Source organism: Notamacropus eugenii, chromosome X (genome assembly GCF_028372415.1).
Source record: "Notamacropus eugenii isolate mMacEug1 chromosome X, mMacEug1.pri_v2, whole genome shotgun sequence".
Lineage (NCBI taxonomy): Eukaryota > Metazoa > Chordata > Mammalia > Diprotodontia > Macropodidae > Notamacropus > Notamacropus eugenii.
Genome location: NC_092879.1, coordinates 22,735,912 through 22,806,076, shown reverse-complemented (window position 1 = coordinate 22,806,076; position 70,165 = coordinate 22,735,912). Strand labels below are relative to the sequence as shown.

General features: G+C 48.1%; 2 protein-coding genes across 4 annotated transcripts in view; one reads left to right on the top strand and one right to left on the bottom strand.

Moving 5' to 3' along the window:
- The window catches only part of AVPR2 (arginine vasopressin receptor 2), a 3,951-nt gene extending 316 nt beyond the window's left edge, over window positions 1–3,635 (bottom strand). Inside the window, exons 1-4 of one of the 2 annotated variants that reach the window (XM_072627433.1) lie at window positions 3,532–3,635; window positions 2,710–2,787; window positions 780–1,619; window positions 1–447 (exon numbers count right to left, since the gene is read on the bottom strand). The exon at window positions 1–447 is cut by the window's left edge and continues 316 nt beyond it. In XM_072627433.1, the coding sequence (XP_072483534.1) occupies window positions 242–447; window positions 780–1,619; window positions 2,710–2,734 (1,071 nt within the window). In that variant the 5' untranslated portion in view covers window positions 2,735–2,787; window positions 3,532–3,635 and the 3' untranslated portion in view covers window positions 1–241. Of the gene's footprint in view, window positions 448–779; window positions 1,623–2,709; window positions 2,788–3,531 lie in introns of both variants that reach the window. The other variant, XM_072627432.1, reaches the window with a different exon arrangement.
- A 16,414-nt stretch (window positions 3,636–20,049) lies between these two features.
- L1CAM (L1 cell adhesion molecule) lies at window positions 20,050–67,741 on the top strand. Of its 2 annotated transcripts, XM_072627078.1 has the most exons (28): window positions 20,050–20,147; window positions 30,294–30,344; window positions 34,568–34,820; window positions 39,352–39,457; window positions 39,698–39,894; window positions 40,675–40,797; window positions 40,995–41,165; window positions 42,905–43,016; window positions 43,334–43,518; window positions 43,862–43,993; window positions 44,127–44,270; window positions 45,078–45,189; window positions 45,679–45,845; window positions 45,984–46,140; window positions 46,379–46,503; window positions 46,687–46,788; window positions 48,761–48,958; window positions 49,304–49,374; window positions 55,985–56,204; window positions 56,394–56,506; window positions 56,817–57,021; window positions 57,102–57,224; window positions 57,662–57,838; window positions 58,108–58,227; window positions 62,830–62,991; window positions 63,718–63,852; window positions 64,845–64,917; window positions 66,172–67,741. In XM_072627078.1, the coding sequence occupies exons 3-28, from the start codon at window positions 34,745–34,747 to the stop codon at window positions 66,404–66,406; spliced, it is 3,741 nt and encodes a 1,246-aa protein (XP_072483179.1). In that variant the 5' UTR covers window positions 20,050–20,147; window positions 30,294–30,344; window positions 34,568–34,744; the 3' UTR covers window positions 66,407–67,741. The 2 variants fall into 2 exon arrangements, with proteins under 2 accessions (XP_072483179.1, XP_072483181.1); XM_072627080.1 differs by lacking the exon at window positions 30,294–30,344.
- Window positions 67,742–70,165: the final 2,424 nt, after the last annotated feature.

The following is a 70,165-nucleotide window of genomic DNA, read 5'->3' as shown; positions in this document are numbered from 1 at the left end:
GTGATGGATGACCTGCCCAGAAATACTGGCTGGAGCCAGACTGGGAGGACCTTCAAATGCCAAGCAAAATAGTAGAGGCCCCGGGGGGAGCCATAGAAGCTTATCCTGAGCAGGGGCATAGTGTGGTCAGGTCTTTGCTTTAGGAAGGCCAAGTTGGTACCATGTGGGAGATGTTGGCCTTGGCACGGAGCTTTGTGGAGTCCGGGAAGAGAGCTGACCTGCCCATGCTCTGCCCAGGACCTCAGGTGGCTGTGTCCTTGGTGAGAGAGGAGCTGGCAGTTACGCTAGAGTCATCAGGGGGACCAGAGCTGGCCACAGCCAGGGGCCGGGAACGGCAGAAGAGACTGCATAGCTCTGAGGAAACGCTGCTGCTGAAGGAGGCGTAGATCCAAGGGTTGGTGAAGCTGTTGAGGCTGGCCAGAAGCATGAGCAACACAAAGGATGGCCCTGGGAGAAAGGCAAAAGCCAAAAGAGAGGTGGGCATGGTGCAGAAAGGACAGGCAAGAAATGGCAGAGCTATGGGAATCCAGGCCAAGGGGCAGAAGGGGTGTGGGGGCGTAGGACAATGGGCAGAGGGGACCAAGGAGGAGGCAGGGCTGGGCACAGGGATGGGGAGAAGGGTTTGGGAGAGTCTATGAACGTGCACCTGTGTGCATCAGGGTGTCCGGAGGCAGATATGTGGGTACCCATCAGCACAGCTCTCTGGGGACATCTGTATGCCTGCCTGCATATGGTGGTTTTATGTGCCTTGATCTGGGTATATGTACCTTTAAACTTACCTTCCCGAGGTGCCTGAGGGTCCCACACCGACCACAGCTGCACCAGGAAGAAGGGTGCCCAACACAGCACGTACACAATCACTATCACCAAGGTCATTCTCACCGTCTTGGCCATGGCTGCTGAGACCCGAGCACCCTCACTAGGTCCCACGCTACTAGCCCTAGGGGACAGGCTGGCATGGATCTCTCGAAAGATGAGCAACTGGCAGGCAGCTATGCCTGCAGCTGGTGCCACAAACACCATTATGGCGATCCAAGTGACATAGGCCCGGAGCCCCCAGGGCTCGATAAACAGTGCCCAGCAGTCAAAGGTCCCAGGCTCACCCTCTACCTCCCGTTGACTGAAGATAAAGAGCTGGGGCAGACTGAAGATCAATGAGAGGGCCCAGGCGACCTGGATGGGCCTATTCCAGCGGGCCCCACCATGGCGGAATGCCAACATGGGGCGGCAGATGGCTCGATGGCGGTCCAGGGTCATGGCCAGAATCATGTAGGAGGAAGCATACATACCCACCATCTGCAGATACTTGACTACCCGGCATAGAATATCAGGGCCCTGGAAGCGGTCTGTGATGTCCCAGGCCAGTTGTGGAAGCACCTGGAACAGGGCCACAGCCAGATCAGCCAGACACAGGTGGCCAATGAAGACATGCATAGGGGCCCACCGGCCTCGTCTGCCTCTACGAGCCAGGGCCCCCAGCACCAGTATGTTGCTCAGCATCACACACACAAACATGACCGCCAGCAGTGCCACCTCAGCCTGGGCCAACCATGGGTTTCGAGATTTGCTGTTGCTGCTACCGTTGCCAAGAAGGCTGTCATTGGAGAGGGCCTCAGTGGCTGCTGGGAAATAGAGAGAGACAGGGAGAAATGAGAAGCCCACCTTGGATAAGAGGGAGGCAGGTGAGGATCTTGGTCTAATTCTATTCTACACTGAATCACATTGATCATCCTGTGAAGATGAGCAGGGGCATTCATTTAGAGATGGAGGTAGCTTTCTCCTCTCCCCTGTTCCCTCATCAAATAGCAACTACCCGTGGTCTGAGGTTTCGGAGAATATTTTCCCCCTATCTGGGCCAGAAGTAGAAGTCAGGATGATCAGGGAACCGTGATCAGGCTAACCTTGGAGTGGGGGGTTAGAGAGTGGGGGATTAGACATTAAACCCACTTATAGGCTCATGGGACCCTAGACGTAAGAGCTAGATGGGAGTTCAGAGGCCACTGAGTTCAATCTTCTCATTTTTACGGAATAGGACACCAAGGCCCAGGTAGGGAAAGAATCTTGACCAAGGTCACTTATAGGATCCAAGTCCAATCTCCTCATTTTACAGAGGAGGTAGTTGAGGCCCAGGTAGGTGAGGTGGCTTGCCCAAGGCCACCTAGGTAAGAGGTAGCCATGGCAGGAGTGGAATCCAGGTCCAAATCCAATACAAATCCAACATGCGTCACCCGCTTCACATATACTCAGTGGGCATGTCTCATCTCTTCTATCCCATTAAAGTTGGGTGGACAGGACAAGAGGCATGGTTTTGTCATTGTGCATTGTGGCGTGGAGGGAGGTGAGGGAATGGGGGCAAGCATCCAGATCTCTAGAATATTTCTCCTTCACACTATGCTCCTACCTTACACCCCAGCCCAGCCCCCAACAAATTTTGGAGTGACCATAGGCCTCCACCATATTCCAACTCCCAGGAAGCAGCTCCAAAGAATGGAATCTAGGTAGGACAAGGTGTGCAGAGTCTTAGGAAATTAAGTGATTGGGCACGTTGGGTGGGGTAGTCTCTGCCTGCCTTCCCACGATCCTCCCCCCAAGTCTCCAAACTAACAGGTCCCAAATAGACCCTACCCCGTTTCTGTCCCTCATTTCCTCCCCTCTCTCTTTGCCCTTGCCCCCTTGGCCATACCACGCAGATGGTGGTGGGAGCCTTACCTGATGCCATGGAAATTCTCAGCATGCTGGATACAGAGAGGAACCTGGTGTCCAGCCCCTTTCCTCCACTTCAGGGGCCTAGAAGGGAGAGAGCCCTACGATGTGTGCTAAGTTCACGTCCCCAAATCCCCCTAGATCCGGTCTCTGCCACCCAATCACAGGGGGCAGCTGGAGAGGCTCTGGGGTATGAGTGCCGAGTGGTGGCAGGCTCGGAGCGCAGGATGCCTGAGGCCCCAGGCCACTCCCACTGTTCTCAGCAGTCCTCAAGGTGGGAACAGGTTAAAATGGATGAGGGCCTCTATATGCTGGGAGGGGGGGTGCTGTTTGTGGGCATGGATGTTGTGTGAATTCAGGAGGGAGGAGGGTGCCTGGGGAAAAGTTCTGGAGGTGAATAAGGGAATGCGTCTGTGTCTGTTCTGTTGGTTCCGTTGTAGCTACAGACCTCCCTTCCCTTTCCTCCCCTTTCCTCCCCTTCCTTCCCCTTCCTTCCCCTTCCCTTCCCTCCCCTTCCCATCTCAGCCTGATCTGGCCCAGGGCTGTGAATGCAGAGCCAAGGACAGGGAGAGTTCGTGTGTGTGTGTGTGTGTGTGTGTGTGTGTGTGTATGGGGGGGGGAGAGGGGAAGAGTGGGGGGGGGGGGGTGTGTGCAGAGAGATCAAGGCAGACCTGGGACCCTGGCTAGATCCAGAAAGGAACAGTGAGAGACACATCCAGACATTTAGACAGACACAAAAGAAATCACCAAAGGACAGAGGAAGAGCCCAGAGACCCCAAGATGAGCCAAGGCCAGCCACTGAGAGACCAGGGACCTTGGGCTCCTCACCTGTTCAGCTGCTCCTGCTCTGCCTGGATCTGATTGCTTTCTATCTCCTCATCCAAGTCAGGACCCAGCTCCGCCCTCCCTCCCCAGACCCCCTGGTGAGCAAGGAGGGAGGGACCTCAGACCTGCTCACACACACCTGGCCTGCCCTACCTACTTCCTGTCCAAGATTCCCCATGTCAGGGGGAGAGGGATGGGGGGGGGGGGGGCCTCCACACCCTGCCGCTGCCACCACCACCACCACCAAGCTCCTAGCCAGCATCGACTGCCCCTCCCTGGAAAAAGGTCAGAGACCATCTCAGCCAAACTCCTTGTTTTTCAGGTGGGGAAACTGAGGCCTAGACAAGGAAAGTGATTTGGCTGAGCTAGTAGTAAGGAGCAGGGCAAGAAGTCAGCCCTCCAGACTCCTGCTACTGGTCCTGGACTCTTTCTGGGACACCATTTTCTCCAGCACTCCCCCCTCGTCCAAGATAGGGGTGCTCAAAGAGCACACACACACACCACACAGGAGCATGGAAGGCTAGACTCCTGGGTCCCCTTCTCTTCTCTGTCTCTGAGATTGCCATCAAGCTGGGGTGGCTACCCCACAGTTAACAAAGGGAAGAAGGTGTGGTTGACTGGGGGTGGGATTGATTCCCCCTAAGGGAAGCTTCCTTCTAGGGGGAGCCAAGAATATCAACCTTCCCAGAAAGGACCCAGGACCCTTCCCCTGCCCTGACCTGTTTTCCTGTGTTATTCTTACCCCTTCTGTCCTCCCCACCAAAAAAAAGTTAGGATCCCAGCCAAGGGAGTGGTAAGAAAGAAGAGAGAAGAAGGCTCTCCTCCCCAGGCCAGGCCCACTCCAGAGGAGGCAAGTAACTTGTACCCATATCTATGCCTCAATTAGTCCTGCCAAGCCCTTTAACATATTGTTCTCCACAGAATCTGGGAGGGGCACATTTTCATTTCAATCTAGGAGATAGGGAGGACCAGGCACCCACTTCTTACTAGTCACATCACCTCCTTCTCTGGATGACATGAGTTAGTTCTAAAGCTATGAACCTGTAAAGTCACATCACTTCCTCTTCTGTCAAAAAAGGGAGCTTGGATTCAGTGACTGCTAGGGGCCTTTCCTGAGTTGCTCCTCTGACCCTCTGGTTGTCTAGCCTTTGTGTGTGAGGGAAAACCCCCTGCTAGTAGAAGGTAAAGACACCCTCACATACACAGGTCCAAAATACTCAACTAGGAAAAGATAGGGAGGGTCACAGAGCTGCAGGGGGACATTCCAACCTGGGTGCCCTCAGGGGCCAACCTGGAAAGTCTGAGTCATCTTTGATACTGGTGCTTTCTCCGGCCTCCATGACCTCAATGAGGTTCCTGCTCTACACAGTTATCCCTTCCACCTGGTGGGGGGGTCAGGGGCATGGGACCCCCATGATCTGGAAAATCCATGTAAAATTTTTTGGCCCTCCATTCATACCAGAAAAGAAGTTTGAATTTTTTCTTTTTCTTTTATGGGGTGTTGATAGTATACCCATATTTTATGTATCTCTGAGTTTCTAAACTTTTTTGTGTCGTCTGTTAGCCTTCACATGTTATCTATGGCTTCTGCAAAACTCTCCCCAAATTCCCATTTAATTTCTTATGTCAACTCGGAGATATATGGAGACCATGATGGGGAAAGTGGTGATGTGGAAGGGAGAGTTGTACTCTGTTACTGGTCCTGGGTCCTTCCATTTCCCTCATGTCTTTGGAGGCCAGGGCCCTTTGGGCATCTGGAATCATTAAGAACTACAGAAAACAAAACAATCCTTCAAACCTACTTTACTCTGCTAGAAGGTAAGCACATCTGGGTGGCACTGCTGAACAGAACCTTGTCAATTCCTTCCAGGTAGATGTTAGATATGAGCCATATCTGAGCTTTCAGTGGAATTCTACTCTGAGGTGAGGGTATAATGATCCAGTGAGTTTGAGAAAAGTCAGATTCCCTCCCTTTAGGAATAGCCTACCCCAGAGATGCATAGGCCTTTGGGCTGCAGCTGCATCCTGGTGAGAAGTGACATATTACAGGATATTATCACCTGTAGGGCAGTCAGACATTAAGTGACCTGGCCAGGGTCATCCAGCTAGTAAGGTTCTGATGTCAAATTTGAACTCAAATCTTCCTGATTGCAGGCCCAGTGCTTTCTCCACTGCGCCACCTGGCTGTTTCAATGGGATCAATATTCTGAGATTAGACCTCAAGTCCCTGACTCTCTCTTCTGTTTTGTGTTTCTTTCTCTGAGCCCAGGTCACTGAGCTCATTCTAAAAAATGGACATTTCTAGCCCTGGCTGTACCCTTGGACTCTGAGAGATCATTAGGTCCTGAGTCAGTGTTGGCTGTCATTTCTCATCAGGATGATGCCGTAGCCCAAAGGACTATGCAAATCCAAGTCACAGCCCAGCCTATCAGATCTGGACCTTGTAAGCTCCTGGGGCATGATGTGAATGCATATCTCTGTTGAGCAGTGTCACCCAGTTGTGCTTACCTCCTAGCACAGTATAATAGGTATTAAGAGTTGTTCTGTTTCCTGTGTTTCTTAAAAAAGCATGCTTTTGAATCTTTTGTGTTTTAAGAATTTCTTTTATGGTAGTAGAAATAAATAGCTGTCCTATTCCTAATCTCTATTTTGCACACTGAGTACATTTTCCACATAGAACCTTGTCAATTTCTTCCAGGTAGACATTAGATATGAGCCATACCTAAGCTTTGTTTTCTAGGCTTTCATTGGAATTCTGTTCTCTGAGGTGAGGGTATAATGATCCAGTGAATTTGAGAAAAATCAGATTCCCTCCCTGTCCCAGGGATGAATCTAGACTCTCTGGGAGTTGAGAGCTGAGGTTCACTATGAAAGGTGTTGCCCTCCCTACCCTGGATCAGGAATGAGTGGCAGAAAGCAGCTCAGCAAAACAAATCAATAATCAACCAAGTGTGACAGGAAATACAAAGTTCCATACTCAGTGCCCCTCTACAAAGAAGGGAGGGAAAGCCATTTTCTCATCTCCCCTACAGGACCAAACTTGATGATGATTCTAATTGCATTAGTGATCAATTCCCTTGTTTTATTCTTTCCCATTTATTTATTTATTTGGTTTCATTTTATTTATTTGTTTATTTATTTGTTCTTTCTCATTTAGATTGTCATAATCATTGGGCATTTTGTTTTCCTGGTTCTGCTTACTTTGTATAGTATCAGTTCAGATAAGTCTTTCTATGTTTCTCTGAAGTCTTTATATTTGTAACTTTCCAGTGTAGTAATAGTAATTATATTCTTATACCCCAATCTGTCTAGTCATTGTCCAATTCCTACTTTCAATCAATTAACAAGAATCTATTAAGAATCTGTGTGACCATCCAGAGAAAGAACTGATAGAGTCTTAATGCAGATCAAAGCATACTATTTTCACTTTATTTTTTTTCAGTTTTTCCCTTTTGTTCTGCTTCTTCCTTCATAAAATGACTAATGTTGGTGCAGTGGATGGAGCACCAGTACAGGAGCCAGGAGGACCTGAGTTCAAATCTCACCTCAGACACTTGACATTCACTAGCTGTGTGACCTTGGGCAAGTCACTTAATCCTAATTGCCTCATCCTGGATCATCTCCAGTCATCCTGATGAATATCTAGTCGCTGGATTCAGATGGCTCTGGAGGAGAAGTGAGGCTGGTGACCTGCACAGCCCTCTCTCACTCAAAACAAAGTCACGTGCAAATCATATCATCATTTCTCTGATGGCATGGTCGTCTTCAGCAATGAAGGACGAACACACACAATATGGAAATATGTTTTATATGATTGCACATATGTAACCTATATCAGATTGTTTACTGTTTTAGGGAGGAGGAAGGGGAGGGAGGGAGAGAAATCTGGAACTCAATTTTATTAAAAGATGAATGTTAAAAATTATCTTTACATGTAATTGGAAAAAATAAAATACCATTAAAAAATCTGCGTGACCCTGGCAAGTCACTTTAACCCTGTTTGCCTCATTTTTCTCATCTGTCAAATAAGCAGGACAAAAAAATGGCAAATCACCCTGGTATCTTTCCCAAGAAAACCCCAAATGGGGTCACAGAGTCAGTCATGACTGAACAACAACAAAGGAACATGTAACAGGTAAACATATAAGAAGATGGAGACAAGTGAACTGAGTTTTGAAGAAAATGAGGGATTTTAAGAGGTAGAGATTAGCAGGGAGGACATTCCAGATATAGGGAAGCCAGTCTGCAAAGGGTTAGATTTGAAACAGCCATTGTTGGGAGTGGAATAGAGATTCAGTTAGGGAGGAATTGCCTTGCGGCGGTGAGGGCTCAGGTGAGATTAGATAATACAACTTTATAGTTGTTTCTCATGATTTCCTGCCATTCCACTCAGCAGCATGTGAATTGGCAAGAAGGAGGCAGATGGTGCAGGGCTGTGGTTTGCTGAGGCATGAAGCAGCAGTGGGACAAAGAGGAAAGGGATTTGAGAGTACACTGCAACATTGAACTGAGTAACTGGTGGGTTAGGAGAGAGAGAAGGAAGGGAAATGAAGCCAGAACTTGGGAAGTACTGGGGGTGGGGGTGTTGGCGGTCACTAGGAGGACAAAGGATAGATTTAGGACAGCTGAGATGGAATGAGGGAAGATTATGATGGATGGAGAACTTTCCAAATTCTTGATCATGGAAGCGGAACAGGTGTGACTGATAGGGAGATCCAGGGTTTCCCTATGTGACTGAGGTGGAGTGAAAGCATGGGTCATGGGAGTTCAGCATACTGAGGAACTCAGAGGGAAACACCAGCGTGAATGGCACAGGCAGGAGTGGGGGTAGAGAGGGAAAACCATGAGCCGGATGCTGAGCTCCTTAAGAAAGGAGGGAAAATGGCTTTGAAGCTGGTAGATAACTTCCAGGATGATCTGTACTGGGTGATGAATCTGAACACAGGAGGGCTCAAGGGAGGATTGGTTACTGTGGAGAACAGAGGGGGATCTGAAAATGGCAGAGAGGAGAATATTCAGTTTCCTCTTCCAAAACACATTTACTCCATGGTATTCCCTTCATTGCCTCCTGGATCTGTTTCTGACTTTTTGGACTTCTACTCCCCTCCAAGAAGCCTCTCCATCCACCAATGATTCCACAGCACCTGCCTTGCCTGGGCTCTTCCATCTTGCTGCAGACAGGCCCTCAGAGGCCACCTACAACTCCATAGAGCCTGCCCTACCTTTGCCCTCAGCAACCTCCATGCCCCCCCCCACTTTTCCTGATACATACAATTGCCCAATACCTGGGTCAATCCAGGGAGAACCTCATTGGACAATGATAATCTACCTGAACTCATTCTTCTACAAAACATCATGGCTTCCCTCTTTTGGAACTCCCCCCATTACTCTGTAAACTCTTTGAGGACACAGACTATCTTATTGCTTGTACTTGTGTTCCCAATGCTGACCTTAATGCCTGGCACACAGTAAGTGCTTAATAAATGCTTGTTGTTTTGCCTTGCCATGCACATTATGGTTCAGTCAAACTGGTCTTCTTACTGATCCTCAAATAGCATATTCCCACCTACTACCTAGTCTTTGTACTTACTATCTCCCATGCCTAGCTATTACTCAGAATTCTGAGTTTTCTTTTGTCTTTCTTCCTTAAAAAAATTTTTTGGAGGTAATCAGGATTAAGTGACTTGCCCAGGGTCACACAGCTAGTAAGTGTCTAAACCTGGTTTTGAACTTAGATTCTCCAGTGCTCTCTCTATCCACTGTGCCACCTAGCTGCCCCCCCCCTTAAAAACAGATAACTGTCTTTATTGGGTACATTTTGAAATGATTTCCCAATTTCTTTATTCACACAAAACATTAAGTATACTCAGCTTAACATATATGTTATCAATCTGCCTTGCTCCCTAAATGAAAGAAACCATTCCACCAATTTATCCAGGAGGCCATTTTCTTTGACATCCTCTAAGGACATGGAGATGGATATGATAGACTGCCCCACATTTGCACTTTCATTGATCACTATTTGGTATCCTTCTGTCTCAGGTCAGCTGTACTTTTCTTGCCAAGAATTATTAAGTGTCCAAGATTTTCATTATCCTCTTCGGTTACAGATATCTGGGTAATGGGTTTCTTAGGTATCACCGTTATTGCTCTGCCAAAAAGATGAGAAACAGGATTCTTCATCAGTCTTCTGCAGTCATAACTGGCCATTACATTCATCAGATTCCTTCATTATTTCAAGGTTGCTGGTCTTCACATTATTGTATTCACTATAGTTGGTTCTCCTGGCCACCTTCTGGATCTGTTTTCTGTATCAATTCATATAAGTCTTTCCAGTCTTCTCTGAATCTTTTCCTTAATTCTTATAGAACAGTAATATTTCATGATTTGTTGAGCCATTTCCCAAGGGGGTGGGGTGCGGGGATACCACTTTTGTTTCCAGTTCTTGGACATAACGAAGAGATCTGCTATAAATATTTTTTGTACGTATGGGTTTTTTTCCTCAATCCCTAACTTCCGTTAAGACTCAGATCCACAAAGAAAGAGGAAAAGGACCCATATGTACAAAAATATTTATAGCAACTCTTTTCACAGTAGCCCCAAATTGGAAACTAAGCAGGGGGTGGGGATTCCCACCTATTGGAGAATGACCAAACAAATGATGATATATGCATTATTGTTTTGTAAGTAATGAGGAAATGGATAGTTTCAGGGGAACTAAGACAAAGTGAGCAGGATTAAGGAACAAGTCTTATAATTATAACAAATTTTTGGGAAAAAAACCCTTGGAAATGTTGTAGAATGTGTATCACTCAAATGATAAACCAGGAGGCTCAGAGATCCACGTGGCTCCTTTGCGAAGGGGAAATAGGCCTCAAATGCAGACCTAAGTAATGCGGGGATTTGTTTGACCGCACTCTGGGGTTTATGATGAGGAGCCTGGTTTTTTCCTTTTTTTTTTTTTAATAAGAAAGAAATACCTCCGTGTACCTCTTTGTTTTTCGTGTTTAAATATTTCTCTTTGATCCCTGGGCTCCCTTGCTGGGATGGACAGTGTCCAGTGACTTCTCAGGTCCCTCATCGCAGGAAAAAAACAAAAAACAAAAACAAAACAAGCCAGCAGTCTGGGAATTGGGAGATTGTTTGCACTGAATGCTCTCCCCTCCTCCCTTCCCCTTTTCCCCCTGCAAATGCTGTATATTATTTATATGTCTGCATGGCATTGCAAGCTTCTCTGTGCAGGCCTCATCACATGGAATGAACACTAGAACTGTTGAGGTCTAGGGGTGCTGGGACCCTGAAACTCAAGGGCAAAAAACATGTGTGTTCTGCCTCAAATGACTTCAACTCAAGCCTTCTTTCAGCCAGAGATACGTTTTATTGGAACCCCAGTCTGAGTGGGCGAGATTTTAAGAATCTGAGCATTGACCAGACTCTTAAGGAATTCTAGACATTTAATGTGGGGCAAGATGGACCTTATATACAGAAAGCCTGTGGGAAGGATCTAGGAGTGGTCAAGTAGTCTGGGGTGACCAGAAAAGAACAAAGAAGGCCCCAGAAGGGCTGGGTACCCCAGGTGAACTCCAGGGACCTGGGCCATGTGGGAAAGTCCAGGGGCTTTTCCTTTATGGGGTCTAGATCCCAAAGACGTGGTCTTTTCCTTTTAGGGATTCAGATCCCATTCCCTTCAGAAGGGATTGGGAGGCCTAAGACCTTGGGCAAGTCATTTGATGCCTGTGTATCTCAATTTCCTGCTCTGTACAATGGAGTCCCCACCCCTCCCTACTTCACAGGCATGTTTTGAGAATAAATAGGATCACGGGTCATGTGTGAAAAAAATGTATCCCTTGGTTTCAGTCTAGGTTTAGAATAAAGGTAATCTACATGAAGTCTTTCTGGATGCTCCAGCCCCAACTCAAATCGGTTTCTATCTATTCTGTATATGCCCATGTAGTGGCTATGAAGGTGGGAGAGGAGAGGAGGGGAGTTGGTTCTTGATCCAGTTCTAGGCCTTGGATATAATCGAAACAAATGAGAGGCAGATAAGGAAGAGTTAACAAGCATTTAAATGTCAGTTACATGTCAGGCACCGTGCTAAGTGTTAGGGGTAAAAAGAAAGGCAAAAACAGTCCCTTGTCCTCAAGGAGCTTACGTAGAAGATAACCTGGAAATGAGTGTGTACAACCCAAAACTTGATAGGATACATTGGAGTTTATCTCTGAGGGAAGCCACTAAGATTGAGGAGGACTGATAAAGGCTTCCAGTTGAATTGAAGGAAACCTGGGAAGCCAGAAGGCAGAGATAAGGAGAGAGATACAGAGAGATACAGAGAGAGAGAGAGAGAGAGAGAGAGAGAGAGAGAGAGAAATGAAGACAGAGAGACAGAGAAGGGCACACACACACACACACACACACACACACACACACACACACACACACGAAGGAACAGCAAGGCCAGTGTCACTGGATGGCTTTGATCAATTGGGCAGCTGAGTGGAGGATAGGCAGGAAACAGAGCTAAGTGGCTTGCCCAGAAGAAATATTGTTGGGGGTGGGGGGTGGGGAGGGTGGGGAGGGAGCAGTGTAAGGATTCTTTTTGAAGAGAAAGGGCAGGGAGGCCCTGAAATATAGTAGGCATGAGTTGTCTTGGCCACATTAATTCCCTCCATGAGTGTCTCTGCACATTTCACTCGTTTGTGTCCCTCCTTCCGGTAAGGCTGTGTATATTTGTGGGAAAGTGTGCCCTGGTTTTATGAGGGGGAAGATTCTCTAGCATCATTTCTTACTAGGCCATTTTTGTAAATATTGCTTTGAGTTGTTTGTGTCTACTGACTGATTGTTAAGACAAAGCTCACCAATAATGGGCTTATGAGCTATAGTTTTAAGAGTTAGGACCCATAAAATGCCATTTGAATCTACAGAAGAAGTATGTGCCTGGTACATAGTACCATAGTACATGGTAGGCACTTTATAAATTCTAGTTGACCGAATCTTATTTCAGGCCTTTACTAGCCACGTGATCCTGGGCAAATCCCTCATCTCATTGAGGGGCCCTGTAGCACTCTGTACATCTGTAGTCAGATGTCTGCATCTGGAGGACCTGGCCATCCCCAGATAAGCTCTCTTCTCTTTGGTGTGTGCACTGGAGAATATTCTAAATTTCATTTTGTTTTGTATTAGTGATTTGAAACAATCTTTTATATGTGTCTTACACCACTTCTTTTTCTCCATTCATCGTAGGTAATATTCAATAGCTTACTACTGAACATGGCATATACGTCCCTCTATTTCATTCTTGCTATCCTGCAACTGCATGGCACAGACTGGACAATAAACATTTTTCATCTATTTGGTTTTGATCCCATGGAGATTGTGAAATTCCATGATTTATAGCATCACCAGGGGAATAAATATTGATATTCAAAAGATGGCTTTTTTGTGTGTCAAGTTGCAGCTTGGGAGCTTGGAAAGGAGTTCTCAAGGGTAAACTAGCCCATTTTTCCTCCTCCAGCTCACAGTCCAGATGATCATATTCCAAGACCTCTGATCCTTTAATATAGAAGCTGCTAAATTTTGTGTTGTCCTGATTGGGGCTCTATAATATTTAAATTGTTGCTTTATGACTTCTTGAAATATTTCCCCCCTGACTCAAGCTCTTCTTTCAATTTCTATTTTGTTTTCTGGTTCTAGGACATCAGAGTCATTTTCTTTGATAATTTTTTGAAAGATGATGTCTAGGCTTATTTTTTGATCATGGCTTTCAGGTAGTCCAATAGTTCTTAAATTATCATTATCTCTCCTGGATCTATTTTCTAGGTTAGCTGTTTTTCCAATGAGATATTTCACATTTTCTTCTATTTTTCATTCTTTTGATTTTGTTTTATTATTTCTTGATGTCTTATGATATCATTGGTTTCCACTTGCCCAGTTCTAATTTTTAAGGAATTATTTTCTTCAATGAGCTTTTATACCTCCTTTTCCATTTGGCCAATTCTGGGTTTTAAGGCATGATTTTCTTCAGTTTGTGTGTGTGTGTGTGTGTGTGTGTGTGTGTGTGTGTGTGTGTGTGTGCCTTCTTTATCAAGGTATTGACTCTCTTTTCATGATTTTCTTGCATCACTCTCATTTCTCTTCCTAATTTTTCCTCTATCTCTTATTTGATTTTTAAACTCCTTTTTGAACCCTTCCAGGAATTCTTTCTTTGGACCTATGACCAGTTCACATTTTTTTTTTAAGCTTTCCATGTAACTTTTTTTTGACAGTATTGTCTTCTTCTGAGTTTGATCTTCCTTGTCAACATCATACCTTTTTATGATCAAGTTCTTTTTTGTTGTTGTTGTTTGGTCATTTTATTAGCCTATTACTTGACTCTTAACTTTATATTAAAGTTGGGCTCTGCTCCCAGGGTGGAGGGGATATGGTTCCAAGCTTCAGGCTTTTCTTGCTGCTGTTCTCAGAGCTAGTTCTGGGGGTCTGTAAGTTTTCAGTTTTTCCAAGGTGATACTCTAAGGAGAGGTGTGTTTACTGCTCTCATGGCCTGGGCTCTGGCTTGTGAGTGATCATAAGCAGTCTTCTTCACCCCTGGTGATCAGGTCTGCTGCACCCCTGCAGCCTCAAGCTTTAGTAAGCTAGTGCTCCTCCTTACCCTGGGACTGTGACCCAGGACCACTTATGGGCAATGCAACAGAGTTCTGTACCCAGTGCCAGTAAAGGGCCCCCTGTAACCTCCTTCTGACCAGTTGTCTGACCCGTTACTCTCTATGGGTTGAGAGCTCTTGAAGATGCTGCAGAACTGTCTTCAGGGCAGTGAGATCAGTGAGATCCTTTCTTGTCAACTTCCCAAGTTGACCTGGGCTGGAAAATTATTTTACCCTGACCTTTTGTTGGTCAAGGATTGGTTGGAATTTGATTTGAGATGTTGTTTTGAAATTGTTTGGAGGGGAATTTGGGAACGTTCAGATGAGTCTCTCCCTTTGCTTCACCATCTTGGCTCCTCCTTCACCAGTTCACAGTCAACTACAGAGTCTATATGAAATCTGTGTACTAATGGCCGAACTTCATGGGCTACCCATCCAACTGAACATGCTAGACAATGATCATTTTTCATCCATTTGGTTTTTTCCATGTGCACGTGTTAGACTGATTCATTTTGAGTGGCTAGGTATCTTATCAAAGGGTCCTATAGCCAGGAGCATCTGTAACTAGGAGCATCTGGAGGACCTTGCCATCCCCAGGAAAGTCCTCTTCTCTTTGGACTCTGCAGTGGACACCCTCCATGATAGCAGTGGCACGTTGAGTCTGTCTGTTTATACTTAGATGGATACTGATAATCAAAGGACTGTCAAACAAAATTATCTCGTGTCACCTTCACACACCCTAAGAGAGACAGTGGTTGAAGGAGAGCCCTTATCAACTCAAATGCTCTTTGGCAATCAAAGAATAAACATAGATTTGGAAAGGCTCATTCAACCTCACTCTGTCATTTTGTAGGTGAGGGAACTGAAGCCCAGAAAGACCAAGCTAAGAGGAAGCAGAGCTGGTATACTAGTATACTGGGTAATATACTGGGAATACTGTATACTGGAAAAATCCCATCCCATTTCTTTCACTAGCCAGCCCAGTTTTTGTCCCCTCTGAAAATGGCTCCTAGTGGCATTCCCTTTATCTTCCTGCATTATCTATGATGTTGCCCTTAGGGGGTGAGGAGGACTGAGCAGAGCAGATAAGATTCTTCACTTTCTCCTACTCCCATCTTCTGTAGAAGGCAATCAGGTGACAACGTCCAGAGACACAGAGAAGGCCACTGGGGGTTACAGAACCATAGATCATTAGTCCTGAGAAGTCATGAAATTAGGATTCTATACTTAGAGCTGGAAGGGACTTGAGTCCAAGGCCCACATTTTACAAATGAGGGAACTGAGGCCCAGAGAAGGAAAGGGACTTGTTCAAGGCAATATAGGTAGTAAGTAGTGCTGCTGGGATTTCAACACAGGTTTTCTGTTTCTGAAGTCATTGTTCTTTACTTTTAAATGTGGGCATTAAGTAGTACATACAGCGATGTATGTATGCCTGAGATGATGTTGCCAGTAAGAGGCAAAGTTGGAACTCAAGTTCAAACTCAGGTTTCCTGGTTCCCAGCATCCTCAGAAAATGAGAGGGGGGGAGGGGGGGAGGGGGGGAGGGAAGGTTACAGTGTGTGAAGTATGAAGGAATGCCCATCCGAGGCAGAGCCACCCAATCCCAAATGCAGACCATGTTGATTAGAGCCTAGCCATGGCTCTGAGTGGAATAGACAGGTTCTCTCCTCCCTATTTTGGGGCTTGGTTGTGTGGAGAGGACATAGGAGAAGTGAGATCATCATAGGACCACCAAAGCCCTGAGCTGAATGGGATCTCCAAGGTCATTTAGTCCCATTCCAACCGGAGCAGCACTACCCCCCTTTACACCCTCTTCCAGTGAAGGCCTCCAGTGAGGTGAAGTCACTAATTCCCAAGGTGGTCCTCCCTTCCCACTTTGGAGCATCTCCTGCTTGAAGGCAAAGGGATGGATGAGAAGACCTCTGGAAGCGGTCTTGCAGTGAGGACCCTTTCCCCATCCATGTGCTCAGGAGAATCTCCTGTCCCCTGGGAGTCAGGCAAGATAGAGACAATTTCCCCCACGTGGAAGCTATGGAAAGTGAGGCACAACAGTTTCAGGGTTTGTACAAATATTGTAGGAAAAGCTATGGTGAGAGTAGAGTTGTAGATATTCCCATCCCTGTTCCGCCATTCATTTTTTGTATTATCTTGGGCAAAGCCCTTCCCCTCTTGGGGCCTCAGTTTCCTCTGCTGTAAAATGGGGGAGCTGAGTTGTATGATCTCTAAGGTCTCCTCTAGTGGGCATAGTGAGGAAGTCCAAGTGGGGAAAGGACTTGTCCAAGTTCACCCAGTGAATAAGTCAAGTGAGTGAGCAGCTCTTAAACATCTGGTCTCTTGCCTTCTAGGACAGATCTTTTTCTAAGGCAAAGGTTAAGGGGGAAGGGTGAAAGTAAAGGTCAACGGCTGTGGGGGGTGGGGTGGGAATGTTTCCTTGCTGCTCCATGGCCCATTCCCCCACCCCACCCCCTCCTCACACCTCCCCTCCGGCTACTTCCCCCTCTGGGCCAGTGACCTGTCCAGCAGGGTGATTGAACTGCAGGGAAGCTTTGGGGGGGAGGGTAGTAGGAACAGAATGGAGCCAGTTGGAGGGTTGGGGCTTAGTGAGGGAATATTTTCCATGCGTTCTGGAGCTACTGAACTGTGGTTGGCTTTCTGCCACAGGCCCTGATCCGACTCAGATAGGAGTAGAGGAGCCACTGTGGCTGGGAGTGGGAAATTATTAGCCCTCCTGGAGCACACAGGAGGACAATGTTGCCTTAGGCTTGGTGGGGGCCACCCCTATAATCTGAATTTCCCTCTCAGCTGGACCCCAGCTTGTTTCCCAGAACCCTCAGGGATCTCTGCTTGGCTAATACCCAGAGATTAAGTGACTTTTCTTCCCAGGAAACGGGTCCTTTTAAGATCTGAGTGGCATTCTAACTTGGCCTTGAATGCCATTTGAATTAGTCAATTTTTGATGGTGGAAACTTAGACAATATGGCATCTGGGGGCATGCATGAAAATGGCCCTGACCTGAATATCACTTGACCTAGCTTCTGTCCCTAGCTGTGCTATTAACTTGCTGTGTGACTTTGAGCAAGTCCCTTTGCCTCTCTGGACCCCAACTTGCTCATTTCTCCAATGAGAGGCTTGGCCTCTGAGTCCCCTTCCAGTGCTCCCAATGATGGGAGAGCATGTGTGCTTCTATGGACTATGTACTGTTCGACTGGGGCTAACTCCAAGTCAGTTCAATCCAAGTATGAGGAGACAAAATCCTGGGGATTGGGCTGCAGGGGGCGACGGAGGGGCTGGACAGTGGCGGGGTAGTTAGGGTTATAGCCTTTTGAGATAGCAATAGCTCTCAGCCTGGTGGGATCAGCAGGACTGAGTCCATCCTTCCTGTTGCTTCTTGGAGGGGTGTTTGGTAATTCTGGCAATTGATTGGGGTGGGGGGAAGATGTGGTGGGGTGTGACCTACTAGTTCCTAGGAAAACACAAGCCCATCTCCTGCTCAGTCCCTGCACAACAGTGTCCTCAGGACTTTGGAACAGGTGGTGGGACCTGTTGGGTGTCTGTGTGTGTGTGGCCTTGGCTGTTTTAGGTCCCCCCACCTTTTTCTGGTAAGCATAAGCAGAGGTCAGAGGTGGGATTTGTGCAACGGGGTGGCTGTAGGGATTGAAAGGAAAGAGAATGGGGCCTGTGGCCCCTAGGCCTGACTCAAGGTATCAATTTCACTTCATTTCCCCCACCCACTCCAACTGTTAGAGAGGAAAGAGAGAGAGGAGACTGGTCTTGAGCCAGAGGCATTCACGACCTCTAGGGCCAGGGGTCCCCTGGTAGACTGAGGGCTGGTCTGAGGCCTCACCCTGGCGCCACTGAGCACCAGGCATGCCCATCAAAATGCCTCCTGCCTCCAATCTTCTCATCTTTCCCCCAGGCCTTCCTACCCCACCGTCAGATGAGGGTTGGCTGATCTGGAAGATTAGGTGGGTAGGATCTGCTGGGAGAGAGCAAACCTCAGCATTTGGTGCCAGGAGGGATGGGGCCCTTCTGGGGCCTCTGACCCATTCACCTCTTCCTAAGCCCCACTTCTCCTGTTCCCCCCTCATGTTCTCCTTGCAGCAAATAAAAGGTTAAATTCCCCTCTCTCCCAGTGGAGGGGTAGGCAGGTCTGTTTGGGGGACCCCTTCTTAGTTTGAGGGGGAGACATGGTTCTCCACCTTGGGAATCCCCTGCTCTGAGGGGGAGCCCCAGTCTGAGGGGGAAACAGTCCCACCATTGGGGAGCCCCCAATTTGAGAGGGAGACATGGACCCTGACCTCAGGGAGCCCCTAATCTGAGGGGAGACATAGCCCTACTCTCAGGGACCCCTTATTATGAAGGGGATGCCCAGTTAGGAGGAAACAGCCCCATATTTAAGGAGTCCCTAGTCTGATGGGAGGACATGACTCCAAACTCAGGAATCTTCCACTTTCAGTTTGTTAGCCCCCCTAGGTGACCCCCATTCTGAAGGGAAAGATTATAGAGATGAAGATCTCTATAATCCTTAAAGAGGCCAGGAATGGGAGATGGGGTATGCCCCAGGCTCCCCCACTCTCAGCACCCTCTCCAACTTTCCTAGAGTCCCTGCCAGATCTTATCTTGGAACTGTTGTGAAGGGCCCCAGGATGACTCCTAGGTTGTGAGTCTTAAGGGAGCAGCCCCTCAAACAGCCTGGGTAGCAGGGAGGGGGGAGGGAGCATAGGCAAGTTCTCCCCTCCCCCAGCCCACAGAGAACAATTTCCTGTCCCTATGCTGCAGCCTGCTGGTGATCTGAGTAATTGCAGCCTTGGTGGGGCCAATATGGGGTGGGGAGAGAGACTTCCTGGGGGCCTTGTCTGAGGACTCTGGGAATGTGCTTCTCCCTTTCCCGTGGTCCTACCTTCCCTGCATGCTCCAGGGGGAGAGGCAGGTGATCCCTTCTCCTTCTTAATTCCCTCATCCTTCTCCCCCCAGTAACCAATCAGCACCTGGGCTGTCCACTGGAGATGTAATGCCTTCGGTGTGTTCAAAGCAGAGGATGCCAAGGCCCTCTAGGTCTCTAGCACCTTTAGGGTGCTAGGATCCCCTCCCCGCCCCCCCCCCCAAGAGAAGAAAGGAGGAAAAAGCAGGGGAATCCCACCCTCCTTGATCTCACCCTTCGCCCTCCAGGTGGTTGACTCCCTTTTTGCTATCAGAGTATTGGCATGGACTGGAGGTGTGGTGTGAATGGAGACTTTGGGAGTCTCCTGGGGACTGTTTGCCTGGGGACAGTTCTTAAGAGGGTTGGGAGTTAGGGAGATGAAAGCAGAGAAAATTATTAGAAGGATAGGGGAAGTGCAGGGTCCGGCCACAGAGGAAGCGGAGAGCTAGGGGAAACTATTCTCGGGATTTCCAGAGGGGACTCCCTTGGAAGTAAAGGGAGAGCCTTGGATTTAGGGGCAGTAGCTTTTCTCCTTCCTACCATGGCTTGGGTCTAGTAAGTACGAGGAGTTGGGGCATCCCTCCCCTCCCCTGGGGACATCCAGGCTAATTGCCCCTCTCCTGTCCACCTCAGAGCTGCCCCTTTCTTTCTCCTCCCTCCACAATATATAGCCATTTTAACACCACCTGGCACAGGGTGGTTGTGGGGGCTTCTAGCTCCATAGGTATCTTCTGGGCTGCTAGAGGTGGGGGGGAGGGGAAGAGGGGAGGCAGGCTGCAGCTGTGCCCCAGAGGTGGCTCAGGATGGCTGAGATGCTCCAGAGCTATGAGGAGGGGGCGGAGGGAAGCGGAGAGGGGGGAGGGACTAAGCAGGAGCTGGGGTGGTGGCTGGGGAGGGAGGAGGAGAGATGAGGAGCAAGCAGACTGTGGATGTGGGTGTGAGGTAATCTTACTCCCTCCCCCCCACCCCTTCCAATCTCTCTTCCTGCCACTGGCGCTGGTTGCTGCAGACGGTACTTGGGAGCTGCTGAGGCTGGGTGAAAGCAGGGCGGGCACCCGGAGGTAAGGCGTGGCGCCTGGGCATTGCCCAGCTCAGGGCATCCCCGGCTCTCTTCCCTCCAGCCAAGCGCTGCGACATCCCCATCTCCACACACGCAGCTGGGCTAGATGCCTGCAGATCCCAGAAGGCTGGGCATGGATAGGAGCCCTGGCATGGAGGAGCCCAGAAAGAGGGGAGGGGACATGAGCTGAGGTGGGAGAAAAGGACCTGTACCCTGAAGGCCTGGCATCAGCTGGAAGGGGAACCTTGCTGGGCCCTGGGAGCAGGTGGAGCCCAACCAGCTGGGGATGGAGCACTGATGGGACGGCAGGGGTGGGGGGGGCGGAAATTGGGGATGGAGCAGGGACGAGAGTGGGGGGAGATTGGGGATGGAGCAATGACAGGAGGGAAGATTGGGATGGAGTGGGAAGGGGGGGGAGCCAGGGGACTGGGCTGGGCAGGAGAAAGCCAGGGTTGCCCTTAGCTCATCCCTGAACCTGTATCTCTGTGTGTTCCCTCATGTTTGGGTCTGTTCATGCCTGTGTTTCTGTGAATCTGGTGGTAGGTGTGTGTGTGTGGGGGCAGGTATCCATGTCTCAGTTCTGTGTGAGTCATGTGGTTGGTGTGTATGTGTATATGTGTGTGTGGGCAGGTGTCAATGTCTCAGTTCTGTGTGCGCTGTTTATTTGTACATGTGTACATTTGGGTGTTGTCTATACATGTGTGGGTGAAGCGTGTGTTTAAGCCTATGAGTGTTGCCTGCCTGTGTGAGTTGTCAGTGTGTGTGTGTGTGTGTGTGTGTGTGTGTGCTTGTGTGTATCTATATGTGTGTGGAATCCCCTCAGTCCATCACTGAGTGGTCAAGACGTATCTTGGCGTGTGTGTGTGTGTGTGTGTGTGTGTGTGTGTGTGTGTATGCAGGGTGTGGCCCCTGGGTGTGGCTTGCTTCATCCTGGGAGGAACACCCCGACTGATTGGTCCTTTTCCCTGTCCCTCTAACCCCCAGCAGGGGTCTCCCCCCATCCCTTACTGCCTTAAGGGAGGATTCTGGCTAGGGGCCACCTCCGGCAGGTGAGAGGCCTTTCCGATTGTGTTGGAAAGAGTGTGGGAAGGTCTGGGGACACTACCCAATCCCTAATCCTCCCAGGGCCCCTCCCATTTTACTCCTCTAGCATCTAGGCCACAGAATGGAGAAGGGGCAGAGATGCTTTAGGGATGGGTTGAAAGGGAGGGGTAAGGGCAAGGGGAGGGGCACAGAGAGGATCATGTGTGTGAGGCAGAAGGCAAATTTTTTCTTCCCATCCCCCAAGGATGATTTCTTCTTTGGTTTGTCAGGAGGTCTGGTCATCAGGGTGGAGGGGCTTCCTGTCTTGTGTCTATCAGCCAGTGTGCCAGCCTCCCCCCACCCCTCCTCCCATTCCTCCTCCTCTGCCTCCCCCCTTCCCCTCCTTCCATCCCTCCTCCTCCTCCACTGCTGCTTCTTCAGCCACTGGGTGTGTCTGTTTCTCCATATCTGTCTCTCATCCCTCCCCTCCTGTGCAGCTCCATCTCTCTCTCCATAACCCCTTCAGTCTCGCTCTTTGCCCCCTCCACCTGCTTCCCTCAGTTCCTCTTTCTAGCTCCATCTTTCTCTCCTCCCCCTCCCTCTCACTGGGCTTTTCTTTCTATCTCTGGCCCCCAAGCCCCTCTCTAATTCTGTCTTGTGTGCCCACCCCCACCTCTTGCCCAACAGGTTTAATTAACATCAGGGACGTCAAGTGGCCTGAGAAACTGGGGGGATGTCGGGAAGTCATCAAGGCGTCTGACCAAATTTTGGCCTTCAGCTACTGGGATTAAGGATGTCCACTCTTCTCATGGGGAGGCAGCATCAAACTGCCCCCACTCCCCACCTCAGAGGCCTCCTGAAAACACAGAGGAAAGAGGTTGCTTTGTGTGCCCTGGTGGAGGTGGACAATGGTGGTTATAGGGACCGCTCCCCCCCTCCTTCCAAGGCCCTCCCTGCTGCTTCCTTCTCCAAGAAGCCTCCGTTAGCCCCTCACACCATGCCCACCCCAGCTCCCAAATCCCCAACGCTTTCTTCTTCATGTAGGCCTCTCTACATACTAATCACTATAGGTGCCTTTGGGTAAGGCCTGGCTCCCTAGCCCTGGGAGATTCCAGACTCCTCTTTCCCCGCTCTCCAAGCCCCCCAGCCCCCAGTAGCGCATAGCCCAAGGGTTTGCACATAATAAATACCAGGAAATGGTTGCCACTTGTTTCTCCAGCCTGGTCCCCAAAGCTGTAGGCACTGTCCACTATACAAGTTCCAGGGATCACAGGGCAGGGCCTCAGGAATCCCCCTGGTCTGGTCTGTACCTTGGAAGGAAGCCCTTCAGCTGACATCCCAAGTGGTCCTCCAGTGATGGGAAGCTCACTACCTCCCAGTGGGGTCCATTGCATTTTTGAGGGGGTACTAGAAGGTTTGGTTAAGAGGTATTTCCTGAGGAAATACCTCTGTATTCTCCCTTTCTGAAATGCCCCACATTGTTCCCAGGTCTGTCCTTTGGGACCTGGCAAGACTAGCCCCAGTCTTTCCTGAGGTCCTTCATATAACTCAGCCAGCACGTCCTTTTGCGTCTTCTCCAGGCTAACCCTCCCATCTCTTCAACTGCACCTTCCTTGGATCTCATGGGCTCCAGTCTCCTCCCCACCCATCTCCTGCTTATCAATGTCCCCTCTGAACTGAGGTCCCCAGGACTGAACCCAGTCTTTCAGAGGGTCTGACTAGGGCTGAAGGCATTGAAACCATCCCCTCCCTTGGCAGAGAACAGTAACATTTGGACAGTGCTTCTGCCCAAACATGGGCGCTTTTAGTGGTGGGATTTCAGGCAGCATGGTAGACAGAGGCATAGTGGACACCACACTGTTTCAGCCACTTATTGGCTGCTTGATTCTGGGAAAGCCTTTTCCCTTCCCTGGCCTTCAGTTTCCTCAGCTGTCAAATGGGGAATGAATGCCCAGGTCAGATGGGATGGCCCTGAGGAGGGCTTTCTTAAAGAGGCTAGTAGCTGTACAGTGGATGAGGATGAGGATGGGAGGCCTATGTTGATCAGACTGATCGAAAGTGTGTGGACAGCCCCCAAGGGGCCAGGCTTCACATTCAAGCATCTTTTGAATGTAAGTAATAGGGAAACCAGCTCCTCTGGCTTTAAAAGCCCAGAGGACAGACTGAGGATGCTGGTGGTGGTTTCTGATTCTGGGAGGTCTAAAAAACCAGAGCCCCCAAGGTCCTTAAGCCTTGAGATCTGAGTGGAGTGACTGGGGGAAGGGAATGTTATGGCTGCCTCCAGTGTAGACCTGTCCTCAATAACTGGGGGAAACAGGCTTAGGGCCTGGGGTCTGCTCATCAGCTCTTGGTTCATTTATAGGAGCCTGGCATGTGGTTAGGGGTGTGTGTGTGTTGTGTGAGTATGTGTGTGTGTGTGTGTGTGTGTGTGTGTGTTTGCATGTGCGTGCATGCACATGTCTACACAAATCAACTTGCCTGTCTGGAGGTGGGAGGGACATTGGGGTTGGGCAGTTTCAGGAAATGGTAAGCGTTCCCATACAGATTTTGACTCCCATCCAGCTACAAGCTCTTCTCTGAATCTTCTCTTCTGAGAATGGCTGTTACGTGATCCTCCTTCTCAGGACCCATCCTCCCAGGGACTCCTCAAGCACAATGAATTTCAGAGGCCTTGGAGCCTGCATCTCATCCTTTGACTACCTCATCGAATCCTTTGGGGAGCAGACGTGGGAAAGTAACTTAGCCTTCCGGATGGGAGGGAGGGGGAAGCCTTCCACTGACATTACCAAGACCAATGCCACCTTGAAAGGCTGCTGGCAGAATCATGGGCCCACTGCCCTCCTACTTTCTCCCCCCTGGGGCCAAAGCTTCCAAAGAAGGGATTTAGAGAGCTAGAGCTAGGTGCCAGAGAAGCACCATGGGAGATGGAGGCAAGGGCCAAGTCGATCTGCCATCTGCCACTGTCAGACTATCAGACACCTCTCTCTCTCTCCCCTTTTCCTTCTCACTTCCTACTCCTCCTCTGATCCCCTCCTTTCCCTTCTGTCTTTTCCCCTCTCTCTTTCTCCCCTCTCTTCCTCTGTACCAAATGGCTTTCTCCCACTTCCAGAGGCTGCTTCTTTTCCTCATTTCTCTCTCTCACCATCCCTTTTCCCCTTTCTTATTTGTCCCCTGTCTCTCCTACCTCTCTCTTCCCTCCTCTTTCTCCTTATCCCTTTTCTTATCCTCTATCTCTCATCTCTCTCTCTTCCCTTCTCAGTCACTTTTCTCCTCCATTCTGCCTATCCCTATGTCTTTCTTCTTCTTCTTCTCCTCCCTCTCTTTTTCTTTCCTCCCTTTTTAAGGAAGAGTACCATCTGAACTAGAACTCTGGTTAGTAGACTTACACCCTAGATATATCCCACCTTCCTGTCCATCTCCAAAAGAAGGTGTGTGGGGGTGGGGAGACAAGTGACCTTCCCCCTTCCTCTCCTCCTTCTGCTCCCATACATTTGTCTCCCCCTCCCATCGTCCCAACTGTCCCCCAAGTGAGAATCCTGGGACTGCACATCAGTACGGACTGAGATATCAGGAACAGGGGGAGAGCCACTGACTTAACCAATGGTGGGGAGCACATCCTTGGAATGCATTAACTTATGTCCCCTTGTCTCTTAGCCTCGACTCCCTCCTCTAAGTATCTCTCCCATTTTTTGGGGTGGAGTCCTAGACACTGAGGCCTGGGGCAGCCCCAGAAATAGGACAGTATAGGACTGAAAGAGAGGGGAGTTTTTGGATAAGAAAAATTTTCCAGAACCCCCCACCCCCACCTGGGATTATTCCCTTAGTTGGTTTTGAAATAGGTGAAGTTTATTTACTCCCCAGGTCTCCTTCTCCCCTACCTATAACCTATGGGCTCCATACCTGTCTGCCACTCCTTCTTTCCCCAAACTCAGTTTTCATCTCTCCCCTAGGAGCCCAGCTTCTAAGGGGCTTTGGGATCCTTGTTGTAGGAAGGAAGAAACCTCAGGAAGTAGGGGGAGGCTGTCTGGCAGAGACAACAGGCATCCAATTAACTACAGTACTACAAGCTAATGATAATAATTAGCTGTCTCCCACCCAGACAGCAGGCTAGGTTGGCACCCTGCTGCTTGGGGAGGGGGAATCTGGGAGGGGGATTGGGGATGAGGTGGTAGCACCTAGGTAACTCAGCTAAGGGACTGAAAGGAGAAGGCAAGGGGCCCAGTTGTCAGGGCACCTTGATCCTTGGCACGCTCTGATGCCATATGCTCTGTCCTCCACCCAATTGGGGCTGCCAAGGACCCAGGAACTCTTTCTGGCCTAGCCCTGCTGCCCGATCTCCCAGATGGCTTGGCACTAGGGAAAGGGGGAGAGGGGTGCCTCAATCTTGCCATAATGGCAGTTTTCATGGTAGAATCTGGCAGGATATTATAAATTGTGCAAATTTGGTTGTGGATGTGGGGGAGGGAATGCTGCCCTTTTTTTCTGCCTGTGTGTTTATACATTGGTGTATGTGCCTGTGCGTACCTTGGAATGTGTTCTTGTGTGTTTGTGGGAGTCTTTGGGGATCTTGGTGAATCGGTCCTGATGGACCTGAAGACTGAATAGGTGCCAGTGTACCTGCCCATGGCAGTTGGAGACCTCCCGTTCAAGCCTGTGTCTTAGTGCTTACTTGTGGTCTCATCTGAGTAATTGGTGAGCTTTGGCCCCTGGGGTGGGGTGTGGGACTGAGGCGGGAGACTTCTGGGATCTCTCTGATGTTCTGGGGAGTCAGGTTCCCATTCCTGGGCCAGGTCCACCCTGCCTATGATATCTGTGTGAATGGATATATGTACCTGCATGTGAATCATCCATGTATATGTATGTGTGTTCCTACATGTCTTTGTGTGGGACTAGAGGGGAGGGGCAGCTTCCTGAGGGAGTTCAATGCTTAGGGCCAGGCTCATGAGAAGGGCCAGGGCTGGGGATTTCTGCCCCCATTTCATCTCTCCTCCCCTCAGTGTCTTGATGACTCCCCCTTGCTCTGGGTCTCATTATATAGCCTTCCTCCTCCAGTGGAGGCCTGTAGCTTCCGGATATGGGGGATGGGGACAGGGTAGCCTTTGACCTCTCCGGCCCTCTGCTCTCCCCCCTTAGGAATCTGAGACCAGGGTAGACAAGAGGATCCATTGTTGGGGCATCCCCACACTTCCTCTCTCCTTGGGGTGACCTGGGGAGGGGAGGGAGAAAGAGCTTAAGCTGTTTAACCCTTTAGGTGCCAGGAGCCCCTGGGATGCCCAGATGTGTGATGCCCATGTTGTATGTGTATGTGGGTATCCAATACCAAAATATCCCTTAGTAAAGAAGGACCAGGGTCTATCTATCCTCTCAGCACTCCCTCCCACCCACCTGGGCCTCTGCACTATCTCCCTTTGCCCACTTGGCTCTCCCTTATTTCCCTTCCCATCTGTCTGTCAATACCTGTAAATCTGTCTTTCATTAGACACATGCTGGGGTTCTCACCTTGTGGCATTCTCTGTGTCTCTCTGCCCAACTTTGCTTCTCTCTTCTTCCTTCTTGTCTGTCTCCAATGGTCTGTCTTTGTCTTTTTTTACCTTTCTCTATCCATTAACCTTCCTCCCTGGCTCTGTCTTTTCTTTGTCTCTCTGCTTTGGCCAGTCTCTACATTCTGGTGCTGTTATCTCTGCCTGTTCTAATCACCTCTCTCTGTGGCTCTCTCTGTGGGATGTTTGTCTATCTCTCTAGGGTATTCCCAGGCTTGCTCCCTTCTCTGCCTCACCCCCTTTCAGGATCTTGGTTGTACCCCCAAGCTCTGCCTGACCCCTACAATCATGCCTTCTCCCTCTCTGCCCCCCCAGCCTGACCCCCTGGGGGATCTCCCCTCTGTCTTTGTAGATGGGAAGGCAGAGCTTAAGGGGAAGAGAGGAATGGGGTAAGGGAAGATAACTGTACCCATCTTTCAACTCTGCTGGGGTAGAGTCCTGTGTGCCTTAAGGTGGGATTTTTCAAGAGCTTGAGGTCTAAGGCCTATCTCGAAGGTCACTGGCAGGATACACAAGTACCTTGGCAGGGACAGGTATTTTGGGGTCAAAAGGAATGGTTATGGGACCAGGAAAGTGACAGATGGAGAAGAGGGACAGGAATAGCCAGGCTGGGCATCAGGACAGGGGATGGAAGAGGGCGTACACTTGGCATTAGTGTTGAGCAGGAAAGGAAGGGATTTCTTTGGGAGAGTAGAAGGTTAATGTCTGTTTCTGAAATTGGGTGCCTGAGAGGAAAAGGGGAGATTTGATGCAGTGTAATGGAGAAGGGAAGGAGAGAGAGAGAGCCAACTATGACTTCAAATATAGGCATAAGATAAGAACTTGGAGCTAAAAAAACTCCCTTAAATCACAAGGAAAATAGGGAAAGAAATTGGGAAGAGACATGACCCCACCCTGGGGGAGCCCCCGGCCTGTGGGGGAGATGTGGTCCCCACCCTTGGGGAGCCCCCAGTTTTGAGGGGGAGACACAGCCCCACCCTTGGGGAGCCCCCAGTTTGAGGGGGAGACATAGTTCTCCACCTTGGGAAGCCCCCGCTCTGAGGGGGAGCCCCAGTCTGAGGGGGAAACAGTCCCACCATTGGGGAGCCCCCAATTTGAGGGGGAGACATGGACCCTGACCTCAGGGAGCTGCTAGTGTGAGGGGAGACATGTCCCTACTCTCAGGAATCCCTTATTATGAAGGGGATACCCAGTCAAGGGGAGACAGCCCCACATTTGAGGAGTCCCTAGTCTGATAGGAGGACATGGCCCCAAACTCAGGAATCCTTCACTTTCAGTTTGTTAGCCCCCCTAGGTGACCCCCATTCTGAAGGGAAAGATTATAGAGATGAAGATTGAACAATCCCTCCCATCACTGACCTCCCTCCTCCTTTCTTAGGGGTTGTAGTACACATGAACCTAGAAATTTGCCTGGCTTTATATGTATTTGCTTGACATCTCCCTAACAAATCAGTCATTCCTCCCTGGGGGTGGGGCCAGTAGAGGCAGTATTCTTAATTGCCTTGTTTAACCCTCCCTGAGACACTACCCCCCAACTCCTAGTGAGCCTTAAGACTCCCCCCCTCCCTTGCCACTGACACTTCAGCCCAGAATGGGAACAAAGCCTGTTAGCTGTCAAGAGTTGATATACTTCCATAACCCAAAATAATACTAGTCAGGATGTGGGGATTTGGCTCCCTTTTTTCCTGTCCCCCAACTTCCTCATGGCATTAAATATGGTCTCCCCCACCCCATCCCTCTTTGTACCTGTTAAAAGACTTCATGGGGGCCCTAGGCAGGTGTGATAACAGCTCTAGGATCAGAACCCAGGTCTCTCAATCCATGTTCCATCCACCGGGGATGTTGGGGAGGTGTCATCCCCAATGGAGGATGGGGAATCCCCTGGCTTCTAGATGGGTCCTTGCCTCCTAGAGGAAACATGAGTGGTCAGCCTGCCTTTCTATCTCCCTGACAAACCTCAAAGGGTTAACCTATGGGCTTCCTTTCCTCCTCCCCCCAGCCAGGACCACTTTAAGGAGAATGGTCCATTACAGGTGAGCTGCTGTTGTTATGGAGACCACAGCATCAGTACCACTCTCCAGTAGTGAGGGGATGAAGGAGACTGGAGATAGGGGTGACAGGGGAAGAGCTATGCCCCATTATTTACAGATCCCCATTGCACTCGACTCCCTCCCTTCTTCCTTTAATGAGAGAGGCCCAGGAGAGTGGGGAGGGCAGAGGTTTGAAGTCAGATGAGGGTCAGTCTGAGGCAGAGCAGGATGTCTTTGGGGAAATGGGATAATGGGCAGAATGGGCTGAGTGGGAATTGGGCAGGGAAGGTGGGGGGAGAAGAGCTCCAGATGCCTTTAGAGGGAATGAGGTGGGGCCAGGCCAGGTCTGCATGTGCCTGGGGCCGAGGTCATCCCGCGGGCTGACCCCCGCCCACACAGCGCAGCCCCCAGGTTGGGCCCTTTAAGGGTCTCGGGTTCTCCGCCACAGCCCACAGGCCCCCTGATGAGCCATCTCCTTCTTTCGGAATTATTTAAATAACAGGGAAAGTGCTCCTCGCTCCCCTCTCTGCAGAGCTCTGTCGCCATGGAAACTAGCTAGCCGCAGACTCGGGGGGGGGGGGGGGGAGGGGGTCTGTCTTAAAGAGACATGGTACGTAGGTGCCCCCAGCAGACACACGCACCCAGATACTCGTGTACCCAGTGTCACATCCCTCTACATAATGTATCCACAGACATGCACATCCACTTCCCTCCTACACACGCACACTCGCCCCCTCCACGACTAGAGGAATACAAACGGGGGGAGGGAAGCCCACTCGATTCCCTCCCAGCCCCCATAGAAGCCTCCTTCCGTGTGTGTGTGTGTGTGTGTGTGTGTGCGTGTGTGTGTGTGTGTGTGTGTGTGTGTGTAGCGCATTCCGAGGGATTGAGGTCACCCCAGACGACTAACTTCCTGGCAGCCTACACAAATCAGAGGGTACTGTATGGCCCAGGATACTGTGAGCCTGTAAAAGGTCCTTTGACCTCTCATCCCCACCCCCACCCTCACCTTTATTTGACTGACCTTTCTGGCTACAGAGGGGAGGGATGACCGGGCGCCTCCCAGAGACTAAGATTGGAACCCAGGGCCTCAGATCCAAAATCCTGGCCTATTTCAAACACCTGCTGGATTGCATCCACGCCTCAATTTGTCTGCTAACAGCCTCAGGGCCCTCAGCCTGTGTGGATGTGACCCCCACCTTCTCCCCTTCCCCACAGATGGATGCCCTTTGTCTACTCCTGTCAAATGCTTCATTAATCCTGGAGCTTGGGGGAGAGGAGGAGGGAAGGGGAGGTTTTCTTGTTTAGAGAGAGGAGGGAGATGGGGAAGGGGAGGCCCAGTTCCCTAAAAAATCTTCTCCTGGGAAATCCTGCATGGCCTGGCATGAGTCAAGGTAGGGCGGTCAGCTTGTGGTTGCTTACATATAAATGTGCCTACACACACAGGTATGAGACACTAGATGTGTTTAGTGAGACATATCTATTGTACAGATCTTAGGGCTCAAAGGGCCCTTAGAAACCACTTAGTCCAACCTTCCCCCCCCCATTTTACAGATGAGGAAACTGAGACTCAGAGAGGGGAAGTGACTTATCCAAGATCACCAGGTGAGTTAGTGGATAAACTGGGACTAGAATCCAGGGCTTTTGACCTCCGGGTCATGGGGCTCTTGATTATATCACCCATATTGTACACATGTACCTTTTATACTCCCAGGATGGATACACACCCTGAGCAAATGCATACAAATATACACATAAGCTACATAAACAGCCAACAGGCTCACCAACCTGGCAGAGAGTATGCCCTGACTTAATGCCATTTGCCCATTGAATAGACAGGTACCCTGCACACACCCATAATCACAAGGTCATATGCTCTTTAGGGAGAGATTATCATTCAGGAGGGACTCTCCTTCCTGGCCTCCAGCTCAAATTGTTCATTAATTTATTTGGAGTCACATGCTGTATGTGACTGCCCTTCCCTCCCCCACAATTATCTGTCCCCTTAGCACTGGGGCTGGGGAGACAGGCAAAGGGACTAAGGACTGGAAGAAGCTGTGCCCTGCCCCAAAACAACAGTGACACAAGGTTTCACACTTGTCACACACCATCACCCATCCTTATGCCACAAGTGTTCTCTGTCTCTGGCCTTATTATCACTGTCTGCTCTCTCCACCTTTTTTTCTCTTCAAGTCTCTCTCTCTCTCTCTCTCTCTCTCTTTCTCTCTCTCTCTCTCTCTCCCTTCTTTTTCTGTCTCTGTTTCTGTCTTTGTCTCTTTCTGTCTCTCTCTGTTTCTGTCTCTCTGTATATCTGTCTCATTTCCATCTCTGTCTTTTTTATTGTCTCTGTATTTGCTTCTTTTTTTGTGTCTCTCTCCCTCCTTTGACCTTTTTTTCCTTCCTGTCTTTCTCTTCCTCTGTCCCCTTCCCCAGCTCTCACTCCCAGAGATACCCCCTTCCCCATTTCACTGACCTGAGCCCCATCGTCATTACACACACTCCTAGCTAGAGACATGCACATACACGTACACATGGCTCATTCACTGGCTTCTCCCTCCTCCCTTCCCCCTGCCCTGGCACACCCACTGTGGGGACAAGGACATAGCAAAGGCACCAGCATACAGAGACTCACACAGACAGGCAGACACAGCTATTCACAGAGAGACTCACTTATTCACAGACACAGTCTCTGCCCCAGCTGCCTAAATCCTCCCCAAGTTCCTCAGTTTCTCCTCAGTGTTTCCTACTGTCTCTGACCCCTCTGCACCTTGCTTTTTTTCCCTTCCATCTCCCTTTCTTTCCTGTGGTATTGATTTCTTTCAGTCTCTGTATTTCAGTCTCTTATTTTTTTTTGCCTTCCATCTGCCTTCCCATCTTCTCTGGTTCTGTTTGTGTTTGTATGTCTTTGTTGTCAAGACTCTCTCCCTGGCTCTATCTTTCTCCCCCCTTTTTCCCTGTCCTCTTCAAAGTCAGTCTCCCTCCTTGTCTTTTTCTCTCCCTCCTTGATTTGCCCCCCTTTCCCCAATTCCAAGGTCTCTCTCCCTCTCTTTTGCTTTCTTCCTCTCCCTGTCCTTGGGTCTCTCCATCCTCAGTGAAAGGGCTGAGCTCCATCTGTTCACCAGCTTGTATGAAGCCCCCTCCTCTTCCCCCTCTCCCTCCCCTTTCCATCCCCCTCCCCAGGGGGATAGGGGTGAGTGGGTGGGAGCCTGCTGATCTGACAACCTCAGCCCTTTGCTGTATAATTGCCTGATGAATAGTGAAAAATTGGAGGTAGCAGCAGCAGGGGAAAGTGAAGAGGGGAGGGGCATTACCCCCCCCCCCCCAAGCTGTCATGGGCCTCCCAACCTTCTGGCTTCCAGCGTTCTGGGATTGGAACACCGAGCTGGGTGGTACATGCCAGGAGAGAAATCTACACTGGGCAATTGGGAGGGGCGGACTTCGGAGAGCAGAGGGCTGTCCAGGAAGGAATGGGGGCTTGGAGGTTGGAGGTACCATATTTCATTTCATTTGTCCCCATTCAGCTCGGAAGGAGCATCAAACAGCCTTGGAGTTGGGGACGGTAGGGGTTGGGAGGGAGAGGACAAAGCTGAGGGCAAGCCTTATATAAACAAATGCAGTAACCTCCTTTCCTGGCTTTTCTCCTCTCTCCCCTCTCTCAGGGAGTGGGGGTTGGGGGTGGGAGTGAGAAGGAGCCTCCTTCAAGGCTCTCTCCTTCTCCCTTCCTAAGATACTTGGCATTACCAGAGCTGGTGTTTGATTCCCTACTCTCTGATCCCAACCTCCCTTCGGGACACCCACAGAGCCTTGAAGTCCATTGGCCCCTCTGGCTGCCTTCAGTCCTGAAATAGGCAGCTTGCTGGGGGAGACAGGAGGCGGCTGGCAGCAATGGCCCCGCCCCTCGGCCCTTGGCAAGGTCAGCCAGTGTCTGCCTTTGTTTGATGGGAATGGAGGATGGGTCTAATTGGGTCTCCCTCCCTCCAATTCCCTCCCCTGAATCTTTGGGCATCCCATCTCTCCATGCTCACTCCATTCTCTCTCTGTGTCCAGTTCCAGCCATCCTGCATCGACTTGGTGATCCAGGCTCATTCACACTTTGATTGCTTTTTCTCTTCTCCCCTAGCTTAGGCCTCAGCACTTCTGTGGTCCTGTCCATACTTGGGGACTCCCCAGAGGCAGGGCTTGGATCTTTTTCCTCCCTTGTTACCCCCTCTTCCCCACTGTAGCCAGGAGATGGGAGAACTCACTGCAGATCATGAATCAGTCTGTGATCCTGCCTTCCAGGCCCAACCCTGGGTAGAGGAAACCCCATCAATCAATCAGCCAAGATTTATTGATTTCCTGCCTGTTTATGTCCTTCCTCCCTTCCCCTCATTCTGGTACCTCATAAAAGGATCAGGGTTTAGATCCTGGCTCTGTGTGACCTTGACAAGCCCCTCCCCCTCACTGGGCCTCAGTGTCCTCTGCTGTAAAATCAGATGACCTCTAAGGTCCCTTTTTGTTCTAGCATTCTATGATCCATGACCCCTTTCAATTGGTCAGGAGCCAATTTCCTCTTCTGGCTATTGGCAGAGAAGAGAAGCTCCCATCCCTTTGATGTAAGCTGTCTCTTCATGTCCTCGGAGACTGAAGTGGTGGTGGGGGTGTGGGGGTGTGGGATGGTATCATATTACTGTATCTCCCTTGCAGGCTTTTCCCCTCCCCCTCATACTGGGGACTCCCCATGGACCAGGAAGTGATTTTGTATACAGAAGGGATTTGGCTGCATTACACAGGGTTCAGGACCCTCTGGCTTTTCTCTGGTCCTGGGAGGCATGGGGATGGGAGCACACCTGGGTATGATCCCCTGTATCCCCCCTCTCACCCCAGCAGAGAGCTGAAGACCCTGCTCATGGCTCTTTGAAGGAGGGGCAAACCTTAGGCAGGAAGGCTGGGGGCTGGGGCTGCATCCAGATCTCACTGCTTCTCTTGCTTCTAAGAGATCTGCCCCAATCCTGGGTCCTGGCATCTCTGAGGAAGGAGGTGGGAGCACCTGCCTGGTGAGGTTAGTGCTCAGGCACCTGGAGGACTCTTGCTGTTGTGATGGAGCTGAGGAAAGCTGGTCTGGTGGCTCGGGGCCATCCCCTTTCCCCTCCCTCTCTTCTGTTGATCTACCCCTTCCCCACCTCCCCCCTGCGCTTCCTGGAGATGAATGGCACTCAGGAGTCAGGTTGCCTTGAAACAATGCCACAACAACGAGGCTGTGAGGCAGAACTATTTCCTACGAACAGACATATATTCACACATCCACTCCTCCCCACCCCCCATTCACACAAACACACATGGACATGATGCACCTGCTCACACGCAGATACATATATAGAGATACAACATGGACTTGCACACCTGCTTACAGACCACCTGCTTGTGCACTCACAGCCACAGCCCTTAATTATCTTACTCTCCCCCCCCCACCCCAAGGCAGGCACATACAACAGCCTGTGGAGTGGGAGTGGGAGGTTCATTGGGGACAACAAGTTGATGAGAGGGGGAGAGTGGGGGGAGGCAGAGGGAGGGAGAAGAAATAAATAAGGGAAGGGGAGGGGGAGGGGAAGGGAGAGGAAAGAGGGGAAAACAGTGGACAGGGGTATAGGGGTGCAGGCCAGAGGCTGCCTCTCTGACTCCCAGATTCCTCCCTCCTCTAGGGGAGGGGTTGGGGGGTGGGACCAGGAGCCCTGGCTCACACAAGATATTTGTCGCTAATAGTCTATTTTCTCCTTTCTCCTGTCCCTCTCCCCTCCTTTCTCCTGGTGTCCCCCTGCTGCCCCGCTTCCCCTACTTCCTCTTCCCAGCTCTGATTGGCACCTTTAGCACAGCTCCCCCTTTCCCCTCTCCCTTCTTTTCCTTCCCTTCCTCCCCCAGAGGGAGGGCAGGAGCTGTGCGGGAGCCTGAGTGGAGCTGCCTGCCCTTAGCCTGGCCTGTGCTGTCCAGCCTGGCCTGGCCCTGGGCGTGGCTGCAGGACCAGGAACATGGCTGTTGTCCTGAGCTATTTGTGGACGCTCCTTCTGTGGAGCCTCGGCCTGTGCATTCAGATTCCGGAACATTGTGAGTATCGAGGGTGAAAGGGAGCTGGGGTTCCTCCCTAGGCCCACTACTTCTTCTTGCCCCCAACCCCCAATACTCTAATCAGTCTTTTCATCCTGACCCCTGTCACCCCTCTTCCAGCTGTCTCTCCCCTCCCTGCTTCATCATTCTCTCTCTCTCCTAGGTCCTTTGCTCTCTCTCTCTCTCTCTCTCTCTCGGATCTCAGTAAGGAAAAAGGGGGCAGAACAAAGTGGAGCTGACAGACTGCAGTGGCTGAGGTGGCATTGCTTTTAGCACCAGGGACAGCAGAGAGGAGATAAAGCAGCATAGTGCAGCTATTCCAGGACGCTGGACAGCAACCCTGAGAGATCCATTTACCTCAGCAGCAAGGGGGAAAAGGAGGGGGGGGGCCCTTCCCCAGGACGATGAGGACAGTGGGTTTTGGTGAAATACCTCCCCTTACCTGCCTCTTCTCTGTCCTGCCCCCATCTCCACCCACTCGATTTTCCCCTTCCAGTCAGCAGTAACATCGAATAGAAAGTGGGTCAGAAGACTTGGGTTGGGGTTTGGTCCTAGATCTGCCAGTGACTAACTGTATGATCATAGGCAAATAGGATCCAGCCTTCAGTTTCCCAATCTGTAAAATGGAATGAGTGTAGCCACTCTGGCTGGTGTAGCCACTCTGGCTGATCTAGCCACAGAAACAGGGATGGTTTGATGAGATCATAGACAGAAAAGGTCACCTTTAAAATAAAAGGCAATGGACCAACATGAGGCATTATTATGAATTATTATTATTGCACTTGTTATTATCTATGAAGGGGAAGAGATAATCTAGGAGGCTGTGTGGGTGCATCTACGTGTCAATGCTACTGCACACAAGGTGTGTTGTGAATGCATGTAATTGTGACTGATGGAACGTGAGTGTGGATGTTTGGGAAAGTGTGAGGGACAGTAGAGTGAATTTGTGCTTGTGGAGGTGTATGTGTGTGTGTGTGTGTGTGTGTGTGTGTGTGTGAGTGAGAGAGAGAGAGAGTGTGTGTGTGTGTGTGTGTGTGTGTGCTGCCCAGACTCACCTAGTTCTGTTCAGAATGCCCTTCTAGCATTTCTACCCTACCCTAGGTGAGTTAGCCACGTTCCATCCAATGAGTTACAAGGGAATAAGTGGAGAGAGGGGAAATTGATGGAGAGGGAGATTGAGAAGCCATGTAGATAGGGAGGATGTCTGGGATTGGGGTGGGGGAGGGAGGAAGGCAAAGAGAGAACCCAGATATCTAGGGGTATTGGGGCTGGGGAAGGCACATATGCATTCACACAGATATTCATATACACATAGAAACTCAAATGTGAAAGCCAGTGTAATTGTAGTGGACCAAGGCCTGACCTAGGCATTAAGAGATCCAGGTTCCAGGCCCACCTCAGCCATGACCTTTGACTATGATCTTTCATTAGTTACTTTCCTTGTCTGTAATTCAGTTTCTCCATATGTAAAATGAGGGGGCTTAGATTTAGGGTCCTTTCTAGATCTGGTAATCTGTGGTTCTATCACAAACACAAAGATGTAATTGGAACATGCATACTGGGACTAGGACATATATAAAAATATAGGTATATGTGGAAATATATTTAGAAATACAAACTGACATAGAGATGTCCCTTTATTCATTCAGGTCTTCAGAGGCAGATACACCGCAGGTGTGTAGGGAGACATTTAGATACATAGAGGTACACACCCAGACCCACTTGTGTTTTCTTTCTTCCCCCTTGGTTGCAGCTGCCTACCATGCCCAAGCATTGGGACGGCTGAGTCCCTCTCCTAGTTCTGTCACTGATTGTGGCTGGACGAATCCCAACTGGGTCTCAGTCTGAGCTCTCACCCAAAAGGCAGGCATATATGTGAGGCATGAGCCCTGGACCAGGTCTCAGCCTAGCTTCCTTTGTGTATAACTTTGTTGAAAGATAGTAGAAGAACAAGGACTGGGAGGAAAGAGGGCAAAGTTTTCCCTACAAAAGGAGTATTGAGGAGAAAATTCCAAGTGGAAGATAAGCCTCCCCTTTTCCCATTCCAAACTCCACTGGGAGTTTGGGGGACCCCCTTCCCCAAGTATAAGAACCTTCACCCTCAGGGTCTCTGCTCTCCCCCTCTCTTCTCTTTCTTCACCCTCCTCCCAACTATTCCACTTTCTTTGTGTTTCCTTTCATTGATTCTCTTGCCTATTTCCCACTCTCCCTCCCCATGCACCTTTCCACTTCTCTTCATTTGCTTACTGGGACTGGGTGGTCTGGTAAGTCTTTCCCAGAGGATGTGGAATTTAAGCTGGGTTCTTAGGATGAGTTGAGTTTAGCTAGGGGGAGGAGGAAATATTCCCCTCTTTCCCCCTCCCTCTTCCCCCCCTCCCCCACAAGCTGCTGCTTAATTGCTTCTCCAGCCCTCCCCTCTCTGGTAATTGAAGACCAGGAGCCAACCCACTGTGGTGCTAATTGGATTAAGAAGGATGCGCCCGAGGGGGAGGGAGCAGAGCTTCATTATCCTTTTCCCCAAACAACTGGGTGGGGATGGGTGAGTGAGTGGGTGGGTGGTGGAGACGTCTCGATCGGTCTTTCTCTCTTTCTGTCATTCCTTTGGTCCCTTTTTCCAAGTCCTCTCCCTTATTTTCTCTTCCATGTCCTTTTCCATCCTTTCCGCCCAATTTTTCTCCTTCTCTGCCTTCTCTCCTTTCTCCATCATTTTTTAGTCTCTCTCTGCCCTGTCTTCTCCCTTTCTCCTTTTCCATCTCGTTTTCTGTCCTTTCTCCCTCTTTATTTCTTCTTTTTCATCTCTCTCCCTATCCTTCTTTGTCTTCTTTTCCTTTTCTTCCCCTTTTCTTTCTCCTTCTCTCCATCATTTCTTTTGTCTTTCTCTCTGCCCTGTTCTCTCCCTTACTTTCTTTTTTTTTACCATCTCACTTTTCCTGTTCTTTCTTTCTTTGTCCTTCCTACCTCCCCCCCCCCCCTTTTTCTCCTCTGCCTCTGTTTCTCCTGTATGGCCTCATGGCTCCTACAGTCTTCACTGTCAAAAGGTCCTCCAGAGCTCCCAGAGGGTATGGTTGTATCCCCTGACACTGGGGACTCCTTGCAGGCCTGTGTAATTTCCTTGTATTCCAAAATGTCTCAATGGGATTCCACATACTCAGGCAGAGTTCTCTGATATATTTGGATGTGCATGTTATGTTTTGTAGGATGGGTGATAGAATTTAACTCTAGAAGGAATTTTAGAAATAATCTCATCTACTACCATTCCTCCCCTTCCTCTCCACTCCCCCTTCCTCATTTTTACAAAGGAGGAAACAGGTTTCAGTCCAATACATGTGCTCTGACATCTCTCTCCATACCATATCTCTACCTCTAAGATTCATGTTCTACCTCTGCATCTCTATCCTTCCCACGCTCCTTCATACTCCAACATGCTTCCACACATGTGTCCCCATCCCTGCTCCTTCCTGGTGGTGATTTTCCATCTCTTCACACTAACCATGCTAATCTTGTGTCTTCTGCCATCCCTCTTGCTGTGGACATCTCACAGACAACAAACACAGTAAGTATCTGTTTAGGGGTCAGGGGTAATACAAAGGGTTCCTCCACAGCCACATTGTTAGTACCTATTTTATCTGGTTATTCCTTTCTCCTCTAGGCCCTTAGATACCCCCTTCAAGTAGGGGTGAAGAGGGTCCTCTTTCCTTTTTCTTATTCAATCAATCAATTACACATTTCACATTTATTAAGTATCAGACACTGTGCTGGGTGTTAGGGACACAGAGACAAAATTGGGGGGGGGGTGGCAACGTGTATATTTGTGGAGAATAAATAGTAGATAGGGAGGAGAGACACAAGCATGTGGGAGGATCAGGCAGGATTTTGTGTTGGAGGTTGTACTTGAGCTGGGTCTTAAAGGAGGGAGGCTATTACAGGCAAGGGAAAAGCCAGTTCAAAGGCACAGAGGTGGGAGATGGGAGATGGACTACACTTTTTGAGAAACACAAAGAAGACCTCTTTGGTTGGATTGTAAAGTGCTGGAGGGAAAGTACTACAGAATGAAGCTGAAAAGGTAGGTTAAGGTCAGGATAGGAAGGGATTGAAAGGTCAACCATAGGAGTTCAGAGTCCCTAGAATTTTCCTAAAAAGGGGAGTGCTAGGGCCAGAGCTGTCACTGTGCATCCCCCCACTTCCCATATTGTGATTAGACTCACAAACATATACCCCACCCCAGGCAAGCAGGTGAGTAGGAGCCTGCCTTGTCTTTGCTTCCCACAGCCAAGCATTTTCCCACTAGTTGCTCATAAAATGCAGGGCTGAATAGAATATTCTCACATTGGCTCACAGGTGTGACTCACTTACACAGGCACAATCATACACACTTGCAAACCATGCTGTCTAACTCCAGGGGGAACAGAACAATGGAAGTGGAGGAGAGGCCTGGAATCCTTGTGGGAGCTGGAGGGATTGGGGAGTGGTACTATCTCTAGATAGCCCTTGTTCTGACTGTTCTCCCATCTCTCCCCATTTTTTCTGGTAGTGATGCAGCCCCCTATCATCACAGAGCAGTCCCCAGAAAGGCTGGTTGTCTTCCCTACTGATGAGATCAGCCTCAAGTGTGAAGCCAGTGGCAAACCCGAAGTCCAGTGAGTAACTCCAGACCCAGTCTGATCCCTGGATCTCTCTGACCTCAGATTTCTCAGGTTTCTTCCCTGATCTATGACCCCATTCCTCTTGGGCCTCTCTGATTCCTGACCTCTGAGCCCAACTCCACCCCTTGCCCCCATTTTGGCAAATCCCACATCTTGAAGATTCCTCTCCCTTCCCCTTCAAATCCCTCTCAGCACCTTTCAGTCTGTCTCATCCTCCTATTTTCATGGGGCCAGGTTTCGCTGGACTAAGGAAAACATCCATTTCTCTCCTGAGAAGGAGCCTGGTGTGATCACACATATGAACTCTGGCTCCTTCACCATCACTGGCAACAACAGTAACTTTGCCCAGAGATATGAGGGCACCTACCGATGCTTCGCCAGCAACAGACTGGGCACGGCTATGTCCCATGAGATCCAGCTTGTGGCAGAGGGTGAGGGCACTGAAAAGCTTGGGGGAGGGTAGAGAGCCCTGGGGCCTGCAACAGATGCTTTTCCCTGAGACTTCAGGCATGGGCAGTGGGGGTCTAGGCCTGAATCCATAACAAACCTCTAGCCCTGGTGTGGTCACTCCTCCTCATGCCTTTGTTTTCTTCCCTTCAGGCCCCTTTGTCTCTCTTCTGCTCTGCCCCCCTCTCCCTTCTCTCTCTCTCTTTCTCTCTCTCCCTATTCCTTGTTATCTCTCATTTTCCCCCTCCTCTGACCCCCCCTCCCATTCCTACCCCCACCAAACCACCTCACTGCTCTGTCCCCCTCCCTCTCTCCTGGGTTTTTCCTTTCTTCCTCCATCCTCCCTCAGCTACTTACTTCCCTTGAGCCCTGGCCCCCTCGAGTTGCCATGGTGACAGTTGCCATGGTTTCTGTGTCAGGCTGATGTTAAGGAGTCTTACCATTCCCCGCAGGTCTCCTCTTGGACTGCCAGCGGCTATAGCCCCCACCTACAAACTTGTAGCTGGAAAGAAAGGGTTTGGGGAGGAGGGGAAGAGGGTGACCATGCTTGATGCTGGCTCCCTCACAGCTTCAGGGAGCAGGACCTCCCTGGAGACCACCAGAGTCCACCCTAAAATGAGCTGCTCCCATCCCAGGGCCCTGGCTAGTCCTTCAGCCGCTTTCTGCCCCATGGATCTGCCCAGTGCTCTCTGTCTATGCTGGGCCTCTCTCACTGGCCCCGGAGTCTTTACTTTGCTGTGCTTTCTCTCTCTGCCTCCTCCCAGGCGCCCCCAAGTGGCCCAAGGAGAAGGTGCAGCCCTTCGAAGTGGAAGAAGGTCAGTCAGTGGTCCTGCCCTGCAATCCTCCTTCCAGTGCTGTGCAGCCCCGCATCTACTGGATGAACAGCAGTGAGTGGGTGCTCCCTCATGGAGGGTAGATGGCCTTTCTCCTGCCTGGAATCAGGGAGATGGATGAGATGATGGAGCGGAGGGAAGGGGCCTTCACAGAGGTCAGGGGGTTGACTGGCAGAATGACCATGGGCTGTATAGGGGAGCTAAGCTGTCTGGGGAGTAACCCATTTCTGCTCTGACTTTTTCCTGCCCAGAGATCTTCCACATTGCACAGGACGAGCGGGTGACCATGGGCCAAAATGGAAACCTTTACTTTGCCAACGTGCTCACCAATGATAGCCACTCAGACTACATCTGCCATGCCCACTTCCTGGGGGCCCGAACCATCATGCAGAAGGAGCCCATTGACCTCAGGGTCAAACCTAGTAAGTCTCCAAAAGAGCGTGTGTGTCATGTGTGTGTGCACGTGTGTATATGCATACGTATGTGTATGTGTGTATATGCATGTGCATGTGTATATGTGTGTGTGTGTTGGGGAGGTCACTGAACCCCACCTCACCCCAACCGTGAGCCCCAATCTTTAGGCTCTTCCCTACCCCAGGCTCCAGCAGATTCACCTTCCTCAGATCCCTCTCTTCCTGTCTTTTTTAATTAGTATCTCAGATTCCTAAATCTTAGGCTGGAAGGGCCCTCAGAAGACATCTAACTTCCTCATTTTATAGACAAGGAAACTGAGGCCCAGAGAGAGGAATTGACTTGCCCAGAATCATACAGCTAGTAAATAAGCATCAGGTTGGATTTGAGCCCATGTCTTTACAAGAGTGACATTTTAGGAAAGATAATGATAAACTGGAAAACATACCATTTGTATGAAGATTAACTGGAGGAACTTTGGGTGTTTCAACTGGAGAAGATTTGAGTATCTGGGGCATGAGAATTCCTTCAAGTGAGGAGCTAGCTATAAGTGGGAAAGGCTTCCTTGGGAGGTGGGGAGCACTCCTCATTGGAAGTCTTCAAGCAAAGGCCACTTGAACATTTTGTAGAAGGGATTCTTGTTCTTGTCCAGGACTGAGGTCCCTTCCAACTCTCAGGGTCTTTGACTTGGTGATTCTGCGATCTCTTCCTATGGCCCACAAAATTAGGATGCAGTACGTCATTTTGGCATCCAGTGCCCTCCCATGCCTGCCTTTCCAGCCTTATTCCTGCTGTTCAAGCATTTTCTGTTCTAGCTAGCCCTCTTTACCATCACTCTCACATTCCAGGCTTCTTCTAGCTTCTCCACTTTGGCTCAGACCATCCCCCCTTCCCAATGCGCTCCTCATTCCTCTCCACCTGTTCCAGGTCTTCCCCATTCTTCAGACCCTAGCCCAGACCTCAGCTTCCTCAGGAAGCCTTCTTTGCCTTCCCCAGGGTCCAGAACTCTTTCCCACCTTTGAGTCACCTGGGGCCTCTTCCAGTACCACACTGTTTAGCAGAGGCTTGTTCTCTGTTTCCTGTGGGTGAGATCTATCTTCTCCCAAGACTGGATGCCTACATCTTATCCTTTTTTAAAAATCCCCTTTAGCACCCTGTCGAGCTGAGCAGAAAGTAGGTGCCCAGTAAGAGCTTTGCTGAACAAGTGGATGAATAGATGACTTTGGCCTCAGAATATTAGCAGTTGGTGCCAACTGAAGCTTCCACAGTCTCAAGTAGATTTGGAGGAAGGGAGATCTCAGTTCAAATTCTCCTTCAGAAACTTCTCGGACCTCAGATTTTTCCTCCATAAAGTGAGATGGTCAGATTCAATGTCCTCTAAAATCCTTCCACCCCAAAATCTATGAGCTTATAACCCATGGTCTATCCCATGAGGGGTTGAGTACTTTAGGCAAGGCAAGAACTTGGGCAGCCTGAACCAGGACTCAGGAAGCCTGAGAGTAGAGGCAGGGAGTCCACGGACCCCAGGTAGTGTATGGGGGCTTCTTCTCCTGTAGAAACAGGATTGGTACAAGGTGGGGGCACAGGGGGGTCAGGGAAGTTTGGTTGATTGAACTGTATTCATTTGTCCCTCTCTAAAGATCCCTATTCCCTAGCACTATGGGTCTGACAGGTCAATCAGACTTTGGGTTTGGAGGAAGGCCACCACTAGGTATAAAAGTGACCACACGCTCACCCTTGCCCCCTCTAGCTAACAATATGATTTACCGACGACCACGCCTGCTCCTGCCTGAAGGTTCGAACAGCCATCTGGTGGCTTTACGGGGCCAGCCCCTGGTCTTAGAGTGTATCGCCGAGGGCTTGTGAGTTATGGGATACCTGGGGGAAGGGCTGGGCACCTCATGGAGCATCCAGGGCTTCTCAGGCAAGGGTGCCAACTTCTCTCACCACTGGGTACTGGTTGGATCTTTGACTGCCCCCCCCCATTCCCTGGAATCTCTCAGTCCTATACCAGATTGAACTGGAGATAGGGAGATGGAGAACTCCAGAAACAGGGTTGGTGGGGAGAGGGGAGTGGTACCACTTTAGGGTCTGAAAGAGAAATTAGTACCACCTGTGGAGGAGGAGTGGGAAGGTGGGAAAGGTGACTCATACCAACCCTTTCCCTTTGCCTGGGCAGCCCCACACCCACCATAAAGTGGTCATACCCAAGCAACCAGATGCAGGCAGGCCGAGTGACCTACCAGAACTTCAATAAAACACTGCGTCTGGTAAAGGTGGAGGAGGAAGATGATGGGGAGTACCGCTGTTGGGCTGAGAACACCTTGGGGACCGCGCAACATACCTACTATGTCACTGTTGAGGGTATAGCACCTCTCGCCCTTCCCCTCACCCCCCAGATAATATCTCACATTTGTTGTCCTTAGTATACGGCCCACTTCTGTCTATTAACCTCTACCCAACAAGGCACAACTTAGTCTGTTTCTACTCCAATTCCCAGATTGACCTTACCCCATCTACTGACCTAGACCCCTCAGAGCAAGTGGCATCCTGGGTGGGCAGCTAAGAGCAAGGCCAATGTTTCCACTTCTGCCCTGGTTTAGGCCACATGTGCTTTGTGCCAGTGTGGATGTCAGGAAGCAGGAGTTGGGAGGGTGAGAACATACCTTGCCAAGTCACTCAGTACCTACCCTTGTCCTCCCACCAGCTGCCCCATACTGGTTGCAGGAGCCCAAAAGCCTGGTGTTGGCACCAGGGGAGACTGCTCGACTCAACTGCCAAGTCCAGGGCAGGCCCCGCCCCACAGTCACTTGGAGGATCAATGGGGTCTCATTGGAAAGTGAGCAAAGGCTCTGAGGCTGGGGTGATGGGAAGGGTATGATGACTGGGATGGGCATGGTGGGGGTGGAGGTGAGAGGCCCAGGTTTTGGGACTGTGTCTTCCTGGCTCAGCTTGCCCCACTCTGCCTCTAGATCTGACCAGGGATGACAAGCTCAGAGTCCAAGGAGGGGCACTGATCCTGAGTAATGTGCAGCCCAATGATACCATGGTGACTCAGTGTGAGGCCAGAAACAACCATGGACTCTTGCTCGCCAATGCCTACATCTTTGTTGTCCGTGAGTATCTTTGCTGGACCCACCAGCCCTGCTGCCTTCTCACTACTCCTGTTACTTACCCTACCCTACCCTGCCCCTAAGTTTTGTGCCTTATCACTGTCTCCTTCTCCCCTCCCCCTGTCCCATGATTTGATAATTCCTTTAGCTGCTTGGTTCTCAATTCCACCCCACCCCCCATCTTTTCCATCCTTGGAGTTCAACAAATGAACCAGATGCTGGATGTGGCTCCACTATTCTACTTCTGAACTAGGAGATGATGAGGGGAGAGGAGGTAGGAAGAGGAAGCAGAGTAAGGAGCCTATCTCTGATTTCATTCAGCCACCAACAATGTTCTGAGAGAGGCAGTTCATGACCTAGGCTTCCCAGAGATGGAACCAGAAGGAAGACTTAGAGAGTTGGCTAAATGTGGAGAGGAGGAGAAAGGCCATTCTAGGGGAGGGAGGCGGTGTCAGAATGCCATGTGAGCAAATGTACATGGGGGAGGCAGGAGATCAGACTGAGGAGAGGCAGAGAAAGGGCCAGGCTGTGAAAGGTCTTTAATGTTAGGCCAAGAGCCTGCAGTGGGGAGTCTTTGAAGGTTTGTAGATTTTGAGCTGGAAAAGACCTTAGAAATCATTAAGTCTTGCCCCCTACACCCCCATTTTATAGATGAAGAAACTACAGGCCAGAAAAGCTAAATGATACGTGTGCTTGATCCTAGGGTCATTTCCCTCTGCCCTCTCCCTTCCATGAGTTCCTCCTTCAGACCTGATGTCTCTCTAGGACCTCTGATCTGTCTCTGTCTTCTGTGTCTCTCCCCATCCTTAGAGTTGCCCACCAAGATCTTGACTCCAGACAATAAGACTTACCGGGAGGTTCAGGGTAGCACTGCGCATCTGCTGTGTAATGCCTTTGGGGTACCCATGCCCAGCATCCAGTGGTGAGAGTCTACTGTTCCTTTTGGGGCACTCAAAGGGGGAGGGCTCACGAAACCATGGGAGGATGTTAGAATGGGAAACTAAGAGATATAGTTCAAGTCCCCTTTGGAGGAAAAACTACCAGCTTCAGACAGAGAAGGAGAGGATATATAGCCCCTAATGTGACATTTGAAGAGACTGAGACCTAGAGTGACTGGCCAAAGGTCACACAGCCAGTGAGTGGTATGGATGACTCATTGGAGTCCCTGTGAAGGATTAAGACCATGTGTGTACCTAACTGTGAGAATTTATATTGCTATCCAGAGAGGGACCTTCATGGGCCCCTGAGGAGCTAGGACAAAGGTGTCCATTTTAATAGTGCAGACTCTTGAATGCTAGCTAGGGTCAGGGCTGAGCAGCTTGGTGCATTGGGGGCCCTCAGCAATGACAGTAAGAAGATTGAGATCCTTATGCCTTTGTCTCCCCGCACTCCCATTTCCTTTCACCCTCAGGCTAAACCGGGATCAGGCCACTGTCCTGCAGGATGAACGCTTTGTGCCCTATGCCAATGGGACTCTGGCAATCCGAGACCTTCAGACTAATGACACAGGATCCTATTTTTGTCAGGCTGACAATGATCAGAACAGGGCTATTATCCAGGCTCATCTTCAGGTCAAAGGTCAGCACCCCTTTCCCACCTACCTCCGAGCCCCTGGGCCCTAATCCCTTCCAGCTAAGGCAGTCTTTCATTGTCCCCATCCCTATGCTTCGAGCTGCCCATATGGGCCCAGGGTAATCCTGTTGCTCCCTCCCCCAGAGGCCACCCGGATCAAGAAGGGTCCCCAAAACCAGATTGTCAAGAAAGGCTCAAATGTGAAATTTCCATGCCACGTGTCCTTTGACCCCTCCCTGGAAATCCAAATTGATTGGTATTGGAATGATCAGAACATCAAGGACCTCTCTGAAGATGACAAGTGAGTTGAGAGAGTTCCTGGGGCCTGGGCTCCCTTTGCAGTGTCAGGACCTGCTTTAGGCCTGGGGAGAGGAAGGATGGATGGAAAACACAGGAGGTTCCTGCCCTTGGGGTGCCCCCATCTGGAAGCTGGAAGCAAAGATAGCAAGGAAGGGAAGGGCAGTCTGATGGTCTTCATCAGACCCAGGGCTCCCTGACAGTGAAGGGCAGCAGCCAATTTGTGCTCTCTCTTGTACCAGATATATCCTAAAGGAAGAGGAGTTGACCATTAAAAACTTGGACTATACTGACCAGGGAAACTACAGTTGTGTAGTCAAGACTGCCTTGGACTCAGTAGAGAAAAAGGCTACACTGCTGGTGGTAGGTAAGTCCTAGAATCAGAAGGCAGTGAGGGTAGAGAGCAGGGGGCCACTGTTTGTCCATGCAGGTGGATGGTGCTAAGGGGTTATGATGGGAGTGATGGGGCAGGGTGGCTGTTCTGGGCCCCTTGGAGCACTAAGGGCACCCTGCCTACTCCCGAATTCACATGTTCATCTTCTATTTATAGGGAGCCCTGGGCGTGTGGGCCAGCTGGAGTTGTATAAACAGAAAGATTTTCAGGTCCAGCTATCTTGGAGCCCAGCGGAGGAACATAACTCACCCATTGAGAGTAAGCTCTGACATCTATCTTGCTATATTGGCTCCAGCCAGTCCTTCCCTGCTTCCTTCAAACACTAAAGATTTCACAGAACACCAAGGGGCTCAGGCCTAGCCTGTAGGGAATGCCCAGCCTGGTCTCACCCACAGGTAACATGCAGAAGAAGGGCCAGGCTGTGATGGAAGGACATGCAGTATGGTACAAATCAAAGACTGTAGGGCAGGGGTGGGGAACCTGTGACCTCAAGGCCACATGTGTCTCTCTAGGTCCTCAAGTGTGCCCCTCTGACTGAATCCAAATGTCACAGAACAAATCCCCTCTAGGTCCTTAAGTATGGCCATTTGTTCTGTGAAGTTTGGATTCAGTCAGAGGGCCACACTTGAGGACCTAGAGGGCCACATGTAGCCTTGAGGCTGAAGGTTCCCCACCTCTGCTGTAGGGTCTCAATAGAGAGGGGAGCAATAAAAGAGAGAGGGGCTTAGGGGGACAGCAGAGGGGAAGGTGGAACCCAAATCTACCATGCCTGGATATTGTCAGCCAGAGACAAGCTTGAGTGGCCCAAGCAGTCAAGAGTGGGCACAGATATCTTGGCACAGGTATTATTCCTTCTTGGCTGGGGCCTGGATAGGTCAGAGGGCAGAATGGGAGAAGAGATGGGAGAAAGGCCTGAGAGAAAAGCTTTCTCGTCCTTCACTTCTCATTTCCATCTTCTCCATTTCTTGATTTATCCCTTTTCTGTTCCTATGATTCCCAAACTTGGTTCAGGCCCTTATCACTTCTCTCCTGGACTTCTGTAATCACCTCCTTACTGGTCTTCCTGCCTCCAGTCTCTTCCCTTCTCCCATCATCCTCCATTCAGCTTCCACAACCATCTTCCTTGTGCACAATTCCTATATTCCTTCTAACCAAGCTTCAGTGGCTCTCCACTGTCTTCAGGATAAAATCCAAACCTCAGAGCTTTGGCCTTCCCCAATGCCAATGGTACCCTGGCCGTCCCAGCACTCAAAGACCCCACAGTCTGTGGTGGTGATTCTGTCAGGCCTCCACAACCTGACCCCAGCCTCTCACTTCAGTCTTCTCCTTTTGTTTTAAATATATGTGTATATATATATGTATATATAGATTCATTTAAATACGTATATATTTATACACACATATGTAATCTTTTATGGACATCTTTTATTTTTTACATCATTGTTATTTTCCCTAGTATCCCTTCTCCCCACCTCCAAAGACCCAACCCATATAACAAATGGCATTTTTTTAAAGAAAAAAAGATTAGGGAAAAAAATCATCACAACCAATCAATACATTGGAAAAAGTCTGGAAAACATGCAGTGTCCTCCCACCTCCACAAAGTGGGGGATTGAGAGTATTCTATTATACCTCTTTTGAATCCTGCCAAATCTTTTAAATTTTGTAATATCTTTAGCTTTCTCTTAAGCTGGGTGACCCTGGGCAAGTCACTTCAGAACTCTGAGCCTCAGTTTCCTCCTTTGTAAAATGGTGATGATAATAGCAACTACATGATAGAGTTATGAGGCTCAAATGAGATAATCGATGAAAAGGTAAGGTATTATTAGGATGATTTTTGCTTAACTCTGGCTTCATTCAAGCAACTGCCTTTTCAACCAGGCTGGACTCTTGGCTTTCCCTTGGATGTGCCTATGTATGTTTTGCTCCTGCCTGAAAGGCTGTCCTCTCTCCTGTTTACCTTTCTAGAGTCTACCTACCTTCTGAGGCCCAGCTCAAGGGCCATTTTCCTTCCTCTTCCTTCTCTGAGCCCCCAAACCCTTAAAGTCTATGCCCTGATCTCACCCTCAGTCTTGATCTCTAAATGTTGGGTGTGGATGAGGCTTGCTGCCTCTCCAGCCATCTTGGGAGCTCCCAGTCAGTAGAGAGCCCAGGCCCTCCTCCTCCTAGTGGAGTTAAGACCAAGGCTGAGAGCAGGATATTGATTGGCTGTTGTTTTGCTCCCTGGCAGAGTACAACATTGAGTTTGAGGACCGGACCATGGAACCTGGAACCTGGCACCCACTGGCCACAGTGCCTGGGAATGAGACCTCAACCAGGCTCAAGCTGTCTCCCTTTATCCACTACAACTTCCGTGTCATAGCCAACAATAAGTATGGTGCCAGCGAGCCAAGTCCCGACTCGGAGCCTTATGTCACACCCAAATCAGGTAAACTGGGGTGCACAGAGGGGAGGCCAGTGGCAAGGGTGTGCCCAGAGACAAAGGAATAGGGCGTGGTAGAATGTCAGAGCCAGGAGGGCCCTTAGAGACCATCTAGTTAACTCCTTCATTTTTCAGGTGGGGCAATGGGTCTTGAAAGAGGAAAGGGCTTGCTCAAAGCCACCTAGTTAGTAAATGACAGAGCTGGGCCTAAGTCCTGGTCAGATAATCTAATGCCTTAGACATTAGAAGTAGGGCCAGTCCTCTCTTCCCTTCCCCCTACTCCTACTTTCTTTCCTCCATCAGAGCAAGGGGCGGGATGGGGCATTAATAAATGAATATTTTATGTTTCAGTACCAGAGAAGAACCCTACAGATGTCAAGGGGGAAGGGAATGAGACCAACAACATGGTCATTACTTGGAAGGTGAGTGAGCCTTGAGTAGCAGGCCAATTTTCCAATGCCATTCAGAATTTAGTACGGCTGGAGAGAGCCCATACAGGGTTTTTAATGCAGTTGGAGAGAGAGGCAGTCTCAAAGTTTAATGGAATGAAGTGATGGTGCCCAAAAGGGTTTGACCCTGGGCCTTGGTAGGGGAGTCAACTTCCCAGAAGTCTAAGGCAACTGATAGAGGAACTGATATAGGGACAGTATCCTTGGCCAAAGTTTGATATATTACAACTTTCTAAACCTCACTGATCTCTAACCCTTGACTTACAGCACTGAGTCCCCTTGACCTTTGTGGTCTCTTAGTTTGCTGTGATTCTTTACATCTTTATCACCTGCTTCCTAATGGCCTTTTTTCCTTCTTGGTGCCCAAATCTAGTACTTACTCCCTCTTTCTTCTCTTGCTCCTGCCACCAGCCTATTCTAAGGCCAACGCATTTCCTAGGGAAAAGGATAGGATCTTTTGTTATATTTGTCAATCTGATGGATGCAAGAAGAAGTTCACAGTTGATTTAATTTTCATTCTTATTATTTAGTGATTAGGAGTATTCTTTTATGTAGCTATTAATAGCTTGCATTTCGTCTTTCAGAAATCTGGCTGTTCATATTCTTCAAAGTATTAGGGGAATGACTCTTGCTCTTCTGTGGTTGTATCAATTTTGGCAGATACATTCACAGTTAATGTTTTCCCTCTGATAAACAATTCCCTTCTTGTTTTAGCTGCATTGATTTTGTTTGAGTCAAAGCTTTTAAATTTAAAATAATGAAAATGGTCTTACTTTTTTACCTCCTAAAATCAGTGTAACAGTAAATAGAGGGCCAGCTATGGAATCAGGGAGATGTGGGCTTGAGTCCTATCTCTGGCCCATACTGGCCCTGTGACCTAAATAAGTCACATGACCTAGATGACTAAGACTAAGTTACAGAACAGTTGCAAGTGGTCTACATTAATAGAGGGAGTTTCCTCACTGAAACTAAATGAAATCACTGTTCTGAACCAAAAAGAAAAAAAAATCATAGCTATCTGTCTGGTTAAGAATTTTCCCTCTAGCTATAAATGTAGAAGATTCCTCCTTCTATTCTCCTGTATCTTTTTATGTCACCTTTTATATTTGAGTGAAATATCCATTTGGAGCATGTTGTAGTATGAACAGAACAGTGGGCTCAAACTCCAGTTGAAATGGGGACCATTAAACTGCTGCAGATTGAAGATTGACTTAGAAAACCACAGATTAATATTATCTATGCTTTAATGGATTTTTATTTATTCTTTTAAATATGACATTTTAATTTGGCTTGACTGCACTCGGGAGTATTATGGGCTTTGTGTTTGACCCCTGTGGTGTAAGATATTGATCTAAACCTAATTCCTGTTGAATCTTCTGTTTTCCCAGCAGATCTTGTCCAATAGGAAATTCATACCCTAGTGGTTTATATTCTAGAGTTATAATACCTCTCCTGCCACCAGCATATTTCAGGTCATCGTGTTTCCCAGAGTTTATTCAGAAAGGACATGAGTAGAGTATCAGCATATTAAGAACAGTGCTCCAGAGAATCCAAAGTATAGCCCAAAGATTTTAATGGTTTGGACTGGATGATACTTAATTTTGTAAATCTGCTAATCCAATTTTAGCTAAATCTCCCCAGGACTCCTTAGGGGGCCATGCTGGAATCCTAGCTCCATTGTTTTGCTTGACAATGGTCCCTAAATGGAAATATTTCCATCCTAGAACAACACCCCTGTACCAATTTGGGATTCAATGCCCTGAACCCAGTTTGTCTGGCCATTTACAATTCTAATTTTGCTATTAGCTAATGGGTAAGCCACTGGATTCTCTGTTCCCATTCTTACTTGTCACTTGTTAACCCCTTCTTCCTCCTGGGGGGGTGGAGAGGGGAGAAAACTCTCATAAAAGGTACCATTAGGATTATATATAAGAGCTCTCTTATCCTTAGAGACCTTGAACAATTCCATGGTCGTCTTCTTTTAAGGGGTAAACCTATACACCTCTGGATCACATCTTTCACAAACTTGGTGTTCTTGGTCAGTCATATATGGCAGTGGCAGTATCTCAGATTTGAAATGTTCTTGGTGACTTTGAGACTATTCTTGAAGCCTATGGCCATGGAATAAGAGCTACAACACTATTCCAGACCCATTGGCAGCCATAGCAGAAGTCATCCATCCCTGATCCTCACCAGGAGTCACTGGACTTCATATAGAGGTAACTGTAAAAATTGAGAATATCAACTGTACTGTTGTCCTAGACAGCAGAACACAAGTGATCATCATGTTCCAGTTATTCTATGGGAAACATCAGAAGGAAGTATCTATATAACCTCAAGATACTTTTGGCCTTGGATAACTGAGAGATGAAAAGTATTCATACCTGGGATATATTGAACTTACTTCTGAAGTAGATCTAGAGAATTTTGATTTTAGAGATCCTCTGGAACCAGAAGAAGGGAAGGAGTGGTTAAGACAGAAGCTTAGCAAGATGGCAAATGTATTTTCATGAATGTGATGTGGAATGGGTCTAATGAGGACTCAGAAGATTCAATTCACCTTCTCCTGAACACCTGGGAAAGATCTAGCAAAATTCCCTTGTGTGAGGATAAATTATATCAGAGAACATCTCAAGAACCTACATTATATCATTATAGAGTCTAGTAGCCCATGTGCATCACCCATAGTAGTAGTACCAAAGAAGAGTGGAAAGATGCATATATGTTCTAACTACTACATCTTGAACAAAAAACCTAAGGTGGTCAATATACTATGCCAAGAATTCAAGATACTTATTAGACAGTCAGTGATTTTCTGTATTGGATCTGTGTAGTTGTTACTACCAGAAGAAGATGGTTTCCATCTTCCCAGTCAGATTTTTATCAGTTTGTGTGCATGGTCAAAATGATCTCAGAGATACGTGCTACTTTCCAAAGACTGATGGAGAAAGTAGTTGGAGGCAAGAAAAACCTGAAAGTGCTGCTATACCCTGATGAAATTATTTTCTTTAGAAATATCTTGGAAGACCATGAAGAAAAAGACTGATGAAAGTGTTAGATCGACTAGAGGAAAATGCTTTAAAACTTTCTACTGATAAGTGCCAATTTTGTAGAGCCTCATGTGGGTCATATCTCAAAAGCTGTGAACACTGACCTAGAGAAGGTAGAAGCACTTCTGACTTGGCCAGATCCAAAGAATCTTTGAATTTGGGGCAGCTGGGTGGCCCAGTGGACAGAGTGCTGGGCCTGGAGTCAGAAAGACCTGAGTTCAAATCCACACTTACTAGTTGTGTGATCCTAGGCAAGTTACTTAATCTCTGTTTGCTTCAGTTTCCTCAACTGTACCTTGGGGATGATTATAACACTTACCTCCCAAGATTTTTGTAAGGATCAAATGAGATAATATTTGTAAAGGGCTTAGCACATAATAAATGTTAGCTATTATTATTATTTTCTGACCCTAAGGACTTTTCTAGGATTTGGTAGTTATTGTTGGAAATTTGATTAAAAAAATATTGAATGAGCTCACTAGAGAATAATATGGTTGTAAAGGCACAGAAACAGAAAGACAAGAAATATAAAACTGGCTTCAATACAACAAAATCTTTTGGAGACAAATGGACAGACAGATGTAAGCAAGCTTTCAAAGACTGGGTCAGTCATCTTACCCAGGCACCAGTGTTGAGCTATGCTAAAGTAAACCTTTTGCCCTGCCTCCAGATGCCACTTGGGAGGCATTAGGAGCAGCTCTATACCAAGAAAATGGTGGTCATATGAAACTAACTGCATTTACCAGCAGAGGCCTAGATGACAAGAAGACCCAGTACCCTGTTCACAAGTTGGAGTTCCTTCGCATTGAAATGGGAAGTGGCAGTCACTGAGAAATTCAAAGACAGTGAATGGAGTGAAGTTACAAGTTTGGAGTGACAGCAACCCACTGATACTACACAGTACCTGCTTATTAAATACTTGTTGACCTGACTTGACTCTGACTATAAGTTCAGTGTCTACTACTAGCCAGGAAAGAATAACGTGGATACAGATGCCCTGTTCAGAAGGTCATATGACATTGAGACTGGAGTAATATCTGAAGAATGAAAGAAACTTTATGTAATGCCCACGGAGCCGGAATGCAAACAGATGGTGGTTTGCAGCTGGAAGTTGGGGACTCCCACCAGACAGCTTGGCAACAGCATATGTGAACCTCGCTCCACTGAACTAACCCTAGTACTTTAGTTGTCAGTGGATGACTGGCACAGGGAACAGATGGCTGACAGACCAAACATCCAGTGACAATAATTAGCTCATTTGAAGCCTACGGATTTCTTTCTTGTTAGTTTTAGGGAGTTTACTTTAGTTGAAAAGTTCTGAGTTCAGTCACTCCAAGCCCCAAGTTGGGAAAAATTCCTAACACCTAGGCAGAAGTTGTATTCTCTGCCTAACCTTACATTTATATGTAGCCTCCAGCCTCTTTGTGATTGAGGCACAATTCAGTTTACTGGAAACATTTGGGTACACAGCAGGTTATAACATAGTGCAGGGGTGGGGAACCTGTAGAATCCAATTCTGTCAAGGAGCCACACTTGAAGACCTAAGAGGGCCACATGTGGCCTTGAGGCCACAGGTTCCCCATCCCTGGCTTAGTGCCTGTGGACAGACTGGTATTAGGAGAAGTTGAGGAAAGATATGACCTTTTTCTTGGGACTTCTTCCCTTTAGCCTGGGACCTCCTGTCCACAATTGCCCACAGAGTCAAGAACTCTCCTTGTTATTTCCCTTCTCTGCCAGTTCTCCCAGTTCTCCCTTTATCCCATGGTTGCTCTGACCTCTGGAATTCAAAAGTTTAGAATCTCTTCTTCCCTGATTCTGAGAAAGCTTGTCCCTTTTAAACAAAGTGCTTGGGGGGAGGCAGGGGGAGGGGGAAGGAGATGATCCAGTCTCTCATATGATAGCTTTGATTACTTCAAGAAGGTGTACGGGCCCTGTTCACATTCAGTTCTGACTGTTTGATTGAATCAAAAAAAGTGCTTTCATCTAGTCAAAGCACCAGAGCCAAATGGGGTGGTTTCCATTATATACTCTACCCTTGCACTTTCATTATTCATGGTCTAAGGATTATTAAGTAGGAGTAGAGTGCCAGGATCTGAGAATTATGTCAGTTAACAAGCATTTAGTAAGCACCTACCATGTGTCAGTTACTGCACTAAATGTTATGGATACAAAGAAAAAAAATGGAGTCTTTGTCCTCTAGGAGTTTATGCTTTTTCAAATGAGATTTTATATATACATACATGCATGCATACATACATACATACATATGTACACACATGCTTTAAAGTGCTATATAAATGCTAGATATTATTATTATTCTATCAGGTTGGGGGCAGAGTAACAGGTTCTGGAGATTTTAAAATAGAAAACAGAGTTCAAGGACTTTGAGTTTCATTATATGGGTTTCAATGCCCCATAGAAGTCAAAGATATTGTCTTTTTTAAAAAAAATAAATTTCTTATTGATGTCTTACATTTCTAACATCATCATAATCAGTATCACTCCCCTTACTCCTCCCAGAGAGCCACCCCATATAACAAATAATATTTTTTAAAGAAAAAAAAATAGCACAACTGATAGAAACGTTGAAAAAGTCTGAAAATATGTGCAATGTGTAATCCCTGTGGACTTCTCATCTCCACGAAGGGGTGGATTGGGGATGTGTTCTCATATCTTTTCATTGGAATCCTGTTTGATCTTTATAATTTTGTTATATTCAATTTGGATTTCTTTTGGTGTGAGAGAGACAGCAAGAGACAGAGAGACAGAGACAGACAGATCGAGACAGAGACAGACAGATAATCAGACACAGCTCTTTCCATTTACAGTGCTGTAATTACTGTATATTTCATTTCCTTGGCTTTGCTTACTTACTCTACACTAGTTCATGTAACCCTTTCCATGCTTCTCTATATTCATTACACACATAATTTCTTACAGCACAGTAATATTCTATTACATTCACATACCACAAATTTGTTCATTCATTTCCTAATCCATGGGCATTTATTTTGTTTCCAATTCTTTGCTATAACAAAAAAGTGCTGCTACAAATATTTTGGTGTCTATGGGGACTTTCTTCTTATCTATAACTTCTTTGGAGCCCAGTAATGGAGTCTGGTTCAAAGGAGACATTTTAATCACTTTCTTTGCATAATTTAATTTGATTAATTTATATTAAATTTAAATTTATATAAGTATATTTAATAAATTAATTAACTTTAATCACTTTCTTTGCATAATTCCAGATAACTTTCCAAAATGGTTGTACCATTTCACAGTTCTACCAACAATGTATTAGTTTGCTTATCATTCCACAACCTATCCAGTGTTGACTGTTGCCATTTTGGGGTCACTTTTGTAGGTTGTGGGGTGATATCTTAGAGTTATTTTGATGAACATTTCTCTTATTATTAGTGATTGAGAGCATTCTTGCATGTGGTTGTGAATACTTTGCAGTTTTTCTTTTGAGAACCATTTTTCCATGGCTTTGGTCAAAGGTATACTCACCCTTCTTCCTCCTTCCCCTACAGCCCCTAAAATGGATGGATTGGAATGGGCCTGAATTGAAGTATCGAGTGCAGTGGCGGCAAAAAAATGAGTCAGAATGGCAGGAGGCTATGGTGAGAGCCTCCAAATTTGTGGTGTCCAACACACCCACCTTTGTGCCCTATGATATCAAGGTCCAGGCAGTCAATGAAGTGGGGAAGGGACCTGACCCCCAAATTGTCATTGGCTACTCTGGTGAGGATGGTGAGTACCTGGCCCATGGAAGAGGGTGAGTGGGTATAAGATAAAGCTAGGAGTCTGTGGGTGTATGGGTAAGAGAATTGCCTGTATGTTGGAGGTGAGAATGTTAGTTTGTTCTTCTCTAGCTCTGGGGTCAGTGGCAGTGAGAGGAGGTGGGCACACTCCAACTTGTGTTTGTGGGTTTATGTCCAGTTCCCCAGGCCATCCCTACAGTAGCCATTGAGCTATTGAATGCAACCACAGTGAGAATCAAGTGGGGGCCTGTGGATCTGAATGAGGTCAGAGGGCATCTTCGTGGATATAGGGTAAGGATCCCAAAGAAGATGAATGGGTATGGGGAAGTGGAGGGGAATGGGAAGTGAGGAGACCTGCTGGAGAGGAGTCAGGGAGGAGACCATAAGGGATGTCAGAAAAGGGAAAGGAGGTTGGCCCAGCTGAGCCCCCTTGCCCCCTTCTGAGATTCTCTGAAGTACAGGCCCAAGTCTACACCCTTGGGAAGGAGGGAAGGGGTAAAAGAAAGGGGAGGAGGTCTATCTGGGCCACCAGGGAGGGAACAGCAGGGGCCTGAGATACAGGAATAAGCACCTACCCACTCTACCATTGCCTTCCCCTCAGGTGACATACTGGTGGGTTAACAGCCGCTGGAGTAGGAGTAAGAGGCATACTCCCAAAATGTTCATCGACAGGCCCTCCAGCGCCACAGAAGCTGTCCTCTCAGACCTACGGCCCTATAGCATTTATGGGGTACAGGTGCAGGTGTTCAACGGTCGGGGCCTGGGTCTGCCCAGCGAGACCATACAGTTCCATACTGGAGAGGGAGGTGAGCCCCTGTCTACTCCAGTCCTCCCTGCTCCCTGGGTCCTTACTAGATTCTGACTTGTCTTCTGCCATGCCCTGCAGTCCCAGATCGCCCACAGTCACTGCATCTGCGCCGCCTGTCAGACACAGCCTTGCAGGTCTCATGGAAGCCCCCTCTCAACCCAAATGGAGAGCTCAAAGGCTATCAACTTCTGTACAAGCCCAGTAAGTGCTGTTTTCCCTCTCTGACCCAGGCTACTATCTGAGGGCCATAGCTAGCTCAAATGGTACCTGGGAAAACTTCAGGGGGGCTGGGGGAAGGCTGCTAGAGGCAGGGAGTCTTGTGTGGGTGGGGCAGTTGCACTTCTAGAGACCCTCAAGGTGAGATTTGGGGACAGCATCCACTGATAGGAGGAAGCCCTCCAAATACTGGCACTCTAGGGTGAGACCCAGTTTGCTAATAATGAGGGAAGATTCTCTTGGACATATCCATCATGACTGATTGTGAGGCACCCACCCCCTGTGCCCACCTGGGGGGTGGAGAGGTGCCTCCAAGGCCTACTTGTAGCTTTCATGGAGTGAGATGGCCATCATGGGAGGAGGTAACCTTGGCAGAGGGAAAATGGTGCCAGTTTGGTGTAGACTTTGGACCATCCCTATAGTTAACCAGGAGGCAGAAGAAGAAGAGATAGTGACCCAGTTTCTGCCTCCCACCATCCTGATGCTCAACCTGAGCGGCCTCAGCCCCCAGGCTCTGTACCACTTCCAGCTTCGAGCCACCACCAAAGTGGGCCCTGGCGAAGTGATCACCCAGGAGGGAAGCACCATACTCAAATCAGGTAGGAGCCTGGGGCAGAGGGAGGGGAGGAGAGAACAGGAGAGGCAGGCCTGCTACCTGCTACCTGCTCAGGTGGCATGAACTAGGCCTCCCTCTTCTCTGTCCCAAGTGGACTAGGGATCCTTGATTCCTACAGGCCAATGGAATGCCTTTGGTGGGGAGGGGGCTAATGTTGTGGATGCTGAAGAGGGGAAGAATGGGAAGAGAGGGGGAATACTGTTTCCTCACCCTCCCACAATAGTTCGCTCTCTCCTCCTCACCATTCCACAGGGATCCCAACTTTTGGCAACATCTCAGCTGTGACCAGTGAGAATGCCAGCACTATTTACTGGTCTCCAGAGGAAGGACAGCATGATGTCACGTTCCAGATATGGTTCAAAGCCTTAGGAGGTGAGGACTGGATCAAGGTACTTCAGGGGTGTCTGTGCTAGTGTGAATGCCAGCATGTGTGTGTGTGTGTGTGTGTGTGTGTGTGTGTGTGTGTGTGTGAGAGAGAGAGAGAGAGAGAAAGAGAGAAAGAGAGAGAGAGAGAGAGAGAGAAGAGCGGAGAGGAGAGGAGAGAGGGGAGAGGGGCAGGGAAGAGCTCTCCAAAGGAAGATTTGTCCCTCCTGCCCCAAGGGCACAGGCATTCAACAGCCCTGCCTTTGAGACCTCCATAGCTCCTCTTCCCCTTGCTGACCCCCACATCACTGGCCACCACCCATACTAGTCACCCCTTCATGGCCCTGCTCCCCAACTGTCCCTTTTACAGGCACTGAAAAGGCTTTCCCCCCTCCTTGATTTTTAATTTATTCATGCAAAAAGTATAAAGGTGAAATTGCATTTAGGGTTTTTGATAGGGGGCAGGGTCTGGACCTGGGTGGGGAGTCATCATCAGGGTAAGGGGATTCCCAGAGGAGGAAAGTACATCCACTAGTTCAGGTCAGCACTGACTGCAGTGTTTTTGTCTCAGAGGAATCAGGCCTTCAGACTCTGAGGTTGATTCTCTAGTCATTATAACCAGGCTGGCTCCTCATTTGCTTATTTAATTGTATGTTGTGCAAACCTCCTTTATTGAGATGATTACAATTCAATGAAAAGAAATACAAAATGGAATGAAAACATCTCTTGGTGTCTACATAGTCATTTTCATCTTTCCCCCACTGTTGAGATCAGTGCTGTGAGACCCTGACCAAGTCATTCTTCTTCTCTGAGTCTCAGCTTCTCATCTGTAAAATAGATTTGTGCCACAGCTCAAATTGAGATTGCGCATAAAGTGCTCTGCATACCTTAGAGTACGAAAGAAGTGCCTCTTCTTTCATCTTCCATCATCATCATCATCATTAATGACGTGAGGTATCACAGCACCTCAGCTCTAGAAAAGGCCTCTGAGGATGTACAGTTCAGCTGTGTGTGAATAAGCATGACATTAGATAGAGTGATGGATTGGAAGTCAGGGGACCACAGTTCAAATTCTGTCTTTAACTATGTGACTTGAGTAAATCACTTCCCATCTCAAGGCCTCAGTTTCCCCATCTGTAAAATAAGGGTGTTGGAATAGCTGGTCTCTAAAGACCCTTAAACTAGTCCCTTCTCCTCATACTTGATGGTCTCTGAGGTCCCTTCCAACTTTGGATCTAGAATCCAACGACAACTTCTGTGATAGTGTGAGTAACTGATTTGAATGATTGGCTGAGATCTGGGGGTTTCAGTGGTTATGGATGACTTCTCATTCCCTCAAGGTTGCCAGTCAGCTATGATGACCAGACAGATGCCTCATTTGTACTGTCAGACAGGGGAAGAATTCAAGAATATTCTTTCTGTTAGAAATATCAATGCATTCCACCCATTCCAATTACATTCCAACCACATCCTGCCATTTCTGTGGCAACTCCCTCCTCCTTTGTTTAGCCTCATTAAGATCTGATTTAAGGACCCAAAGGTCATTACAAAGTTCATCTGGATGAAAAATGGAAAGACTTTTGAAAAGACTCCTTGTTTTCTCTGGAGCTTTGCATTCTGGGCTTTCTTCCCTCCCTTCCTTCTCCCTCCATCCCCAAAATCAAATTCAGGATGCTAGAAGGCAGTGTGGTACAGTGGAAAGAACCTTGGCTTTGGAGTCAGAGGACTTTGGAGGCTATGGAGTCACTTCAGTTTTGGTTCTGCCATTTTCTAGCTGCTTTAGTGTAGTCAGGTTTCAGCTTCCTCTTTTGTAAAATAGTTTCTCAGGTCATTGATAGCTTGTCTTCTAAAAGCCTGTGATCTTCCAGACAATTAATAAGGTGTGTTCCCCACAACCACCCTGTGAATATATGGGTGTGTGTGAAGGGAAGGGCTTAATGCAAGAATTTGCAGAGGAAGAAACTGAGGCCAATAGGTAGCAGAACTAGGACTTGAATCCAGGCCTCCAGATTTGGTGGCCTTCTGGTGACAGTTACTGTCTCCTCTGTTGCCTGGTCCTCTGGCTCTAGAACTGTAGTTTAGGAAATGTAGAAATTGCAGCCATGAGCTTCAAGGATGAGGAATGAAAAAAAAGGCTAGTGGATTCCATGATTGGGTAGTCACTGGGGATCTACAAGAGCAGATTCTTTTCTTTTAAAAAAAGTTTCATCCATATGTTTGATTTTTATACCCCTTTATCCCCCAATGTGCATCCCTCTGCCCCAGAATTCTTTTTTGTAATAAAGGAAAATAGTTGAGCAAAACCAACTGACCCAGAGACTCATGTTTATAGAATATGCTACATTCCACACCCATAGACCCCTCCACCTCTCTACCAAGATGATCAAGGCATGGCTCATCATTGCCTATCTTGGGGACAGAAATTGATCATTCCTGTTGGTCTGCATTTGGTTGCCTTGTCAACTGTTTCCATTTATATTCTTGTCATCATGGTGTGTTTTTTACTTTGTCCTGCTTCTGAGTGCTTTTCAACTGTTCTACCTGTTCTTTTTTTTAAAATTAAATTATTTTATTTGTTTTCAGCGTTGTACAATCACTTCCATATATCTTAGATTTTTTTCCCCTCCCTCCCTCCCTCTCCTTCCCCCCTCCCTTCCCTCTCCCTCCCTGAGATGGCATACAATTTTATATAGGTTCTACACATACATTCCTATTAAATACATTTTTACCTTAGTCATGTTGCATAGAAGAATTAAAATGAATGAGAGAAATCATAAAACAAAACAAAACATAATACAAAAGAAAATGATCTGTTTCTTTCTGTGATCGATTTCCATAGTTCTTTCTCTGGATGTGGAAGGCATTTTGCCTCAAGAGACCATTGGGAATTTTTTAAGTCCTTGCATTGCAATGAAGTACCAAGTCTACCAGAAAAAATCTCGCATGCTGTGGTTGTTGATGTGTCCAAAGTTCTCCTGGTTCTGCTCCTTTCACTCAGCATCAGTTCATATAAGTCTTTCCAGGCCTCTCTGAAGTCTTCCTGTTTATCATTTCTTATAGCACAATAGTATTCCATTGCATTCATATACCACAGTTTATTCAGCCATTCCCTAATTGATGGATATCTCCTTGATTTCCAGTTTTTGGTCACTACAAAAAGAGCTGCTATAAATATTTTTGTACATGTGGGACCCTATCCTATTTTTATGGTCTCTTGGGTATATGGTCCTAGAAGTGGTATTGCTGTGTCAAAGGGTATGCACATTTTTGTAGCCCTTTGGGCATAGTTCCAAATTGCTTACAGCTCTACCAACAATGAATTAGTGTTCCAACTCTCCCACATCTTCTCCAACATCTATCATCTTCCTGTTTTGTCATGTTATCCAGTCTGATAGGTGTGATGTGATACCTCAGAGTTGTTCAGATTTGTATCTCTCTAATCAAGAGTGATTTAGAGCATTTTTTCATCTGACTATAGATATCTTTAATTTCTTCCTCTGAAAAATGCCTGTTCATATCCTTTGACCATTTATCAATTGAGGAATGACTTGTATTCTTGTACATTTGACTCAGTTCTTTATATATTTTAGAAATGAGGCCTTTATCACAGACACTAGTTGCAAAAATTTTCCCAGTTTTCTGCTTCCCTCCTAATCTTGGTTGCATTGGGTTTGTTTGTGCAAAAACTTTTCAATTTAATGTAATCAAAATTGTCCATTTTGCACTTCATAATGCTTTCTATCTTGTTTAGTCAAAAATTTCTCCGTTCTCCATAAATCTGATAAATACACTATTCCTTCCTCCACCAATTTGTCCATAGTATCAGTCTTTATACCTAGATCATGTACCCATTTGGACTTTATTCTTGTGTACGGTGTCAGGCATTGGTCTATGCCCAGTTTCCACCACACTGTTATCCAGTTTTCCCAGCAATTTTTGTTGAACAGTGAGTTCTTATCTCAGAAGCTCGGGTTCTTGGGTTTATCAAACAGTAGATTGCTATATTCATTGACTACTGCATCTTGAGTACCTAATCTATTCCACTGGTCTACCCCTCTATTTCTTAGCCAGTACCAAGTGGTTTTGATAATTGGTGCTTTATAACACAATTTGAGATCTGGTAGGGTTAGGCCACCTTCCCTACCATTTCTTTTCATTAGTTCCCTTGATATTCTGGATCTTTTGTTCTTCCAGATGAATTTTGATATTATTTTTTCTAGCTCTAGAAAATAATTGTCTGATAGTTTGATTGGCATAGCATTGAATAAGTAAATTAATTTAGGTAGAATTGTCATTTTTATTATATTGGCTCATGTTCTACCTGTTCTGAGGGTCAAGTGAGAATGTATGTCAAAGAACAGCAATCGATCATTAGTCCTATTTCATTTTGTCAGCCAGTGGGGGAGCTGTTAGCAGGCCTCAGACTTTACTGTATCAATTTTTCTTGTCTTGCTTCCCAGTTTGAGTCATTCAATTACTACCTGGTTTGTGGAAGGGACTTTGGGAATGTTTTGATGGTTTGTGGGGATGGCAGGACCAAATATCTGAAGTTACTATACCTTTGGGTATATTTACCTGCTGTTCTCATCCTCTCTCTCCCTTTGCCCAAAGATAAGAAGAATCTCCAGCCCCAGCATGTGAATTATAGTCAGAAATTCTACATTCAGGAGAACCTCGAGCCTGATACTCAATACACCATTTACTTCTTTGGCTACAACTACACAGATGAGATGGTGCTTTTCAGAGAGATGGAGGTGAAAACAGGTGGCACAGGTGGGTCCCCATGACCAGAACTGCATCTGGTATAATATGGTACAATATGATACAAGCTGATGAGGTTGAAGTGTGTGCTTACAGTCCAAGCCCTAACCTATTGTTTGAGCCTTGACTCTGGTCCTAGATTGAGCCTTGACCCTGGCCACTTGCAAAGCACTGACCATGGTCCTAGACTGAGCTTTGACCCTGGCCACAAACCAAATACTGATTGTGGGTCTAGAATGAGCCTTGACTGAGTCTTGACCCTGGTCACTAGCTGAATGCTTACCCAGGCTCAAAATGCATGATGTGAACACATACCCATTTTCAGTAAGTCTGAGCAACAGGCTGTGGATGTCTCAGTGCAGACATTCACTGCCTCAGAGTAGAATGTCCTCACATTTAGTCTAGAGCACCACCTTCCTTTATAAAATGTTAGTTAAAAGATTAATCGGGCATGGAAACCAGGCTTGATTTGTGAGCCAAACTCATTCTAAGTGTATGGGCTCCGTGCAGATCTCTGGGTTCCCTATCCCCGACCTTCTAGGGAAGGGGGAAGGGGAAGTGTTTACCTTTCCCTTCAGAACATGAGCTCTTCCCCATGTGCTGGGCAGGGCATTCCTCTGAGTTCCCCTTGGGCATGTGCTTTAGGGTATTCACTCAACAGAACAGTCCCTAGAGTTTCTCAGACATATGTTTTGTCCTGGTTTTGGACTGGGTTCTGCATCTCTGTCCCCACCTCAGATCGAGTCAAGCTGTCACCTGGGAACTTTGCCACCAGGAGTTGGTTTATTGTCTTCATAAGTGCCATGATCCTTCTCCTCCTCATCCTTCTGATCCTTTGCTTTATCAAACGCAGCAAAGGTGGCAAATACTCAGGTAAAGAGATCTGTGGGCTCCCCCCCATGAATACATACATATGTGTACTGATGCACATATACTCACCCATGGGTGGGCACACATATATGCCTGGAAGGTCTCTCAGGGCTTTTGGATGCTGTTCCCTCATGTGTTGGGGGAAGGGGGGTGGGAAGAAAACAGAAGACATGGGACCAGGGGAGCCAAGGAGAGGCAGGTGGGACAGAGATGGCCACATTTGGAGGCAGCATGAACCAAGTGACAGGGGGGAAGTGTCTGTATCTGACTCATTTATTCAACAAATGCTTCCAGAGCACCTCCGGGACCCAGTGATGGGCTGTGAGTGTGCGTGTGTGCGTGTGTGCGTGTGTATATATGTATGTGTATACATGTGTACGCAATGCATGCGTGCATGCACATGTGTGCATGTGTGCATGCGTATGCACCTGTGCCTGTGTGTATACATGCGTGCATGTGTGCACACGTGCATGCATGTCCATATATGTGCATGTGTATGCATCTGTGCATGCATATATGTATGTGTGTATGCGTGTGCATGAGTACACATGTGTATGTGTGCACGTATATGTGTATGTGTGCGTATGTATGTGTGTATGTGTGTGTGCATGACTCTGTGTGTGTGTGTGCGTGTGTGTGTATGTGTGGAGGGGATGGGGCAGATAGGTTCAGAGATGAAGAAAATAGTCCATAGCCTGCAGCAAGAGCACCTGTCTAGCAGAATTGCACAATTATTGTGAGGATTAAATGAGATGATATTTTTAAAGAGCTAGAAAAATGTCAGCTCTTGGTAGACTCTGATTCCGATGGCAGGCAAACTTGACTCTGCCCTGGGATTGTCACACTTCCCACAAGGCCATGGGTGCTCAGGGGCAGATTTCTGGAGGCAGGGGTCTTGGAGCTTTGTCTGGAGGGTTGGAGCAGGTTTCTGGAGGTGAAGATGGAGAGAGAGTAGGAGGGAAGGCAGTAGAAGCCACCTTTTCCTGTGCCCACAGTCAAGGATAAGGAAGACACACAGGTGGATTCCGAGGCCAGGCCAATGAAAGATGAGACGTTTGGCGAGTACAGGTAAGAGCAGGGGTGGGTGAGTTGTGGGGGACGCTGGTGTCCAAACTTGTCCTTGGATGGCTAGCTGGCAGGCTCAGGCTGCTGGTGGGTGGAGGGGCTTGGGAGCTTACCTGATCCCATGTTTTTCTCTCTCTTCTTTGCTGCCTGGGTCCTTCAGGTCCCTGGAGAGGTAAGGCAGGCTAATCAGCACTGCTGCTGGGGGGTATTTTCCTTCTAGGGGTGAAGGGCACTGCCCTATACCCCTATTCCCTGACATTTTTCTCTTGTTCTCCCCTGTCCACACCAGCTTCTCTATCCTTAAATATAGGTAACTGCCTCCACCCCAGGCCTGTCCCCAGAGCAATGTCCTTGCTTTTGTGTCCTTTCTTGGTCCTCCTCTCCCTATCTCCCTCTATGGCTCCTAGTTTCAGGAAGAGCGTGACCCTAATCTCCCCTCATCCCCTTTCCTGCTCCATTTCTGAATCGAGATTTGGGGTCTGCATGTCATATTTCTGCTCTCCTGTCTTAGAGCTGGGCTGTCCCTCTTCCCCTTTTGAAGTTCTTCCCCCCCTAATTATGGGATGTTCCAGATGCCTGGGTGAGGGGGTAGGGAAAAGCTAGTGAGAGTCAAAAGTGCTTACGTGTATACCCTCTGGTACCTTGAAAGTTAGAGCCAGAGGCTCTGAGTTCAAATTCTGGCTTTGCCATTTACTTAGTTTTTCTCATCTGTTAAACCAGGAGATTGGACTAAATGACCTCTAAGGTCCTTTCTAGCTCTAAATTCTGTGATCCTATGAATCAGCCTAGATACACTTTATCTGGCTATCACTGATCTTGGCAAGTCCTCAGGCATGACCATTTCCGGAAACATGATGGACATATTATCGTTATAATATTATATGCATACATACATGCACACACACATATCTGTTTCATTATACCATGGCTGTGAACAAGTATTTATTTCCCCTATTCCCACAGAGACACATACATGCACATTTCTTGGGTTTCCCAAATCAGCATATGACCTACAGGCATGACTGTGGGACCACACAGATGAATCTATTGGTCCCCCCCAACCCCACTAACATGCATGCTCCCCTTTTTCCTCCTTGCACGTGCTGGTCTTTGCACGTGCTCTTTGAGCATGGGAATGTACAAAGCGCTCCCTTTGAGAGGGGAAAGGAGGGGAAAGCCAGGGAATGTTCGCCAGAGGTGGTGCGGGGCGGGTCTCCTTTTTCCTCCAGTAAACCCAAGCCTCCCTTCTCTTTTTAGCGACAATGAAGAGAAAGGCTTTGGGAGCAGCCAGCCATCCTTGAATGGAGACATTAAGCCGTTAGGCAGTGATGACAGCCTGGCTGACTATGGCGGCAGTGTGGATGTTCAGTTCAATGAAGATGGCTCTTTCATTGGCCAGTACAGCGGCAAGAAGGAGAAGGAAGCTGCTGGAGGCAACGATAGCTCTGGGGCCACTTCCCCCATCAACCCTGCTGCTGTGACCCTGGAGTAGTCCAGCAGTGGCCCAGAGGGGGAGGGCCACACCCCCTTCCACCAAGCCTGCTTCCCTCTCCCTCCTAATGGAGGGGTTTCCCCCACGCCACTCCAGCAGGAGCCCCCTGCCCCTACTCCTCTGTCCCTAGGTGGGTGGGTTACAAGGATTTGGGGGCTCCCCTTCTCCTCACCCCTTCCCCATATAATTGCCAAAAATACAGTCCACTCCTCCCCCATCTCTCCACCCAGGTTTGCCCCAACCCAGGGACTGACCCCTAGATGTAAAATTACCACAGCTGGCCCTACCCAAAGCCCCTTCTTAACTCTTTTCTCTGAGTGGTGACAGTTTGGGAGGGTATGAAGGGTAAACCCCAAGCAGTGTCTCCCAGCCCCTGTGACCCTCACCCTCTGGAAGGGCTGGGGAGTGGTTTGGGGGGGAACCTGCCAGGCTGATCCAGGGGCTGCACAAAGCAGGCCTCTTTAGGACTGGGGCAAGAGCCTCATTCCCTTGCCTTGCCTCCTAGACCAGGAAGAGTGTGTCACTGGATGGCTGGAATGCCCCCACCCCAGTCCCTTTCTCTTTACTCCATCAGTTGCTTTCCCTCTTGCAGCTGGGCCAGGGCTGGGGAAGGAAGTCAGGCCTATGGCTGGGCCCATCTCCACCACTCAGATGGCTCAAGAGAACCGAGTCCTCCCCATACCAGGACCCCAAACCCCTCCATCCTCCTCCATGTCTTCCTCACTTCCCTCCAGGCCCCCTTCACACTGCTTCCAGGTGCATCTCATACACAAGCTGCCTTTGTTACACATACAACGCTGGACAAGAAGCCAAGTGGCCTCTGTCAGTCGCCCATTAAGCGTCTGACTCCCTCCTGCCTCACCCAGGACCCGGTGCCCTGACCATATCCCTCTCCATTCCCCAGTCTCTTGGGTTGGGACACAGAATACACAGACACAAGCTCTCCCCTAGTCTATCACCCTCTCCCTGGTCCCCCTCCACTCCCCCCCCCCCCCAGCCAGTGCATCCTTTCTCAGTGTAAATACCTTGTGACTTTGGAAAGTTTGTACCCTCTTCCTCCCCCGACTTGTCCCCACTGCTAGTGTGTAGGCCCATGTCTGAGTCTAGGTGGTTGCTAGGTTTCCATAGCGGTTAGCTTTGATAATCCCATCCCAAGGAAAGAAAAAACAAAAACAAAAAAATGAAAAGGTGAGGGGGAAAGTGGACACTGTCACCCCTCCGTCTGTACATGTCCGCTTGGTCTGTTGACAAACTCCAATGCCCTCTTTTTTATATATATATGTACATATATGACAGAATTATAACAGGCAAATAAAAACCTGGAAATGACATTGACACACTTTGGCTGTTCTTGGTGCTGAGGGTTGGTTGGTTTGTCAAGCAAGGTTTCTATGGTGGGCCAGGGGACTGGGGAAGATCAGGGAGGGGAGTGTGACTTTGGGCTGCTCCTATTTCGTCTTTGGGCATCAGTTTCCTCTTCTGTCAAGTGAAAGGGTTGGACTAGCTGCTCCTTCAGTGTCTTTCTCTCAGATGAACTGAGCACAAGAACTGAGATCTTGGCTACAACCTGTGGCTGGGGGAGAAGAGGGGGTTGTTTTCAGAAACTTGGAATTCTTGAGTGGTAGGTATATGAGCACCTGAATCTTCATCTCCCCAATACCCCTGGCCAATTCGATGCAGGTCATAAAGAATGTCCTGCAGAGAGCCTCATTTTTCTGCAGGAGGAGGCCATTTGACTGGGGCAATCTCCCTTTGGCTGTTGGTTCCCCAATACTGTCATCCAAAAGTTACTTTTCTCCAAAACTTGTTTCCAGGCACTCATCTGACCATCCCATGGCTAAGCTGAATGACTTCTGTGTGCTCAGAGATTTTGCATATCCCTTTCCCTAATCAGTCTATGAAGGGCAGGCCTGTGGTGGAGGGGTTCAATCCATTCTGTTTGTCCCCAGAAGGTAAAACCAATAGGGGTGATTCCCATTGGAGTAAGGTGGGGAGTGGGAGGTGATGTCAAGAAAAACTTCCTAACCAGTGTGTGGTGGGCTGCCTATGGGGCAGGAGTTCTGCCTTCTGGGGGGTTTTCTAGCAGACTCTAGTCTCTGAGGGTCTTCCCGTCCCAGATTGAGTCTTGTGTGAAGTCAAACTAGGCCATCTTTTGCCTCAGTTCTTACCTAGCTTTTAATCACTGAATGGGCATTGCCTCAGACAAACAGATCTGGGAAAGACCTTAGCTGAAAAAGGCAATGGTGTCCCACTGAGGGCTATCTTCAGTTGTCCTGACATATCTTGCCACTGAATTCTGATGACTCTGGAGGAGAGAGTGAGGCTGGTGACTTTGCACAGCTCTGCCTCACTTAAACCCAATTCACTGGCAAGTCAAGACATCACTTTCCTGATTTCATTGGTTCTCTTCATGTTACAGCACTGTATTGTTTATATAGTGAGGATTCCCTTTGCATATGGATTGGACTAGATGACTCCTAAGGGATATCCCTTCCAACCAGGAGTGTGCTGGTAAATGCTTAACAACTGAATATCCAAGGAAAAATGTACATACAATATATACTTTTAATTTTAATCTGAATGATTAAAATGTTTGCCATCACATTCTAGACAATCAATGAAGCAAAAAATCAAGTGCTGGTTTGCACCATTTTCTGATTTTTGAGGTGTAAATGCTCATATTGAAAATTTAGCAATTGGCTCTAGTAAGCTGATATGAGCTTGTTCCCTACTTCTACCTCTCAAAGTTGGTGATTTTCAATGTGATTAAGCATTAATTGAGTGTTTACTATGTACCAGGCATTGTGCTGAGCACTGTATTTGCCACTGTCCTAGAGCTGGGTGCCCTAGTGTCAGCACATCCTGCCTCATTTTCCTTTGGTTGTGTACTCTAGACATCACGGACAGTTTCCAGAACTGATCCATAAAAATCTCATTTGGGTACAGATCATCAAAAGAAATCTGCCAAACAAGCATGGTACAGTCTTATATAGATGCATATGAATGTATATGTCTATATATGAATATGATTATAGATGTCTAAGTATATGTATGTGTACATAAGTGTATATGTATGTATACATGTGCTTGTGTATGTGATATTATATACATGGGTATGTATATACGAGTATGCATGTGTGTATATATATATACATGTGTATATCTACACACACACATATATACATTTCTATATATGTATATCTATGCTTGATTGTAGACTTCTTGGTGGCAGGGAGGAAGGGGGAAAAGGAGCAAAGTAAAAAGTGCACAACAAAGAACAAAAGAAATTTACAAGGAAGCAAAGAAAAGATGAACAACTCTGAACACAATGTATAGTATTTATTACGTAGGCTTTCTTGAAATGGGGATTTTTTGCCATATATTTTGAATCGTCTCTTATATTCTGCTGTGCCCAGGGCAAGGCTTTTTTTCTTTTCTTATTTTGTATTTACATTTTAGTATTTATATTTATAGTATGTTTCTTTTTCTTTTCTTATTGTGTATTTAAGTTTAAAATAAAAATTTTCAAAAATGAAGCATACATCAAAAGAAAGAAAGAAACAGAGAAACAAAGAAAGAAGGAAAGAAAGAAATCTGCCCATGACCCACTGGGCAGCTCTCAAGTTTCCTGCTCTAGCTAATCTAGTCCCAAGGCTGAGGTAGTTCTTCAGGTCCCTGGTCTCCCATTGCATCCTGGGCCATCTCCAGTCATCTCAATGAATATCTGGTCACTGGACCCAGATGGCTCAGGAGGAGAAA

Coding starts and splice junctions, on each gene's coding strand:
- L1CAM (XM_072627080.1), top strand. CDS start 34,745: ATGGCTGTTGTCCTGAGCTATTTGTGGACGCTCCTTCTGTGGAGCCTC. Junction 48,959..49,303: donor TTATGTCACACCCAAATCAG/GTAAACTGGGGT, acceptor TTTATGTTTCAG/TACCAGAGAAGAACCCTACA. Junction 57,225..57,661: donor TCAACTTCTGTACAAGCCCA/GTAAGTGCTGTT, acceptor CCATCCCTATAG/TTAACCAGGAGGCAGAAGAA.